Below are 72,089 nucleotides of genomic sequence, written 5' to 3'. Positions count from 1 at the left end.
CAACTAAATGAGATCAAAGGGATACAAATTGGAAAGGAAGAAGTCAATGTATTGCTATTTACAGCTGATATGATAGTATATATAAATGACCCAAAAATTCTATCAGAGAACTCCCTATTTAAAAAATAAAAATAGACTATCTTTGGTTTATAACCATCTAACAAACTGTGCAAAATAGTCAACTCTATTTGGGGCAAGCCTGAAATGCGTGCACCCTAGGTGTATACTGCTTTAAGAAGTAAGAGCATAGAGCAGGCCACTCACAGCCCTGGGAGGACCCCATAGCTGTCATCAAATGCTCTCAGACAGTGGCAATTTATTAGGAAAACAATTTTGCCTCCAGAACCTGTCATCGATTTTCCAAAATCTATTGTCGGTTTTACTTTTCTCTCCACGGGGCACTGAACCAGCGCCTTGTGTGTTGGATCCTCTAATGAGGTTGGAGATGGTCTTATACGCTCTGTGGGGCAGCTCTCATGGCTCTAATTGAGAACCAAGCTTGAGACTGGGCAGAGAGTGGAAAATATTCTCCAGGCATATGCTCACAGTGTCAAGTGTTTGCTCAGAAGGCTCACGGGGCCTTCTTCCTACCATAGCTGAAAGAATTAGGGCAGATCTAACTCAGCTGAACAGAAACTATATCCCAGCAGAAATATAACAGCACTGACAACAACCATAAATATATCTGTGGAATGTTCTAGATAACAGAGTTTTCTAATAGGTAGACTCAGCTTGCCTGGACTATCAGCACTGAGGGAACACCAATTTATCTGTGTGGGATTCCTAGGGACTGGTGAAGTTAGGTGATTTGGCAGGAGCAAAATAAAACAAGTTATTAACTCCAGAAACCATTTAAAACTATTACAACTCTCTCCAGGTTGAGATTGGCAAAGATGCTAATCAGCTCACAGCCATATCAGTCAACAAGGCTTCTAACCCTCTTTCCCATGCTGGACTCTGGATTGACCACAAAACAGTCACAGCCTGTGTGTGAAGGGTTGTCAATGCAGGCATCAGTTTTGACCTCTCTGCAGCCCATGTGGGAACTTAGTTCCCTGCCTGCCGTGGGGCCTTCAGATGTTCCAGGTGCATCTGCTTTGTCCCAGCTGTCTTCCTTCTTTTGCCCATGCAGAAGTCAAGGCTTGTGTAATTCATTCTCAAGCTACAAAATCAGGAAGTGGCACTCTCCCAGGCTTTGAGCATCTCAGGCCTTCAGTCTAGCCAAAGCCAATAAAAGATCCCAGATCTGCAGTGGGCAAGAATTTTTTTTGGCTTTTGACTTTGGCACCAGTCCCAGTGTATAACCCAGGGATATTTACACACGCGAAGGGGAGGATCTAGCTTTGTTTTTTCAAAAGACTCATCAGAGCCATTGCCTCTACAGAGGTGAGCTGTAAATCTGTCTTCCCACCTTAGCACAGTATACAGTTTAAAGAAAAGAAAACCCCAAGATGGGCTAAAAATACTTGATGCAGCTTCAGTGCTCCTGTGAAGGCTGAGCACACTCATGACATCCATGGGAAAGACAGTGCCAACATTATACGCAATGTCACGTTCTGATGAGTTAATTGCTCTAATTGAACATTAAGTGCAGTGGAGGAAAAGGGAACATTAACACACGAGATTTTACTTTTTCACACATAAAATAGAAAGGCAAATAGAGACTTAACAGTGCCTGAAAACTTGTGCAAAGGTAACTTTTAAGCAGAAAAAAAATCTGCTCAAATTTATGGATGAGAATGCCTCCTGAATTAAAAAAATTTTTTTAAAGAAAGAGGGGAGCAATTTAGCAGAGTTCTATGTCTTTCCTCTCCAGCATGGGTTAGTGGAGAGACCAAGGAGTCCAGGAGTCTGGAAGATTAATGTACAGATTAAATCCTCCTGCCTCAAACACAGTTTGTGTAGTGATGGTTGTATGTATAAATGATTTCAGCTTCCTTACCTGTCATGTCAAAAATATTCCTGTTTTTAAAAAAATTCCTGTTAAGTGGAGGGAAAAGGGAGGAGAGAGGTGGGAGAGCATAGATAGATGATAGACTGATAGATAGATAGATAGATAGATAGATAGATAGATAGATAGATAATAGATAGAAAACCTGCCATTATACAGTATGGTTTCAATAAGTGTTGGTTCTTTCTTCATTCTGCACTAATCAATGGAATCTAGAAATGAACAGAATTAAAGAAAAATTGTAGAAGAAAAACAAAATAAAGGCCAAAGGTGAGTGGGTGGATTAACAGGAAAGTGACAGGACTAGAACAGGCGAGTGTTGAGCCAGCTCCTACAGACAGTCTGAGTCCCTGATGAGCAGTGCTACCAAGAGATCTCAGTGAAGTGGGAGACTCAGAGGTCAAGCCTCGGCTGTCCTTGCTGTAGAGAGACAGTGAAGGAAGCATTCTGCCTATTGAGAAGAGCAAGGTTGCTTTATCTTTGAGGAGCAGCTCAGGTCTCAAAGAAGCAACACTAGCAGAACCTCTCAGAAAAGTTGTCCAAATATTCAGCAGGGTGGCACCCAGCGTGTGGCAATTCCCCACAGAACAGCCATATGCCTGCCACCTAGACATCTACTATTGCCTGTCCGCTGGAAACAGTGTGAGTTTCTCCTCTTCCGGATTTTTTTTAAGAACAGTTTTTTATTATTATAATTTATTCACATTTCATCCCCTCACTCTTATCTTCCAATTCCCTCCTTCCCTCCCCTTTCCGCTGCATTCCCCTCCCCCAGATTTCTGATAGGAAAGGCTTTCCTTCCCCACTATCTGGCCACAGTCCATCAGGCCTCATCAGGATAGCCTTCATTCTTTTCTTTGTGTGCCCGCAAGGCCACACAGCCAAGGGGCAGTGATCAAGTCATGGGCACCAGAGTACATGTCAGAGGGTCAGTGGCAGTCTGCCCATCCCCCCAAGTAAAGAATGAGCTGTCCACCAGCTACATCTTAACAGGGGTCTAGGTTCTCTGCATGCATTGTCCTTGGTTGGTGCGTTGGTTTCTGTAGGCCCCACTGTGTCCAGATTTAAGATACTTGCTGTGCTTTTTCATCGAAAGATATTAATACTCTTCAGATGTATAGCTGGCTCTCATCCTCTGGGTTGCCTTTTCACTGATCGACTGTTTCTTTAGCCAGACAGATGCATTTTAGTTTTATGAGGACTTGGTTATCTAATATCAAGTGGCCAGCCCTGAAAACATAAATATAAATGACATTATACAGACTAATCAGGTTGTACCTACGTATTTTTGAATAGTTATGTATATAAAATGCATGTATATAACAACAATTATTTTTTTAAAAGGCCATAAAATTTAAAGATATCAAGGAGGGATATATGGAAGAGTTTGGAAGGAAGAAAGGGAAGAGAGAAATGGTATAGTCATATTATACTCTCAAATAATAAAAGAAATAATTTTATAGCATGTCTAGCTTTTAGTCCTTAATCTTGTAGAATATGATGTGATGTTACAAAAGAGTCTCTATAGAGGAAATTAATTTAAGTGTTGGCAACAGGGTGGGGCCACAGATCAGATGACCAATCTCCTTATAAAGAAGGGAAATGGTAAGGCTTGTAGTACTGGGCATCATTTCTGACCTGTCCTATGAGCCTTAAATTCAATTAGACAGCTGTTGGCTACCACCAAGATATAAGTGCTACTGTTACACCTTTAGGGCCATTTTACAATGCTGGATGATCATCCTGGTTCACAGGCACCACGGATGGGTAGGGCTATTGATTACTCCCCCCACCTTAGGAGCTTGTGTATAATCTTCCAGAACAACAACAACAACAAAAGCTAGTTGCCAGGGAGACAGCTTTTAGGTTCCTAAGTCCTATGTCCAAAGGAAATGGTGTTTCCAGCAATGGGGACTTGCCCATTGGGCAACAGCAATAGCAATAGCTTGTATTGTTGTTGAGAGTATCTGGGAGTCTTCTGGCCAACAACTCAAAAAGAGGGTTCTCATGCCTGGTACTGGAGATTTTGTTGCCATATTTTCTATGGCTCTGAGAAGAAGTATTATCACCCCATGTGATGTATTGTCACCTAAAACATATAAAGATATAAATATGTATAAGCCTGTACTTATAGGTGTTATACATAATTTTAGGTAAATATAAAATAATAATTCTCTATGGGTTTTCCAATTATCCTTGATGTCTTTTATGGATCCTCTCTCCATCTTCTTCCCTATTTATCTCCTTTACGAATGGAAACCCCCTTCCTATTGTCCCTCATTCCCCTCTTCCTTTCTGTATAAATCTGGTCAACTACATGTGGCTTGTGAAGTCATGGATCTTGGAGGAGAACCTTTCTTAAAGCAGCATAATTCTTCCCTGCGGTCTAAACATAGGTAAGTGTAACTGGCACCGTTTGTCACAGAAGCTTCTTCCACAGCAGAAGGAAACCATTAAGGAAGTCTACAACTAGCCAAACATACAGAGAACAACTGACCATAGGGTATCAAGGCCCAGCTGATACCTCTATAGCACAGCTCTTGCACCTAAGGCTCAAGAAACTTCTCAGAAGAGAGACCAGAAAGATTTTAAGAGCCAGAGGACCATGAATTTCACTGTGACTGGAAAGCTACGCTCATGAAATCTCAACAATATGGCTACCTAAACAAACCCTGAACAGTTCCAACAACAGTTGGATATCACAATATGGAATGGAGAGCTACAAGCAATTAACAGCTGCTAACAGAGAGAGAAACAATCTTCCACAGGGATAAGCCCCCAAATGGGTTGTCTAATCCCAAGTGGCCAGTCCTAGATATATATGCATGTAGGCAGCAATGAAAAGGCTCAGGGGGTAGTAATTATAGGTTGTGGTTCACTTTTATGCATGTGTTACAACAATGGATCATGAAAGGGAGTAGAAAAAAATAGAGAAGGAACCTGAGAAGGAGAGAATGGTGTCATTCCATTTTTAATCAAAAATTCAATTCTAAAAATTAAAATGTTTTAAAGAGGAAATTGGACATAGAGGCAGGCACAAACTGAAGGAAAGTAACATGCAAAGATACAGACAGGAGATGACTATCTACAAGGCAAGAAGGAGGTCTTAGAGTTGACCCTCCCCTCAAAGGCATTCAAAGGGACTTTCCAAGCCCCAGATACCAGGCTTCTACATTGCAGAACTGTTGACAAATAAAGATCTGCTTCTTAATTTGTCCGTGTTTCTCTAACAAATCAATATATCTGTGTGTCAGTAAGTTTTCTGATGTTATAATGGAATACCTGAAATAATCACCTTAACAAAGAGAAAAAAAATGTTTTTGGGTTCTCATGGTTTTGGAGGCCCAGTCCATGACTGGCAAGCTCCATGGCTTTGAATTTGTGGAAAGGTAGATTGTCTCGATGGGAACACCTGTGGAGGCAGAACAACACATCTCATGGCTAGGAAAAATATGAGCCAGCCGGGCAGGATTTCACAATCTTGCAAAAGTTTACACCAGCAATGACCTAAAAGCCTTCCACTGGGTCCTACTTTTGAAGGTTCTATCACCTTGCAGTAAATGCCACCCAGGTTATTTGGTCTTTGGCAGAAGAGCATTCAGGGAACATTTAGTGCCCAAGGTGCAGACAGGTCCTGAATTTGCTCTACTCCTGTACTGTTTGAATCACTGCATCCATCCCTCAAATGGACACTTAGTCCTCGTCTCCACTTCTTCCCATGTAACTATAACTTGAGCCTTCTCTTGATGGGAAGAGCATTATTCATTTCCCTCTGTACTTTTAAAGGTTATTTTCTCTCTGTTTTGTTAGCAATCACTCTGTGGCTATATCGGTGAACCCCCTCCAGGAACAACCATTGACTGTTACCTGATTATTATTAAAGAATAAAAGTCAACAAGCAAAGACATACAAATTGGAGATCCAGGGAAAAATCCCACCTCAGGTGATCAGAGTTCATGCTTTCCAAAATATTAGAAAAACCTCCATGTGAGAATATTTTGGCAAAACCTTAGGGAAGCATAACTTGGATCTTGTGTTCTGAAAGAGCCATTGAAAGATTTTTCAGTTTCTGCTTTCTTTGGTTTGACAAAAATATTGTAATGGGTGCAGCGTTTTGGGAGAACACATTTGTCCATAGCTTAAGAAGATACACTTGGCGGGGGGGGGGGCGGGCTGGAGAGATGGCTCAGTGGTTAAGAGCACTGACTGCTCTTCCAGAGGTCCTGAGTTCAATTCCTAGCAACCACATGGTGGCTCACAACCATCTGTAGTGTGATCTAATGCCCTCTTCTGGCCTATAGGGGTACAAGCAGGTAGAGCACTGTATACATAATAAATAAATAGACCTTTTTTTAAAAAAAGATGCATTGGTTAAAATACTGACAACATGGAAGGCAGAGAAAAAGTCATACACTGTCCTAGCTTAACACCTTGAAAGCAATAACGATGCTATAGATATGGGAAAAGAGAATATGAATAAAAATACTATGAAGAAAAAGCCAATGAGTGTTGCTTGGAGTATAAGATGGCCCTGAGTTCTCCAGCTGGGTGATGAAAAATCCTTTAGCAAAAGGCAAAAGTGAGGGTGGGAGAGATGGCTCAGCAGTTATGAGCTACAGTTTGGTTTCTGGCACTTATGTCTGGTGGTTTGCAACTGCCTGTAACTCCAGCTCCAGGAGACCGTAAGTCTTCAGCTTCATCTAGCCCCTCCACTCATGTGCACAAACCCACACGCAGACATAAGCACATACACATGATAAAAAAGTAAGTCCTTTTTAAAAAAGAAAAAATCAAATGATAGTCAGCTTCTGCTGAATAATATATGCTGCTCGGCAAATAGATAACAAATAGTGAATAACAAACAAGTTTATTCTGTTTATCAGAAAAATGAAGAAAATATTTTCCTTTATAGTAGGAGAATTTGATCAATCTTGTCATATATTAGTAAAACAATAGTCTTAGAGACCATTCACACAGACACACACACACACACACACACACACACACACACACACACACACACATACACACACCATGTGTAAATGCAAGCACATACAGGCACACACTGCTTCCTAGAACTGGTTTCTAGATGGCTTCCTTATTAGTATTCTTTAGGTATCATGAGGCTTAATAAATGTTGGATTATAGAATGATAGCTGTTCTCCTCAATTCTCAGTAAAGAACGAAAATCAATACTAGCTGGACTGTCTTTTAGAGAATTGCCTGAGCAACAGGGCCAGGGCTACCCCAGGAAGACTGTTAACCTTGCATTTGCATACTAACCTCATGCCTCTGAGAATTACATGATTCTGCAATCATTTTCGCACTGTCTCTTTCTCTTGGCTTCAGTACTAATCAAATAGAGAAGACTGAAAGCAAGGCGAGCAGGAAGATGCAAGGCGAGCAGGAAGATGCTCCACAAATGTCAGGAGCAGCGGAGGGTTTTGAAAAGGGAGAGCCAACTTCATACCTGGCAAACATTTGCTCACAGAAATATAGGCTTCAAGATTCTAGACAGATTTCACAAGAAATGTGACAAAAGCTCATCAATTCCAAAGCCTTAAAGTCACTATTTGTGACTATGTAACATGTCTGAACCCCGTTACCATGTGCATGTTTGCCTTCCCAGGCACAAAGTTCCAAGGGTTTTATACACTTTGAGGTGGATTTCATATTTCAGTCAAGTCCAAGTAAGTATAGACCTCACTGCAGTCCGAAAATGAGATTCTTTTCACCTTCAGGGAAAAATACGAAAAGAAATAACCTTTGAAAAATGCTAATGAAATGTAACTTTTACCCATAATAATTTTTTTGGCATTTATGACAAAGATCCTCTGTTACTTACAACTTGCAGCAAACGCAAAGAGCTGACAGGGGAGGGATATTAATATAACTCCGAGCAGCAGCGAGGGAGCTGTTTCTCAAGTGAGACAGAAGCACTGAGTGTTTGGAACACCTCATCCTTCAGTGGAATCCAATTTTCTTTTACAGGTTCCACTCTGTAACAAGAAGTGGAATGTGCTTCAATGCTTAGATATTAGCAATGCATGAAAGGCAAGGGAACTGCAAGGGTGTTTACATTTCCTGTAGCTTGCAAATGTACTCTTACCTTATCTATGCCCAGTACATCCTAACCACTGGGGCAAGGCTTCATATTTCTGATGATCTGTAGAGAATTACGTTACCAAGAGTTTCCCATATCCATCATGTCTGAGATCTCTGGGTTTTGTGCAATCATCTTGCCACAGAGTTGCTGCCAGTGTAGGTAATATTTTTTTCAGCAAATGAGTAGATGGCAATAAGGAAGGAGGACTCTAATAGGATGGCGTGGCATATAAAATTGGAAATAGAATTGTTTTTTAGTAGAGAAACATTAACTGGATTCAGTATGGGTGCTCACTGTGTGTCAAAGCTACACGAGAGTGCCTTAAGGTATCTGTTATAACAACATTTTGGAAAATGTCCCCTTTGGTTAAGTTGTTTGATTCTAGAAAGAAAATAGAACATGAAGAAGTTTGTTTATAGTTAGGAAGACATCTCAGTGGTCTATCACAACAGTTGGTGCTGACATCTAGAACCTTTGGCAGAGCTTTCCAGATCTGTAAGCCAGCTCACATACCATTCCAATATCCTTGTGCATGTATATTTGGTCACTATTTTAGAAATAGTCAAAAAGCTGAGCATATTTTAAGCATTTTAAGAGTTGCAAAGAACTTGAACACTGCTAAAAAACAAGACAGCTTGTTCATGAGGAATAATCTTAAGGCTGGAGAAGAAGGTGCTTTTCCAGAGGAACTGGGTTTGATTCCCAGCACCCATTTGTTGGCTCACAATAATCTGTAACTCTAGTTTCAGCAGAACTTAAACCCTTTGTTAACCTCTGCAGTCATTCGGCACACAACTGGTAGACAGATATACATACAGGCAAAACATCCATACGTATAAAATAAAAATAATTTCTAAAAACTCTGTGTTGGAGATAGGGAGATTATGGATCCTGGAGAACCTATTTAGTAAACAGATGATCACCATATTCCCAGGTCTATCTTGGGTCTCACAGTTTATTCAGCAACCCAGCCTGGTAAGTGTAGCTCTCAGCCCTATCAAAAAAACCATTGTCTTGCAACTGATGGAGACTATTACAGAGACACACAACTGTATATGGGAATGCTGTTATAATCGCTTTTCTATTCCTGTGATAAAACACTATGACTGATGCAACTTATAAACTAATTATGTAATTTGGTCTGTACTTTGGGGTTAGGGTCAATGATGGAAGAATGAAGGCATAGCTGAGAGCTCACATCTTTATCCACAACCAGAAGGGAGAGAGACAGAGAGACAGAGAGACAGAGACAGAGAGACAGAGAGAGAGACAGAGACAGAGACAGAGAGAGAGACAGAGAGACAGAGAGACAGAGAGACAGAGAGAACATTTGGAATGGCAGCAGACATTTGAAACTTCAAAGCCCACCTCCAGGGCTACACCCCTTCCAACAAAGCCACTCTTTAATCCTTTCCAAACAGTTCTACAAACTAGAGATAAGTATTCAAATGTATGAGCCTATCACTGATTGTGCATCTAATTGTTGTCAGGCACAAGATAACTATGCTATCCAGCCTCAGTAAGGTCTAACACTATCTTCATGCTTTTCTTTGCCTCTCCTTTATTGATCTTAACAGTCAAACCATGACTGACCAGCTAGTTCATGGTTAGCTGAGATTTCAAGAGGAAACGATATGCTAGAAGCTAATCATCCTGCACGTGAGATCAGATGCCTTGCTACTATAAGCAAGAAGTATTACTGGACAACTGGCCTATATTAAACAATTGAAGGTAGTATTGTCAGTGGCATTTTGTCCTGGAAAGTAAAGCCCACTGAATCTCAATGGGTCTAAAGAATTTTTTTCTGTGATGTTGTGAATAGTTGTTCAGTTAACAGGATGAGGCATTATCTCAAGGCAAAGTATTCACCTAGTACTCAGGAGGCCATCAGCTTCATCAAAATTGAAGAAAGACACAAAAACACAAAAGGCAGGAGTTCACCATCTGTCATTGCAGTACGTTGGGTGCAAGGCATAGGGATGGTTGGCTATCCCTTCAGCCTGACTTCATCCTTATCAATAATGAATATGTAGGGGACCTGTTAACCTACATGAATACTCAGCAATAACAACTACTTATTAACTACATGAAAACCTTTTACATTGAGAGACTAGATCATCTGTCATTTTTCCTGTTGTGTTTGCTGGCTTATTTGTCTTGATTTTAGTTGAGAGAAATCATGTTGATAGTGTCAGATAAAATTAGCAAAAGTTTGAAGCTTAATCAATAGTAGGAAGTTAAATTCTGGCCTTGATAAAGTCTTTTTCTTCTCTAGCATATCAGCATTTGGGGGGGGGGCGGTCAGGAGAAGATAAACAAAATTTTCCTCTCCCTGGAATCTGGTCCACCCCCTACCTCAGCTCTACTGCCTCCTCCAACAATACCACATCAGTCAAGGGAAAGGCTGGTCCACTACAGCCAAATACACTCACCATCTCACGTCTTTAGAAACTGCTAGTAAATTAAGCTGTAACATATTAGAAACATCCAGAGCTACTGTTCTCAAGGAAACCATGTCTGAAAATGCCAAGATGCCCACAAGAAAGAAAAAAAAAAATCTGGTACTGTGGAAACCTGAACGACCCCACAGAAATGGTAATGATGGTGCTTTTTTCCTTTTCCTGCTCCTGAGAGAAGAAAGAGCCTTGTGAGTTTTCCTCCTACAGATCAGAATGGCGTAGGTTTTAGGCTGTTCCCTTCTCTCCTTGACTTCAGGAACTTGGCATCTCTACTATAGTGTGTGTTATATAAAAGGGAGTGGATTGACCTGCCTGAGGTTACAGAACTACACATTTTTGTTTTAATCATCAAAGGTACTTGGTTGAGGTTTAGCTGGAAATGCTCCCTTGCAGAGCACAGAGGCTGCACCTACTTAGCCACTAGGGCTAGAGAAAGCCAGTGGTCATCCAGATGGCCTCATCCTCATCATTTATCTCTTCCAATTGCTCAAAATTCCCACTAGGGTGCCACCGTTATGACTAGAATATGGGCTCCCAGCTGCTTGCACTATTTCAGGAAATTCTGGAGACTTTGTGGTTGGTAAGCCCTGGCAAGAGAAAGTAGCACATGTTCTTGTCTGTATTTACTTATTGTCTGCCCATAAGACAGGAAGCTTCTCTGATACTTCCACCACCATGGTGCTCTACACAAGTGCATTAGGCCAAGCAAATAGACTGAGAGGCCTGCCTGGAATCATGTGCAAGACAACAGCTTTGTGTTCTCTGTCTGTCTGTCTGTCTCTCTCTCTCTCCCCCTTCTCCTCTCCTCTCCTTTCCTCCTGTACTTCTGTCTTCCTTTCTCCCATATATGCACACAAAACATAACACAAATGTGATACAAGTGTACCTGGCTTTGGAGACCAAGACGAGCTCTCATGAGTAGACATTTCAAACAACCTTTGGGAGGATGGAAGGTATGGGAAGGTAAAAATTGTTCTACAGTTTTTGAAAGACTCAATTAGAGTCTAAAAGATGATTTGTTATCTAAGCCAACAAGTGGTTCCATATTCTTTGTTCCAGGACTTAAATCCAAATCCCTATGTCCTTTTTTTGTGATCAAAATGAAACCAAGCATAATACTTCTTACTTCCAGAAGGTCAGTACACATTCAAAACCTGGTGCTACAAGAGACTTCTGGCTTAAAACTACAGAAACATGGTTTTATCAAAGCCAGTATGCTCATATTTTCTTCTTTGTCTCTAATGCATAGACATCGCAGTCCACACAAGGGATGGTCAAATGGAAAACGGTATGAATGCAGGTTGCTAACACTCAAACTTGAGTTGTTTTTTTAAAGGCTTGTGTGATGTCATTGGTTTGGGGCCAGTGCACAAACAGAAGGGGCTCCAGCCACCGCTGATATATGGCCGGGAATCCTGACCAGAGCTTCAGACACAGCAATTGTTCCTTCAAAGATTAAGTTTTGATAAAATATTCATATCCAGTTCAACTTGTATTCATATGGACCTCTGTGTTTTTATTGTAAGCTATCACATTTCATATATTTAATCATTTTTCAAACTCTTTTGTTGTAACTATTTGAATTTCAAACGCAGAAAGAAAGAGAATCTTAGCTAATTCAAATAAAATTTATGGGTTTTTAAAATACAATTTTAATTTTTTTTTTTTTGGTGTGATCAGCATGCTAGTCAGTGTTCTCCAAGTCAATGTTTATGATAGAATTCCAACTGTCTTTCTGGAGAGAAGCTCATCATATTTTATTCTCCCCAGACTGGCCGCTGGCTCTTTTTTCCCAAGGTTGAATTACATTCGGCTGAACATGAAGAAATTGCAAGTTGAGAATTGCCTGCCAATGAAACCCATATGTAATCTCAAATTCTGATTTTAATCATTAGTTTCGTGTTTTTTCACTAAGTAAACCTTTGTGCATGAGACAATCTTGAAGCATCATTAGCATAATTGTGCAACTCCAGGGATTAAGAGCAGGGCAGGTCTGGGCTCAAATCCAGTCCTGCCACTAGCTAGCTGTGACCTTGACACCATTACTTCATTGTATAAATGAAGTTTAGGTAGCGCTCTCTCATCTGGCTTCTTCGAGGACTAAGTATGCTAAAGGCATCACGAACACCTTATTTAATGTTTGGAACATGATAAGTACTCAATAACTGTTACCTAATGGTACCCTTCTTTCCCCAAGGTTTAAAGAAATGGAGCATGCAGTTTTAAACAAAAACAAAACTGGCACCAAACTCCTCATTAGAAAATCAGAGGTTAGTAAGTGAAGACTTTCATGGGACATGCCTTTTGAGCTAGTGCCCAATTATAAGTGAGTATATACCATGTGAGTCTTTCTGCTATTGGGTTACCTCACTTAGTATGATCATTTCTAGTTCTATCCATTTGTCCACAAAATTTGGGATTTCCTTGTTTTTAATACCTAGCAGAACGAGGAATGATCCTCCCAAGCCCTGAGATAGAGAAATGTTTAAACTACAGTTCTGTATCCAGCCAGATGACGAATAAACTATGTTAATGCGCCCCAAATAAAGACCACAGGAATTCATTTTACCATGTACAGTTGGCTAAATGGGGCTAGTGATTTTTTACTTCAGTAAGGCTTCCACCCACAGGATGCACAGGCAAGTCTACAAAACAGCATTAGAATTCATAGGAGAAAGACTTGTGTTGAATGATTTTGGAGAGTTAGAGGAAATAGCGTTTCAGGTGTTGTCAGAAAGTGGGATTGATGTGGGATTTTGTGCACTTTTTATTTAGAAAAAAGGAGATATGAAACAGGGAGATATAAAGCTTGTTTAGTTGGTATTAAAGCAATAGCTACTGATAGGAGCTAAGAGACAGGTTTTCGATGGCCTTATGGTTTGAGGGATCTGGTATTACCTGTCTTTAAGCATTATTTTGGAGAGATCCTGTTTTAATTTGCTTTGTGGTTATTTATAAAGTTATTTTGATAACTTTGTCACAGTGGTTTTTTAAATCATTTGTATTAGTTTAGCATGGTGGTGCATCCCTGTAGTCCCATCTCTCTTGGAGGTGAAGGCAGGGGGATCTCTGTGAGTTCAAGGCCAGCCAGGTATACAAAGTGAGTCCAGAACAGCCAAGGCTACACAGAGAGGCCCTTTCTTGAAAAAAAATCATTTGTATTGACTTAGGTTCATTATTATTACTAAACAACAGACACTAGCTGACAGCACCTGTTCTTTGTGCCTGGGAGAGAAGAAGAAGAACGATTTCAGTCATGCACAAACTCTTACTTTATCCACACCTTTTAAGTAGAAGTTTCTTGAAGATATTCAAAGCAAAACAGTGGACTGCATCAAGATAAATGGAGGTGGCACCAATTCAAAGAAGCCAGTCCAAGCTACAGAGAGATCAAAGTGGACCGTGGTACGTGAGGGTAGGAGAGAAGAAAAGGTGAGGGGGTAGACCAAGAACACTAAGGAAACTTGGAAAAGCCATATAAAGAAACCTATTTTATAAGCTATACGTATATAAATATTATATATATATATATATGTACACACATAAAATAATTTAATTAGAGGTACCTTACAGGAGGGATAATGCTCCTCTCAGAAGTCATATGTTACCAAGTAAAAAGTTCAGTGCTAAGTATGGCATATCTCCCCTCAAGGTGTTGGTCAGACTGATGTTTCGGAGGTCTCACGTACACTACAGCTAGAGGTCTCACGTACACTACAGCTACTGCCATTGCACTTGGTTGCCGACCTGTACTCAAGAGTGACATCCTGTTGCTGAAGCCATCACACACTTTGTTCACAGGGCAGGAAAAAAAATAAAAGTTGTTGCTTACCAAGAAGGTACTGGATAACCTTGACAAAACCAAAAGGTACTCTATAGATTCCTGGGGGATAAATTTTATCAACAATTTTTTACCTTGCCATGATCCCTGTTAGCTATACTAATAAGCTGTTTGCTAAGATATGCCCTTGGTTGCAATAATAGCACAAATGTTATGATAGTAACCAACTGCTTTTTAAAAATTGTATTTAAGGGCAGCTCCACAGAAAGAAATGCATGCCTAGTGGTTTTTTTGTTTTGTTTTGTTTTGTTTTGTTTAGGTTTGTTTTTTTGTTTTTGTTTTTGTTTTTTGTTTGTTTTTGTTTTTGTCCTTTTTTTGTTGTTGTTGTTGTTTTTTGTTTTTTGTTTTTTGAGACAGGGTCTCTCTGTGTAGCCTTGGCTGTCCTGAACTCACTTTGTAGACCAGGCTGGCCTCGAACTCACAGTGATCCACCAGCCTCTGCCTCCTGAGTGCTGGGATTAAAGGCATGCACCACCATGCCCGGCCCTCATGCCTAGTGTTTTAATCTGACCAAGAATCCATGGCCAGGCACCTCAAAGTTCTCAAGGGTCAATTTATTACTATTATTTTGCTAAATGTATCTAGTAGCAAACTTTCTTCTAAATGCATCCCCACATACACATAGTTTACTGCCAGTCTCAGAATTTAGAGAGAAGTTTTCTGTGCAGTGAGCAATGGTTAATATAGAAACTTGCAACTAGGCAAAGCAAGGAAAAATAACTGTCCATGGAGCACTTAGCTGTAACTTTATCATCTGTATCACATCCCCTCTCCACAAGATTCAGGAAACATGGAAGAGAGAAGAGTAATACTGCCAAAGCCAGAGATTAGGGAAGAACATGGGAAACAATGTCTTTTGGACAGGACAGAACTGATGTGCTCATCGACTCAAGGCCGATGTGATTGCCTGAATAAGACCTGAACAAGATCTAGCCGGTCTCCACTCAGCATGGAGTGCAGATGGACTCACAGATCCCTATAGGGGAGGGAAAGAGTCCATTTTCAGAGGTATGGTGCCTGGTAAGTTGACCATTCTCCAGAGATATATGCATAGTACAAATTAGGCTTAGTGGGCTATGAAAATAATAGAAAATAAAGTTAGGATGAGTCGAAGGACTGTAGTTGTACTTCTGGAAGGAATTAAGGAGAGACGTGGAAGTAAATGTGATGAAAATACTTACTGTGCAATTATAATATTCTCAACGATTATAAAAATATTATATTTGAAATGAGGGAAGTAAGTTAGTAAATTATTCATCTGCAATGCAGAATTTAGAATATAGAAAATACAATAGATTCAAATACATTGAAAAGGAAAAGGAAATACTATACAAGGTAAATGTAATTATAGTGTGTTTTCTAGCTATCCTTCAAAATAGTTCATGTATTTACACTTTTGATGAATGCTATTAGAAATCAGCTGTAGTAGAAGGGGAGCAGATCTTACTGTGAATTATATGATATGAATATTTTCTATCTTGACAAGGTAAAGGTGTGGCTAAGGAAGGAGAGCTGAGGAGAAGGCCAGGTTCACTGAGACTGTCTGCCTGCAAAGTGGTGCTCAGTGACAGAAGAGAAAAGCCCACTCTTCATTTTCTCACAATTGCAAAGCAGTTAATAAAAACCCACAGTGTAGTTGCAGAACTCTACTAAGAAAATACAGGAAGTAAGGAATGAAGCAATGGTAAAATGAGGTGAGTTTTCATTTGTCAAAATAAGAAATCTAAGGTGGCCATCGAAGAAACATTGGTATAAGCAAATATCAGAGACAAGACCCAGAAGAGTGATAACCAGCCAAAACTGTTAAACACTTGTTAGTCCAAAGCAACAGATCTAACACTAAAAGGGAATAAGCCAGCAGCCAATTGGCTTTCTTTTTAATTTGTTGTTGTTGGATAGATTGTTTTAATAAAAACTTATTTAAAATTTTAAAACATTGTAAAATGAGCATGAGAATTGTTTAGTAGATATTTGTTTAAATAATTGCTTACTCCAGATTAAATATGTAACATAGAAATCAAAATTTTATTTGAAAACCTGTAACTTCTTTATGATGATAAAAAGAACAACTTCATGTTGTATTTGTTCAGTCTGGCTCCTTCAGAGTTCACCAGTGACTTTTTCATCATATTCCTAATCTACTACTTTCAGTTCACAAAAACTGCTAAAAGGAACATAGTGACTTTGCCAATCAACTACATCCCTCATGTATCCATCTGACATTTTACTAACCTGCAAATCAGTGAGCCTTACTCCTAACCCCACATGGCCTGAGGACAGCTCCTAGTAAAATCTAGGGCTTTATTAGAGATGAAAACATCGTCACTGTCACTGACCTCCCAGGGCCAATGGAGATCTACACTGAGATTGGTCAACAAAACCTGGACCTCTTGCTTTCCCCAAAGTCCTCCAGTGATTCATGCCTGGCCCCCAGCATTGATGTTTTCACTAGAAGCATTGCCAAAGAGCAACCCTTGAAGTCTGAATGTGAGATTACAAATAGAATTCCCCCAAGTAAGTTCAAAGTAGGCATCTCCTCAGTTCCTTTTCTATTGCTGTGATTTTAAAAAGAGGAAGAAAACAAAAACAAACAAAAATGGGCCCAAAAGCACTTCCAGAAGGATATTGTTGATGTACACGTCAAAGTCACTGCCCATCTTTCAGAGCACCGGGGGCACGACCTCAAGACGTGAACCTGGAGGTAGGAAATGCGGCAGTGGCAGGAGCCTGGTTTGATTCAGGCAGATACACATGTGCTGAAAGGGCCCTGCTGTTGGAGGTTGCAGTCCTCCCTGTCTAGATAGCCAATCTGAGCTGGGCATTAGATGGAGGACTCCCTCTCCTCATCAGGGCCCCCTACTCTCTGTCTGACCTCATTTGGAGAATGTCTTTAGAAATAAGTGTCCCTTACCACACTTGATATATGGCCTTTGACACAGTTCCCTGCTAGCTCTCCCCTCTTTGCACCTATAGGATAATTGAGTACTATGTTTCCATTCGTATGATAGGAGTATGCTGCCAAATGCAAATCAAGCATCCTTGAAGTGCCTAATCCTAACCAATTAGGTACAACTATCCTGGGAGCCCCCAACCCACTCCCCAAGGACTATATAACCTTTATTCTTCTGGAATAAAGTTAAACTATCTCCCTGAAGTTGTCCCCAGAGTGGTCATTCTCTACCCTGCTCGGGGCATTCTGAGCCCCGCGCTTTGCCTTTTGCTCCTCCTGCCTTCATGGGCTGGTGGCCAACAACCCCCCAGGCAAGAAAAGAGCCACAAATACATTTGACTCACTGGTGCTAGGGGTTTACATGCAGCAGCACAGGCCTATCATAAGAAGGGGAACACAGTCCTTAATTATGCTAAGGCTTGGAGGGAGGGAAGACCTCAAGGTACCATTACAGGCATGGACAAAGGTCACTGGTTGAAAGCTAAGACACCAAGACATCTCATTAGCAAGGACAAAGAGAGTTCTAGGAATGCCTGGGTGCACACTGAATGAGTTTCCTTCCTTCCTTCCTTCCTTCCTTCCTTCCTTCCTTTCTTTCTTTTTGTTGTTTGTTTATTTGTTTTTGTTTTTGAGGCAGGGTTTCTCTGTATAGCCTTGGCTGTCCTTGACTTGTTTTCTAGACCGGGCTGGCCTTGTACTCAGAGAGATCTACCTGCCTCTGCCTCCCTGAGTGTTGGGATTACAGGCATGTGCCACTGCACTCAACTGTGAATTAGTTTTTTATGGGAAAAGGATTGGGCCTGTCATCTCCCTGAGGGCAAGGTGACACTCCTTAGAGGATCTGGGGTTTCCCCAGATCAGGTGGCAAGGAGAGAACCAGCTGAGGAAGGGAGACCATCATGTTAGCACTGAGCTCAGAGCTATTCCATAATGCCAGACTTAGATCTTCTCAGCAGGGTCCAACAGAGAAGAATTATCACACAAAGAAACTCTATTATAATTTATAAAATAATACATGAAATATTATTTTCTGAATACCATATTAATCTTAAATCAGCTCTTAAGTAGACAATAATGAACTATCACAGCATAAGAAATAGTCCTAGAGTTTTAAGGATAAAGATTTTGATTAATTTAATTTCTTTAGTTAGAGAGGGGAGCTACAAAATATATTCTAAAGTAAAGTGCAAATGATGGTTTCATGAAATGTCATTTCAAGACTCTATTTAATCTATGTGAGTTGGCATGAAAGATGGTAGGCAGGCTATTAAAGTGAACAGAAATGGCCGGGGGTGTTTGAGGTGACAGATAAGCTGCCCTAGCAACAATCAATTCACCCTTACTGAATGAGCAAACAGTACAGAGCTCTGTCAGACTCAGGAACTGAGCACACTTCATAAGGATGTTTTGGAAGTAAGGAGGAGTCTATGAAAAAACCCTAACAATGGTTGGATTGTGTGGGGTTGCAGAGTAATTCACAGCTGTCCTGGGTGTCTTCTCTCTGTCTCTGTCTGTCTGTCTGTCTGTCTGTCTGTCTGTCTGTCTCTCTCTCTCTCTCTCTCTCTCTCTCTCTCTCTCTCTCTCTCTCTCTCTCTCTCTTTCAGTGAAGTAGGCAGAGTTACAGTAAAAGGAAGTTATATGTAACAAATGCAACTTCTTCCAAATGTGTTTGTTTTGATTTACAGATGGGATGTAGGAGACTGGGAGAAGGCAAAGGGTGTCTTCTGGCTGTGAAAGAAATCCCACCTGGGAGGTGTCATGGCGGGACCAGGTGGCAGAAGGAGTGAGAGCAGGACGCTCAATCACAAACTCATTCCAACTTCCCCCTGTGCCGTGAGTCCCTGGGTAGCTGAAAATCCATTTCCCCTGGCGCATTCTGGAACCAGTTCAACATGAACATTCCTCCGTGCTGTATACCTGGGTGTGACAGAGTGAGGAGTTTTAAGACTCATCTTAAGCCGAAGGGAGAAGCTGACTTTATTTTGTAAAATGCTTACCCTTGGTCATGCAGTGCTTCAGGTGCCTTATCTGTAAGCAGAAGTCTTCCCCCACCCAGTCCTCGTAAGGATGACTCTAGGAATCATCAAGGTCAGAAAGTACTGTTTCCAGAAGAAAACCACATGAATGCATCATTTCCTCTAACCTACTAAAGAAATTCTGACTTCATGAAATTATTGTAACCATATAGAACAGTGGTTCTCAACCTTCCTAACGCTGTGAGCCTTAAAACAGTTCCTCATGTTGTGGTGATCCCAACCAGAAAATTATACTTGTTGCTACTACATATGTGCGATTTTGATACTGTTATGAATCAAACTGTATACATTTGATATGCAGGATATCTTACATGTGACCTCCGGAGAGGTCACCATCCACAGGTTGAAAAAAAAAACTGCACTAGAGGAAAGGGTTTTTATCTTTGCCTGCCAATGTAAATATCTGATATGCAATATTTGATATTCAACCCCTGTGAAAAGGTGGTTCAACCCTCAAAGGGGTCGCAGCCCACAGGAGGAGAATCACTGGTCCGGAAGCTCACTTGTAATTCCACTCTAAGTAAAATTACAGTTAATCTTGAAGTTCCTTATATGAATGTCTAGAAGTTTTATTCAAGCATGGAGGCATATAACCGCACCTGCCAGAAGGTTCTTTGTGAAAAACTGAGAAGAAAAATAATTGGTAAGCAACTGTAGTATAACACAGGCCCCTCTAAATGGTGAAGCGAGGTAACCGCATGGCCGAAATGAACAGCTATATATAAAAGGAAGAACAAAAGTAATTGCATTCCTGAATGAATGACGTTACTCTAGAGACATGTCTGGTTTTTGTTGTTGTTTCTATATACTTAAGTTTTATTTCAACAGTGGCTCTCCCCTCTCCCTCCCTCCCTTCCTCCTTCCCTCCCCTACCTTCCCCCACCCCCTGCTGTTGCTCTAACAGACACATTCTCTTTTTATCCTCACAACCAGGAAGTCGTTGAGAATCTACAGTGAAGGGGATGGGCAGCAGCACATGCCTTAAAAGCGTCCCACTACTTAAATGGCTGTCTCTCACTAGCTCATGTTACTCCATGCTTTCCTGTGTCCCCAGTGGTATTTCCTAAAAGGAGAATCTAGGCCCCAAGCTCCTCATTCATTTCTTCTTCCTGCTGTACTCAGCACCCCTAATATGTATAATATACATCGTCCTGGGTTCATGTGGCTGTGAAAACCCCCCCTAAGTTCCCTTGAAGTTAATGCCTGCCAAGTGAGACAATAGCCCTTCTGGAATTCCTCCACCCTCAGGAAGACTGTAGGACCTGGAGGATTGAGGATGAAGCAAATGGCCAAGGCTAGCACTGCAAGCAGTCTTCACAGTGAATAGTTAAATGTCTGGAGATAAACAGTGGTACTCAAGCATCGCGTGGAGTTATCACAGTCTTTGCCATTTGCATGTACTCAACTTGAGCAGCAACATTCAGCAAAAATTGTTGAGTATTTTCTAGATAGGCCGTAGCAAAGGCCCTTGACATACTAGTTGCCTCATAAGTTGTGTAAGAGACAAGAGACTTGGGACTAAGTGCTTGGTAAGCGATTGCTGGCTTCTCCCTGCAGAGTCCACATCTCCCTTCACTTTAAGTAGACTGCAGGATGTTATAAAAGCCTTTCCACATCTACCATGTTGATATGTCATTTCTAAGAGCTGATGTGGGTAGGGTAGGGTAAGAGGCATGCGTAATACAATGCGTAATACAATAGCAAGAATTTGAGATGTGGAGCTAACTGGATGTGCCTGTGGTTGTGCTGTATGCAACTATATCATTTGTGAAACACAAACAACAGTGCCTGCTTTATACACCTTCTGTGAGAGTACTAAGAACCCTGTGAGACTCACTGTCAGGGAGCACCAGGGTACTTTCAGAGCTCCACCCTATACTTAGAGGCCATGGATGCCAAACAAGCAAAGCACTGACACCATCAACAGGATGGAAGGTTTTCTTTGTCCTACGCACATTCTAAACACAGACACAAACCAGTGATTAGCATCAGCATAAAGCAGCAATGATGCTGATGGAAGATGGCAGGGCATGTCTGCTGTGACCCCCACAAAAAGGCCCAGATGAAGCTGCCCTTCTGCTTGGAGTTCAGGTCAAGCTCAAAGGCACCTCAAAAGATGGCCTTACTGTCAACTGTTTCAATGACAGCAAAATGGCAGGCTCTGCAACTGCCTTTCTTGGAGATTCATTCCAAACCCTTAACTTTATTACACCCTGTAGTCTCCAAATTGCTATGTAGGATTTTCTGAGGACTCATCTGTGAGAACACTGTGGGCTGTGGATGTGTGCACACACTTCTACCCAAAAAAAAAAAAAAAAAAAGGAATGGTTCAGGTTCAGGCAGGAAGACTTACTTTTTTCCCCCTCAAATGACATATTTGAACATTAAAAGCAATGCGTTCTGTTCTCCTGCTAGCAAGAAATAATGAAACTGCAGCACTGCCTTCACAACAGCTCTTGCCTTTAAGTCGTGCAAAGCAGAAATGATCCTATGTTTGTAGGCAGCAACAGCCCCCAGAAACTGTGGGAATATTGCCAAGAGCCTGAAAAGCCTCCACAACTAATTGGGAACTGGCTTATTAGTGACACTTTTGAGAGTCAGGCTGTCACTGAAGACAAATGAAGGGGAGCAGGGTGGGCGCTGCAGCCTGGCATGAGGCAGTGGGAGGGGGGCTGGTCCCTGTTCCTCGCAGAATGTTGCTTTGTAATTTGCTCAGACTCTGCTCAGCCACCTTGCAAAAGCCCTGGCTGCAGGGAAGCTGCAGGCAGCTCCTTAGCCTCTACTCTGCATCAGCACTGTCCCCCCCACCCCCACATCAGCATAAGGAGGCCTTTGCAGCCATTTTAAAGGTATCTTGAGCTACTTAATCCTGCCAATAAATGCCTGCAATGCTCTTTTCGTAGCCTTTGCAATGTGTATGGATGTGTGTGTGTGCGCCCGCGTATATGTGTATGTGTTTTCATCTTATCCACAATCCATAGCAAACAATTCTCCTAAGGTTTGGTATAAATACTAAAAGCTCAGTTAAAAGATAAATGAATTAAAACACTTAAGAAACAAATATTAATTTTAAAGTCAGAATTCCAGATAGGTCAATTAGTTAGGAAGTATGAGAAGAAGTGCACACAACTGACTAGTCATTTCAATTAAAACCCTCAGTTTTTTAAAAACAAGGTTAAGGACACTGTGATTTACCAGCATTGGCCCCAGTCAAGCAGGCACTGTGTTCTGAGTGCTGCCTTCAGCTATCACCGAGATGTTTGCTTTGGTAACAAACAGCCGCCCACCACACACACACACACACACACACACACACACACACACACACACACACACACACACATTCTGCCACTGACATGATGACACCTCCTATAGACAAGCCTTCATGATTTCTGTGCTAATAGCCCAGCCCAAAACAACAAAAACAAAACAGTTTCAAATTAAGGGGAGTTTGTGGTGTCACTGAGCAGCCACAGGAGAGCTGTGTAGCCATTCGCCTGTCCTGTCTGCTGTGCTCTCTGCTGAGCAAAATGGAGAAATCTCTCTGCTGCTATGTTAGAAGGAATGAAGTCTAGACTCTAGAATCACTTCCTGGAGTTCTCCATTGAGGTGGAAACAGCCCAAAAGATATTTTCCTGATAGCATTAGAAGTCTATCTGAGCATAGAGACATTGGAACATAGAAAAATGATTTCTAGACACCTGGTTATTGCTAACACTACGTAGCAGTTTGGAAATCCACAAAATCAGCTGTGTCAGAAACAACCCCTTAGAGCATTAGATACTTCGCTTCCCTCTACAGCTCTGGCTCTCAACCTCACATACAGAGTCACACGTAAAAACATGCTTACACATGCATACCTTCAGTGATAGACAATACTAGGTTAGGTACCTACTCAATAACTGGTCATTGTCTCTCTTTCTGCTTCTGGTAGAATTTGTCTCTCATTAAACTAATGTATCAGCCTAAGTATTAGGTTTTTGTTGCTGTTGTTGTTAGGATAAGGCACGATGACAAAAGCAACTTAAGGGAGAAGGGGTTTATTTGGTTTCACACTTGAAAAGTAGAGTCAGTAGTGGTGAAGAAATAAGGGTGGCAAAACCATGAGACAGGTGGTCACATTGCACGCACAGTCAAGGAACAAGGGAAATCAACGCTGGTGCTCAGCTAGTTTTCTCCTTTTATTTAGTCTAAAACCCAAACCCAAGGAATACCTCAATTAACCTAATCAGGATTATTCCTTCCAAGCTTGCCCAGAAGCTTATCTTCTAGGGGATTCCATATCTTATCCAGTTGACAATGGAAATTAACTATCACTGTTATCACAGTGTTCACAGCTCTCTTGTTTCTAGAAATGCTGTGAGGCTATACTATGGTTGGCCTTGTGACAAAATCAAGAGAAGAAACTATGACACAGTTGTGACAGAGTTTTAAAACAGTAAGATAATTATGGAACACAACTCTGGAGAATCCATGTGATGAAAATTTCAGGTGATAAAGTCACACAATTCCTAAATGGCTGTGTGTCACTGTTCTGAAGCCATTCTGGGAACTAGTACTTAGGTGGCAATTTAAGGCAAAAATATCTCTGGTTCTCATGGAACAGTCTATGGCATCAAAAGGATATGGAACTGAATGGCCTTATAAAAGTTCTCTGGGATTGTCACAGGACACAATTCTAGGGTCTTCTGACAAGAGAAAAGACTTGAAGAGAAGTATCTCGGGTCAATGAAGTATAAAGGATATTTCCTGGAGAAATAGAACCTTGATAGCATACTTGAAGCTATAGGAGACTTTGACCTGACTAACTTTACACTTACTTCCTCAATAAAATAATAGTGCTCAGTATGTTTTGACACCTATACACATATGCATGGCATATTTTACATGTCTTTAATCCTTTTGAAATAGACAACCTCAGCACTGAATATAAGAAATTAAGCTTCTGAAAGTTAAGATTCCTGTTGTTTTGTGACAAAAAGTTCAGGACAAACGATTAAAATGTTATGGAGAGTAATACAGTTGATCTCCTTTAGTTGTTAAAAATATGATTAAGAGCCTCTGGGCTGGAGTGAAGACATGGAGATCACTTACATGATTGAACTCTGCACTAAAGACATTGAGTGAATGAGTCACTAAATTGTACAAGAAGTTTAAGGGTTTGTGAAAGATGAAAAGCCTTTACAATGTTGGCATAATTTTCTTATGGACTGTATAAAGTTTACCGCTGTCCATTCAAATGTTGATTTCTCTGTCCCACTATCTGGGTTCAATCCAGACATGGCATTGTAATGTTTATTCTAAGTATCTCTCATCTCAAGTTTGTGTGAACGTGCTCACCATTTGCTCTCCATTTTGCCAATAAATGCTGATGAGCCAATATTGAGCAACAGAAAGAGTAGGGTGGGACATCTGGTTGCAGTGAGGGGAGAAGAAAGAGAGTGGATGAGGAGATTGAACCATGAGGAGAGGCCCAGGAAGCACCAGGAGAAGATAACTGGAGCCAGAGAAGGATAAAAACTGAAAGTTTGACTAAAATTTTAGCTGGGAGGAAGCTAGACTAGGTTAAAGGTTTAGGATGGCAGAATAATTGTTCAGTATTATGTTCAAGGCCAATTAAATAAATCATAGTCTCCCTGCATCTTTATTTATTTGGGTAACTAGCTGGCTAAAGATAAACTGCTACCATATTAATTTTAAGCATTTATATCCATATTTTTAATCTTTTAAAATATGGCACCCATGAGAGAAGCATGGGAGAATAGCAAAGTAGAAGGATCCAGAGGGTCCTAGAAAACTACAAGTAGAACATTATGATAGGCAGATTTGGGCCCAGGGGTCCCACTCAAACTAAGGCACCAGCCAAGGACAATACAGGCGATAAACTTTAAACCCCTACCCAGATCTAGCCAATGGGCAGAACATTCTCCACAGTTGAGTGGGGAGTGGGATATGACTTTCTCACGTACTGTGGTGCCTCACATTTGACCATGCCCCCTGGAGGGGGAGACCTGGTGGCACTCAGAGGAAGGACAGCAAGTAGCCAAGAAGAGACTTGATACCCTATGAGAATATACAGGGGGAGGAAGTCCCCCTCAGGCACAGTCATAGGGGAGGGGAATAAGGGGAAAAGGGGAGGGAGGGAAGAATGGGAGGATACAAGGGATGGGATAACCATTGAGATGAAACAAGAATAAATTAATAAAAATTGTAAAAAAAAAAAATAAAAAAATAAAAAATAAAATAAAACATGGCACCCAATCTAGGGCACCATTATGTTGCAGAGGGTTTTCACTCGGCCCTAAGCTCCTGAAATAAAGAGTCATGAGACTTAAAATATATTTTTAAATATCTAGGCCATATAAGGTTCTTTTCTGACTAGCTCATAACTTAAAATAATATTATGCCACATGGCTAGTTAGCTCTGCCCAGGTACCATGCATCTGTCTTCCTCATATCTTACTGGACAAAACTCCCATGCACCTGGCTCTATCACAAAATTTTTTCTTTCTGTCAGATGTCCAACCTTCTATTTCCTGCCTCAGCTATAGACCATTAATTTTTATTGACAAGTGATGCTTCCATATAGACACAAGAGAATCATTGGTTGAAGGACATCTATGCTGTTTCCAGATTTGGGCTATTACAAATAAAACTGCTAAGAACATAATTGAGGAAGTGTCCTTGTTGTAAGGTAGAGCATCTTTGGGGTATATGCCCAGAAATGGTATCGCTAGATCTTGGGGAATAGCCTACCAATGCCTGGCCCAATCTGAGACATACCCCATGGGAGAGAGCCAACTCCTGACACTATTAACAATACTCTACTATGCTTGCAATTAGGAGCCTAGAAGATCTGTCTTCTGAGAGGCTCAACCCAGTAGTGGATCAAAACAGATGATGACACTCATAGCTAAACATTGGGCAAAGTGAGGGGAGTCTTGTGGAAAAGTGGGATGAAGAATAGAGGGACATGGAGGGGACAGGAGCTCCACAAGAAGACCAACAGAGCCAACTGACCAGGGATCCAAGGGATTTGTGGAGACTGAAGCGCCAACCAAGGACCATGCATGGACTGAACCTAGGCCCCATACACAGATGTAGCTGATGGGCAGCTCAGGATTCATACAGGTCCCCAAGTAAGAGGAGCAGGGGATAGCTATAACATGGACTGTGTTTCCTATAGTTTGATCATTTCTCCCTGGCCAGGGCTGCCTTGCCAGGCCGCAGGGGAAGAAAGTATGCTCAGTCCTGATGTAAGTTGATGTGCTTGGGTGGGTTGGGAGGGGACTTCCATTTCATGAGGAGTGAGGGAGGAGGGATAGGGAGAAGAGGGAGGGAGGGCAGGACCAGAAGTAGAGGAGGGTGGGGGCTATCATTGGGATATAAAGTGGGTAAAGAAATTAATTCATGTTTTTAAAAAGAAAGAAAAAAGTTTGCTTCTTTATTACCTCTTATTTTCTATCATTCAAAATAACTGACAGCAGATTTGCTACAGAAAAGCCATACCCACCAATAATAAAGTTGTCTCACCAGAGACTGGCTAGGCTGGGTTCCTGAGCTAGTGCTCAGGGTGAAGTGAACCAGATGCCCTCACACTCTAGCATCACTGATTTCAACTTAGAAACAATAGTTGAACATAAGGTCTGAAAAAACTGACATTGATCTGAAAGGATGTGACAAGCAGGTTTGTGCCAGACCCAGAGGACAAATAGTATCATCTGTCCAGGTCACAGCTATAAATAATGGCCACAATAGAATTGACAGATGTCAACTCTCTATTTCTGTTCTGTGTGTGAAAGTAAGTTAAATATCTTCTCTCTCAGTCACTTGGGCAAAATGAGCCACAGAGATTGATTAATGGACAGATTGGAACTGGATAAACCCATGAAAGAAATATTGAAATCCTCCCTCATAGGACTTGTACACGAACTATAAACAACAAATGCAAAGTTTTTCTGATGTTATTGAAACACATTATGTAAATATTTGCCTTGCCACACATTTATCTTAACTACTGCTACAAGAAGTAAATAATTTATGATGGCTCAAAGATAACGGGAATAATTAAGCACAGCTAGTCTTTTATAATGGCTTTCTGGTCTCTGTGAATTTTTTTTAAAAGAGAAGTTTTCACCACATTTTAGTGTTTCTCATAACAGTTTCTAAGGTCAAACAAGTATGGAAAAGAGCCCACACACAGTTACAGTGGTTGCTCTGTGATGGTTTTCATAGCTTGAAAATGCAGTATGATTCTAAGTGGGAATAACGGGCAAACATCTAACTATTCCAGGCTTTACATGGCTTCATATGACTCTAGCTCATTGTAGAACATAACCCCAAAACACCCATTTGTTTTTAATGCAATGCACAAATAACAAATGTCTAATTTTTTTACAAATGTTTGTAAAGATAAGCATGTTTTTACAACTATTATAACCTAACCTTGTATTCAATTACATTTTTACTCACCAGCAATCCTTTTATAACCATGCCCTGAAGATTCTAAGATTACTTTATGACAACTTTCCATTTTGTTAACCTCAGTGGTATGCCACGATGTCATATTAGACACAGCCACTCTGTAATACCAGGAGTGAGAAAAGCTAAAGAAACTAAGAATAGACTAAATGTCAAAAAGAAATAGAGGATGAACATAAGAAAACACAAAAAAAAAGATCCCAGGGCAGCTGAAAAGCCTAGAGACACAGAAAGTCTAAGCAGTAAAACACAGCTCAATGTCCCTGCCTTCCAGGTAGAAGAGAGTGAGACAAAGACTCTTCTACAACTAAGACAGGTGGACTTGGTTTAAAATAGATTGTAAGTGAACCCTGGGGACAGGCAAACCCACAAGCCCTAAATGCAGAGGAGGAATTTGGTGTGAGTGACTCTTTTCTTTTCTTTGTTCTCTATGTAGTCTTGGCCACCAGCGATTCACTTTGTACACCAGGCTGGCCTCAAACTCACAGAGATCCACCTGCCTCTGCCTTGCAGAATCCTGGAATTACCAGTATGTGTCACCACTCCCAGCTGTGTGAAAAGTCTTCTTTGGATTTTGGCACACTCTAAATTTTGGAGAACTATACACAGCTATATCTTGATAATGAGCTATACTGGTAGCCTGAGACATCTTGAGGAAACCCAGCTACAGATCATGGATAGGACATGACTGCACAAGCAGTAGTTGACTACTAGTGAGATGGACATAGACCTTACTCTACTGTATTGTCTTCTCTCTCTCTCTCTCTCTCTCTCTCTCTCTCTCTCTCTCTCTCTCTCTCTCTCTGTACCGTACTATACTCTATTACTCTATTGTCTTCTCTACTCTCTCTATACTGTCCCAACTTTGCTGTACTGTTCTTAAGTAGCTTCTCTTTCCTGTTTATTATCATGGGGAGAGTTGGGCATATTCTATCTCTGATTCATTCTGTCACTTCTTTCTCTGATTCGTGGCTTTGCCCCTCAATTAGAAGTCATTTTCAAACATGGGTGCTTTCTACTACAAAATATCTTTAACCTTCATTGTTTGGGATTAAAGGTAGCACTAAGGGTATGTCTATATTCCAGCCAGAGGGATTATGGATGTGTCATTCCAGCCAGATCACACAGATCTAGAGGGTCTTTGGATAAGAGTCATTCCAGAACAGCCATGTTGCTGGATTAAAATTACTCTACAAGAAGCCACCTTCAAGCTGGAAGTGGGGGTGTATGCCCATAATTCCAGCACTGGGGGAGGCAAAAGTAGGCAGATCTCTGTGAGTTTGAGGCCAGCCTGGTCCAGGACAGCCAAGGATATGAAAAAACAAGCAAACAAACAAACAAACAAAAACCCTGTCTTGAAAGACAAAACAAAATAAACAAAAAGAAACTACCTTCAATTGGCCTCCTCTCTTGCTTGTAGCTTTCTACTCACTTGACAGACTTGTTGTTGGGGTATTTGTTTGCTTGCTTTCTATAGCCATTGCTGGCATAGTAGTTGGTTTAAATCCATTCAAAAGTGGTTGGCTTAAATCAATCTGTATCTGATTTGGTTCAGTGTTATTGTTTTTACAGTAGTTTATTTTCTTCTGTTTGAATGTTATTGAGAATTGACACTTCAAATGAAACCTACTCACTAAGATAATTTCCACAAAATAGATATATGTCCCAAAAGACATGCAAGTATCAACAAAGAAGCATAAAAGAAAATTAAATGATTTATGTAAAACTTAACTCCTTAATTCCAGAATACAAATATACTGAGATGGGTAAAATTTCAGAGAAGAAAAAATTTAAATATAATTGTAGAAATAATTAAACACAGTAAAGAAGATGCACATAGGTAGATAATGATCTGGATAGGAAAGTTTAGCATAGGTAAGAAAATCAGCAACATGTGAGAAACAAATTTCAAAGATGTTTCTAGACATACAAACCACCAATTCAAATTATATATATTAAAACTACTTTAATAAGCAACAATATTGGATGAGAAATTGTCTCTCAACAAAGCAAATCATAGAACCTAATAGATTCACTGCCAAATTCTACATGACTTTTATGTAAGAACTAACACAAATATTCCTGAAACTATTTGATAAAATAAAAATTGACTAAATACCATAAAACATTCTCTGTTGCCAGCATTACTCTGATATTAAAACTAGGTTAGATGAGAACAAAAACAGAAAATTATAAACTAGTTTTACAGGTGAATATAGAACTAAAAATTCTCCAAAAATATATGTATACTCAATTAAATAACATATTTAAAAAGGAGGTACATCATGTTAACCCAGCCCACTGATACGGGCATATAATTCCAGTACTCAGGGAGGTAGAGGCAGGTGAATCTATGTGAGTTTCAGCCTAACCTGATCTACAAAGCGAGTCCAGTACAGTCAATGCTATGCAGAGAAACCCTGTCTCAAAATAAAAAAACAAACCATATAAACAACAACAAAAGAAGGTACACCATGCTAAGATGACTTCATCCTAGGGGGAAAAAAAAAAGAATGATTTAACATATGCAAATCAATAAATGGAGTACAATATACATCTATTAATTAAATAGTTGTCTTAACTATTTCAGAAAAGATCTGTGGCAAAATTCAGCATTCCTTCATGACAAAAGCCATGAAGAAACTAGGAAGTGAATGAACATATTTCATCCCAATAGAGGCTCCATGTGAAAAACTTTTACTCAACGTTATGCTAGATAGTGAAGGTCTGAAAACATTTCCCTCAAACCAAGAAAGGATACAAGGAAAAATGAGACATGGTTGTCTACTCTCTACTGAGTTTCATTCAATAAAAAACTTGAAGTCTTAGTGAGATAAATAAAGCAGGAGAAAGTAATATAATGAGTATAAACATGAAAAAAAATCACTGACACCATTTGCAAAGAATATAAACATATCCTTAAAGAACATTAAGATTCCACCAAAAAATTCTCTCTTTTAACAAAAATTCAGAATGCAAAAACCAACATGTAAAAAGTTCACAGCATTTCTAGTCAACAAATGTACATACTGAAAATGAAAGCAAGAAAAGACTTCCATTCAATAGCAAAACAAGAAACAACGATGATGACAATACACACACACACACACATACACACACACAGAGAGAGAGAGAGAGAGAGAGAGAGAGAGAGAGAGAATAGGAAAGACTTGCTATGCTCATGGATCAGCAGAAATAATAATATAAAATGGCTATATTAGTAAAGATGATCTATAATTTCAATACAATCCTCATGAAAAATTTAGAGACATTCTTCACAGATCTGGAGAAAGTACTCCTAAAATTTATATGGAAACAAATAGAATAGACACCAGAAGCAGTTGAAGAGAAGGGACAGGACAGGAGCCTACCATAGAGGTCCTGTGGAAGCCTCCAGCCAGTGTGGGATCGACGCAGGTGCTGAGACTCACAGCCAAACTATGGGGTGGAGCGCAGGAAGTCTTATGCAAGGTTCAGGGATAGAAGGACCTGCAGGGGACAAGACCTCCACAAGGAGACCAATGGAACCAACAAATCTGAGGGTGTGTGTGTCACTGTAGAGACTGAAGCACCAACCAAGGACCATGCAGGGTGAGGACATAGACCGCTGGCCAGATCTAATCAATAGGCAGCACAGTCTCCTTGTGGGTCCCCTAATATGAGGAGTAGGGACTACTTCTGACATGGACTCCAGTGCCCACTCATGGATTACTTCCCCCTGCCTCTTGCCAGGGCACAGAGGAAGATGAGACTTGATAGGCTAGGGTCAGATGATAGGGAGGAAGGCTCTCTTTTTTTCTGAGGACTAAGAGAGGAGGGGAGGGAAGAAGAGGGAAAGAGCAGGGACTGGGAGGAGATGGAAGAGAGGGCTACAATAGGGATATAAAGTGAATAAAATAAAATTTTTTACATTTTAAAAAAGAAGTTCCTAGTATCCAAAGAGCTATCTTAATCATTCAAAGCAATCCAAAATATATCACAATGCTTGAGTTCTAATTATACCACAGAACCATAGTAGGAGAATGGCAGGCTAATGGCATGTATAAGCACACACACACACACACACATGTGCACGACATATAGACCAGTGGAATATATGGTTGTTAGTTTCACTTCTATTGCTATGAAAAATACAATGGCCAAAGTAATTCATGGGAGGAAACGGTTTCTTCGACTTGATCTTGAAGGTCACAGTCCACTGTTAAAGGAAATCAGTGAGGGAACTCAGCAGGAACTTGAAGTCATGCGGGCATGACATCCCTATCCCCAGCCTTACAGCCAACCAAGGGACTCAAGCATAGTCAAAGGAGGACGCCCAAGCCCATGGAGGAGTTCTGTTTGATGGTTTTCATGAGCTCATGCTTAGCTGACTTCCTTATACATGCCATGACCGCCTTCCCAGAGAATGGAATTGCCCACAGTGGGACGGCCAACTTCCTGTATCAATAAACAATTAAAACAATCGCCCCAGACATGTCCACAGACCACTTTGATCTGGGGAATTCCTCGATGGAAGGTCTCCTCTGGGATGATTTCTAAGTTGTGTCAAGTTAACAATTAAAGCTAACTAAAAGAATATTTGTAAGTAAAACCACACAGCAATAGCCCAAAAGAAAATATTTTAAATTAAGATATAGTTATACTAGTTTCCCTGATTCTTCCTTCTAACCCTTCCCATGCTCTCCACTCTCTTTTACATTTTATAGCCTCTTATTCTTTAATTATTATTGTTACATATGTGTGTGATTAAATATACAAATACAACCTGACGAATCCATTTAACGTTGCTTGAATGTATGCTTTACGGCTGACAACTTGATATTAGATAAACAAATAGGGGATGCTTTTGTAAGTAAAACTAATTGTCCCTCTCTCAAAAGCTTTTTATCTACAGATGGGCTCCATTAGATTCCCCCATCAACACTGGCATGTCAATTTGGTGCTGTCATTGTTCAGGTCTTGTTTAGGCATCCATACCATTGAGATTTCTTGGGTGTAGCCTCCCTGTCATATCCAAAAAACACAATTCTGAAGACTTCCTGGTTGTTTGGATCTTACAGTCTTCTTGGCCCCACTTAGGAGATACTCCCTGAGCCTTACGTGTAGGAGTAGTATTGCAGATGCGTCAGTTGTAGTTGAGCACCACATAGCCAGTTGTTCTCTTCCTTTCGACCAACTGTAGACTCTTGTAATGGCATCCATCTTCTACAACAGGAAGCTTTGTAGGAGTCAGGTGAGAGCTACACTTGCCTGACTGGGCCAGCTCACAGGATACCTAGCCCACTTTTGTTTTTATAATAACTTTCAAATCATGCATCGAGGAACAAATAGCCCATTCAACAATCAGTGTTAGGGAAGACTGATACCCACATGTAGAAGAACGGAGGTAACGCCTTCAAACAAAAGTCAGCTCAAAAAGAATGAATCTCAATGAAAGACCTAAAACATTGAATTTACAAAAGGAAAACATAAGCAAAACCCCCCTCAAGTTAGTGGTTTGCTAAGCAAGGACTTTTTGGAAAAGACTTCACTAGCTCAAGAAATACTGGAAAGTATTGATAAATAAGATGCAGAAATCATAGAAAACTAAAAGGATATCATACAAAATGAGATAAAATTTTCCAAGTATATATCTGATAGAAGATTAATAGCTGAAATGTATATAAACTGAAAAAATTTAAACATTCCAAATCAAAATTATGCAATCAATAGGTAGACTAATGTGTTGTATGATTTATTAAAAAAGAAACACAAACACAAAAAAATACAGGAAAAATATTCATCATATTTAGTCACTAGAGAAATAAAAGTTAAAATGGAACTGAGGGGTTAGCAAGATGACTCAGTGGGTAAAGGCCCTTGCCCCATAAAACCATATTGAGAATCCATCTCACTGCCATCAGAGTAGCTATCATCAGGAAAACAAATGATAGTAAGTTCAGGTAAGATGCAGGGAGAGAGGAACCTTCAGTACTGCTGGTTGAACTGTAAACTTATGCAAACATTATGGAAACCCCAATGGGGGGTCCTTCAAAACACTAAAAGCAGAACTACCATATAACCCAGCCATGCCACTTCTGCATATATATCTGAAGGAAAATAGACCAGAATACCATAATAATTCAGCTACTACTCTCAATGCTGTGATCGAATATTTGATTTTCAAATTTTATTTGGGCTTGCAGGTTGAGGAGGTGCAGCCCATAATGGCAGGGAACACATAATATTGAAGGTGTTGTGTGGCAGCTGTCCACTGTCCATGCATAGCTGGAAAGCAAACAGGGATAGACGCTAGTGCTTCACTGTTCTTCTGTTTTACTCACTCTGGGCCCACAGTCTACAGTACGGTGCTACCAGCATTCAAAGTGATTCTGCTCTGTCCAATTAGACCTTTCTGGAACACTCTAATGCACACTCAGATAGATGTTTCTACCAGTAAAGTTGAAAATAATAACTAACCATCACAATACTACTACTTATCAATTTACCACCCAAACATTTCACTTTAAATAGTAAAATTCTACTATCCATCCTTAAGTACCATCTTCATATTCTATGGAAAACACATGTAGTTAGTCTCTAAAAGGACAGTCTTGAACAGTCCTAGCACTATTCAAAAGTAAAAAGTCTCTTCTGAGACTCACAGCAATCTCTTAAAAATGGTCCCCTATAAAACAAAATGTTTAAAAGAATTGCAGTTTGCAATGGCTCAGCGTAAGCATTCCTATTCCAAATGGAAGGAAAGGGAAGAATGCCAGGAAAGACCCCACCGAATCAAGACTGAAAACTAGAAGAGGAAATATCAACACTACACCTCCAAAACTGGCATCTGGGGGTCTTTTTTTATGAAGCAATAAAATGCAAATGATAGCCCCTCTCTTTGTGCATCTATTTGACATTGATTCTGGAAAGTGCTGCTCCTACCAAAGTCTAAAAATATTCAAGCCCTTTGTACAAAACAATAGCATGGTTACACGAGATCTTTCCTTTATAGGGTCTAATCGTGTGTAACGTGGAATACCTAACGCAACATGAAATTTGTACAAATAAATGCTATAACATATAGTTTAATAAATAATGTTCAAAATGTCCATAAATGTTCAGCATGGAAGTAATATTCTTTTCTGAATATTTTAAAAATTTCTTATACTTTTTAGATTATAACCTTTTCTGAATACAATTGAACTTTACTCAATTGGATTCATAGGTATATAGCATACAGAAAACTGTATAGCGCATTTATTAATACTGAATTTGTCTCTCTGAGGCAAAATATGTGTTGTTGTTTTAATCAGTAATTTGATTTTATTCTAAGAGCATTTAATTACAGCATTTCTCCCTAATATCAGTGAGTGATTATGAGTCTAGTGTTTGTTATTGTATATGTTTGGTCTTTCTGTAATTTCATCCACATTTAGTCATATAGCTATTCTCTTTTACACAACTTCTTCTACTTGCATAGTTATTTTGAGATTTGGCCATATTGTCACCTGTATCAACATACCTATCATCACTGCAGTGTTCCCACCTCGGGTGCTATCAATACAGCTGCTGTTAATACTGGTGTCCAAGCTTTCATCTCTCATGTGCATATACATAGAATGGTGATCTGCCTATTTTATATTTACATTTGTATATCTTCAATGGTGAACTGTTTAAATTTTTGCCCAAATATTGATTATCTGACTTATCAAGTTCTAAGAATTTTGAATTTTCTCTATTATCATGCATGCATATATGTGTATGTAAGTATATATATATACACATGTATATATACACATATATAAATATATGTACATATGCATACATATACATTTATACAATTATAATATATATCAAATATTTGCTCCCAGCATGAGGATTCTTTTCATTGTTTGCAGTATTTCTACAGGATAGAAGGGCTCTGAAATTTTATTAAATTTAATTTATTAATTCTTACCTTTTTATATTTCTTATATTACTTATTACACTGTCAAACCAGGCTCATGGATATTTTCTACTAGTTGTTTCTTAGTCTTTTAATATTATTGGCTTCTTGCATTAAGGTCTATAACTAATCCCATGTTAATATTTACACATTACAGAAGGACAAAAAAGCCCTCATTTTCTTGAATGCCAATCTATCCATCCCAGCATTATTTGTGAAAAAAAAAATCATTTCTTCTTGACGTGTCTTAGCACCTTGGTAATAATCAATTAATTAATTGTGTCTATCTAGACTTGTTTCAAGACTCTTTATTCTTTGAGACTGGTCTAATTTGTGGTTTTTACACTTAGATCATGTTATCTTTTTCCTTTTCAAATAAATCCTGAAATTAAAAAGCATAAGTCTTTCATTCTTGTGTTTGTTAAAGTTGTTTTATTCTCTCTCTCTCTCTCTCTTTTTTATGTGTTTTGGGTTTTAATTTATTGTTTTTTAATTTTTTATTAATTTATTCTTGTTACATCCCAATGGTTATCCCATCCCTTGTATACTCCCATTCTTCCCTTCCTCCTATTTTCCCCTTATTCCCTTCCCCTATGACTGTTCCTGAGGGGGATTTCCTCCCCCTATATATGCTCATAGGGTATCAAGTCTCTTCTTGGTAGCCTGCTATCCTTCCTCTGAGTGCCATCAGGTCTCCCCCTCTAGGAGACATGGTCAAATATGAGGCACCAGAGTTCGTGTGAAAGTCATACTCCACTCTCCACTCAACTGTGGAGAATGTTCTGTCCATTGGCTAGATCTGGGTAGGGAAAGAAGCACATAGAGTTTTATTCTCATATAAATGTTAGAATTAACTTCTACAGAAGAGAAGGCTAACAAGACTTTTGTAGCCTGCCTAATACAGGGACCTGGTGAGACAGAGGACATAGTTTGTTTTGGTCCATGGCTACTGAATATATAAGATGAATCCACCACTCAGCCTTGTTGGTTGACAATTACCATCTGAAGTTTGTGCTGTCCTCACTTTTCTGCTTAATTTCTTTTGCTCTAAGCTCAAATCTTCAGTTGCCAATTTCCAGATCAGTACATAATTCATCTTATTATATCAACATACAGAAAAAAATGTCTTTGTTGGTTTCAATATTTTCTTTTTCAGACTAGTTAACTTACCTAAGACAGCCATCCATTTTTTTTCATTTATTCACACACATTAATAATGGAAGAGTTCAAAACTCCACTCTTACCAAAGGACATGTTATCCAGACAGAATCTAACTAGAGAAATAATGAAACTAACAGACATTATGAATCAAATGTATCTAATAAATATCTACTGAATTTTTCACCCAAACACAAAATAATTACCTTCTTCTCAGCACCTTATGGAAACATCTCCAATATTGGCTATATATTCAGTCTTAAAAGAAAAGTCCCTAGCACAAAGTGCCTTCATAAAGAACTTGGAAAGATCCTACACTAGTAACTTCACAAAACACCTGAAAGTTCTAGAACAAAAAGAAGTAAACGCATCCAAGAGGAAAATATGACAGGAAATAATTAAACTCAGGGCAGAAATAAATAAACTAGACAAAAGAAAAAATATAAAGAATCAATGAAGCCAAGAGTTGGCTCTTTGAGAAAATCAACAAGATAGACAAACCTTTAACCAAACTAACTAAAAGGCAGAGAGGCAATATTAAAATTACCAAAATTAGGTATGAAAATGGAGGCATAACAAGAGACACTGAAGAAACCCAAAGAGTCCTCAGATCTTACTTCAAAAACCTTTATGCCACAAAATTGAAAAAAATCTAAACAAAATGGATGATTTTCTTGATAGACGCCACTTGCCAAAATTAAATCAAGATCAGATAAACAATTTAAAGTGGCCTATAAACCCTAAGGAAATAAAAGCAGTCATTAAAGATCTCCCAACCAAAGCAAGCCCAGGACCATTTGGTTTTAGTGCTGAATTCTACTAGATCTTCAGTGAAGACCTGACACCAATACAACATAAACTACTTCACAAAATGAAAAGATAATAACAGAACTCATTCCATAAGGCCACAGTCACCCTAATACCTAACTCACAAAAACTTAACAAAGAAAGTGAATTTCAGACCAATTTCCCTTATGAACACTGATGCAAAAATAATCAATAAAATACTTGCAATCCTAATAAAAAATCAAAAACATCATCAACCATAATCAAGTAGGCTTCATCATAGGGATGCAGGGATGATTCAACATATGACTATCCATCATTTTAAGCCAACAAATAAGCAAACTGAAAGAAAAAATACATGATCCAATATACAGCAATATACAGCAAGCCAATAACCTACATCAAATTAAATGGAGAAAACTTTAAGCAATTCCACTAAAATCAAGGACAAGACAAGGCTGCCTATTCTCTCCATAGCAATTCAATATATCACTTGAAGTTTTATCTAAGTCAGTAAAACAACTAAAGGAGACCAAGAGAATAAAAATTAGAAAGGAAGCAGTCAAAATATTGCTATGTAATATTGCTATATAGATGATATGATAGTATACATAACTACTCAAAAAATTTCCAGAGAACTCTTAGAGCTGATAAACACTTTCGCCCAAGTGCCTAAATACAAAATTAACTCAAAAAATTGGTAGCCCTCCCTTATGCAAATAGTAAACAGGCTGAAGAAGAAATTAGGAAAAGAACACCCTTCCCAATAGCCACAAATAATACAAAATATCTTGGTGTAACTCTAACCAAACAAGAAAGATCTGTATGACAAGAACTTCAAATCTTTGAAGAAAAAAAATGAAGAAGACATCAAAAGATGGAAAGATCTCCAATGCTCTTGGATTAGTGGGATTAACATAGCAAAAAAGGCCATCTTACCAAAAACAATCTATAGATTCAATGCAATTCCCATCAAAATACCAACACAATTATTTACAGACTTTGAGAGAACAAGTCTAAGCTTCATATGAAAAAATAAAAACTGAGGATAGCTAAAAAAAATCCTATACAATAAAAGAACTTCAAGAGGTATCACCATCCCTGATCTCAAGCTGTACTTCAGAGCAATAATTATAAAAATGCATGATGTTTGGCATAAAAACAGACAGGTTGATCAATGGAATTGAATTAAAAACACAGAAGTAAATCACATACCTATGGACACTTGTTTTTGGCAAAGAAGCCAAAACTATGGAATAGAACAAAGAAAGCATCTTCAACAAATGATGATATTCTCACTGGATGTCTGCATGTAGAGGAATGCCAATAGATCCATATCTATCACCCTGCACAAAACTCAAAGCCAAGTGCATATCATAAACCCAGATATACTAAATCTGACAGAAGAACAAGTGGGCAATAGTAGCCTTGAACACATTGGTAGAGGAAATCATTTCCTGAACAGAACACCAACAGCTTAAGAACTAAGATCAACAATTAATAAATGGAGCCTCACGGAACTGAAAAGCTTCTGTAAGGCGAAGGACACCATTAAAAGGACAAAATGACAGACTACAGAATGAGAAAAGATCTTCAGTAACCCTACATCTGACAGTGGGACGATATCTAAAATTAATAAATAATTCAATAAATTAGACAATAACAAAATGTCCTCATTTCAGCCACAGACAGAATTCTGCCTAAAAATGGGCAAGCTTGGATGCAGGCAGAGTCGAAGGCCAAATTCTGCCAAGACAGGGCAAGCAACTCCTCAATAGTTCCTGCTTCACAAATATGTCTGTCTGATACATTGGGCCAGAAGGCTGAAGATGATTCTCCAATATTATAGAGAGTTTTGGGTGACTGATCAGGCAGCCAAGTGTCTCTGTTATTTTCTCATTTTGTAAACTGATAATTTGCACTTCCTGTCTACTCAGTTAATTAATCTTATTCCTTCTCAAATTTCTGATGTGGTTGAAGATCAGATGTTTAGTTTTACAATTAAGCTTAGTTGTTTAGTGGTTGAGATGTTTTTAAGTGGAGAAAGATGTTTTGAGTTGATAAAGATGAGATTTACACTCTCAATTTTAGATGCAACAAGGTAGGAAAGATGTTTTCTTCAAGGTTTCCAAATACAAATAGCCAAAACACTATGAATGTAATATTTATATGATTCCTGATTGTTTTATGGTTCTTCTTGCTTGTATTATATATATATATGTGATAATATAAATGTGTATGTTAAAAATACTGAAAATAATAAATAAATAAAATAAGGTACAGAGCTAAACAGAGAATTCTCAACAGAAGAATCTTTAGTAGCTGAGAAGCACTTGAAGAAATGTTCAACATCCTTAGTCATCAGGAAAATGCAAATCAAACCAACTCTTACAATGAGTCAATCTTGCACATGTTAGAATGGCTAAGATCAAAAACACAAGTGACAGCTCATGCTGACAAAGATGTGTAGCAAGGAGAACACTCCCCCATTGCTGGTAGTAGTGCCAATTTGTACAGTCATTTTGTATATCAATATGGAGGTTTCTCAGAAAATTTGGACTACTCAAAACCCATCTATACTACTCCTGGCTATATACCCAAAAGATACTCCCCCATATCACAAGGACACTTGCTCAACTATGTTCATCGCAGCTTTATTTATAATAGCCAAGCTAGATGTCCCTCGACTGAAGGATAGATAAAGAAAATATGGCACATTTACACAATGGAATGTTACTCAGCTATTAAAAAACAATGATACTCTAAAATTTCCCCTTCCCACCTCTTCCCCCACCCACGTCTGTCTCTCCCTCTACCCTCGATGTCTATTTTATTTTCTCTATTCAGTGTGATTCAAGCTTCCACCCTTGGACGCTACTTGATACTTAGCTTCTTTGGGTTTGTGGATTTCAGTATGGTTATCTTGTACTTTTAGCCATTTACAAGTGAGTATATACCATGTTCATCTTCCTGGGTCTGCATTACCTCACTCAAGATGACATTTTCTAGTTCTATTCATTTACCTGGAAATTTCAGAGTGTCATTGTTTTCAAAATCTCTTTGGGATTCTATATTAAAACATTTTTCATAATTATGTTCATTCATTTCTTGGTAAGGAAGATGTGCAGCAGGCTGTGTATCTTCACAAAACAGAGGACAGTCTACCCCACAGCAAACAATATAAAAGATCAAGGTAGAGACGCAGTCTGGGAAGTCGACAACTCACCATATTTTACTAACTGATATGATGAAAAGTGGAAGAAGTATAAAAAAGGAAGTGAATATTGGGAGGACAGTTGACCTTCGGGCTGAGTCATCACCAGCTCCAACACTAGCCTCAGCCTTTCTATCTCACATGCTCATATACATATTTAAACTTTTTTTGGGTTTGGGTAATACTCATTAATCAAATCGTGTTTATCTACATCTTTGTTATTTCATTGTTTGTCATTTCACATAAAATGTATTTATTTAATAAATTTGCTTCATGCTCTACCAAATACTGAAATAGCACATGTAATCAAACATGTCTGTCTTCAAAAAGGACACAGCATGTATATTAGAGGAAAATGGTGAATAAAAAGAGCGATTAAATGACAATATAATAAATGATATTTTAAAAAATGTTCTCTAGACATGAGAAAATAGTGTGTTGTTGAATAGAATATTAAGATAAGGAAGGCTTCTGGGAAAAGGGAATGCATTTACAAAGTTCAGGAGTAAACCCAGTAAGAACAGTTAATTACTGTACCCTTTCAAGCAATGGAATATGCGTGGAGGGAACCGTTGAGAGCTAATGCTGGGGATGGGCTGGGAAAAGATTCCAAATGAGTTTGTGTACCATGCCAGCAACATGATAAAAAACATATGTAGTACTGAAGGAAAATTGACAAATACAGAATTGGGAGAGTCAATGTGTCAAAAGGAAATGTCCACTGGGCAGCTGCTTGTATGCCTGTGATGCTGGAGCCAAAACTGTGATGTATTGTGAGAATCAGGATAATTAAAATTTAACTTTTACCTCCTATTCCCTTTCACTCTTCTTTATTTTTTCTGCCCTCTAGATGATGTTTTTAAGTTTAAATGCCACATAATGGATTTAGTTCCCTGCTAAGGGATTTTTATTAAATATGCAATCTATCTTTATTTCACTAAACTCCCTTTTCACTTTCTCTATACTCTTAAAATCTGCTACCTCTTTATAGTTGACAATTTACATTACATATCTTTGATTTTGTTGTGGCTTTTAGGCAGTTTTTAAATTCTCTTTGGGTTTCTATATTAAAACATTTTTCATAATTATGCTCAGTCATTTCTTGCTTGGAATATTTCTATTTCAATGTAATATAATATATCTCCCCTCTGATGTGTGTGTGTGTGTGTGTGTGTGTGTGTGTGTGTGTGTGTGTGTGTGTGTGTGTGTTCCTTGCATAATTTGGTCCTCTCATTCCGGTTACATAGCTTTTATTTTGTTGTTGCAGGCAGTTTTCAACATCTCTTTGGGATTCTATATTAAAACATTTTTCATAATTATGTTCATTCATTTCTTGGTTAGGATGTTTCTATTATAATGTAATATAATATATCTTGGGCTTTCTTTCTCCCTCCCTCTACTTCTCTCTCTCTCTCTCTCTCTCTCTCTCTCTCTCTCCTCCCCATCTTTCTTTGTGTGTGGGTGTGTGTGTGCGTGCATGTGTGCATGCGTGCATGCATGTGTGTCTGTGTGTCCGTGTGTACCCTCCCACCCTCCCTTACTGGCCTTCTCATTCATTTTTAGTAAATAAGATTCTCTACTTTTGATTCTTTCAGAAATATGCTCTAGAATAAAAATATTCCATGACACAGCTTATTTGAAATGCATAAAAACATGAAAAGAATAGAAAAAAGGCACAAGAAAGGAAAAGAAGTAGAAACATTGTTAAACCAGCAATGATAAATTGATGTAAAAACCCTTGAAACAAGTGTTCCGCATATACATGATCACCCAGGGGCAGGGCAGAGGGATGCTGTTGTCCCAGAGATGTCTTCCACAGTTGAGATGAAATCTGCCAGGTAGAACACACACACACACACACACACACACACACACACACACACACACACACACACTTTCACATCACACAGGCACACACATACACGCATGCACACACATGGACACACCATACACATACATACCCCTAAACAGATAGAGAACTGCCAAAACAAACTCAAATTATAATAGAAGACATGAAAGATAGTGGATTATCACTTATTTTCCAACACAGGAAACATAAACATAAACGTGAATGATCCTTTATTCTGTTGTATCATGATCTGGGTGTACTGCAGTAATGTTTTGATTAAAACCAATAAGAACATTAAATGAACATTTAAAGGTTCATTGGCCACTCTGTCTTAACTTCAAATGCAAGTCACATTTCAATGGTTATCAGGCCACTTACACACATAACCAACCCACTGCAAGTTCAGACATTTTCATCATCTATTCAAGGTCAATTATTTAAAAATAATTTGTTCAACTCAGAAAAGATCTACCCTAATGATCTCAAGTTATGACAAAGAATATACTCTGGGTGACATCTTGTGGGACAAACCACCCACACACTATTCATAGTGAATCAGGATCAACCGAACAATACATGTATGTTTAATGTTCAAAAATTAAAAACTGTAATCCATCATTATTAACTGAAAAAAAATAGAAATCGTATGATCATCTCAACAGACATAGAACAAGCATTTGACAAAACTCAATATACATTCATGACAAAAGTATGGAACAGCCAGGAATAAAGGAAGCATATGTTAATATAATAAAGCTCATTCACAATAAACCTCCAGCCAACATCATACTAAATGGAGAAAAATCTAAAAGCATTTCCACCAAGACCAGGAAAAGAGGTGACAACAAATACTTGCATGGATATAGGGAAAAGAGTAGGTTAGTATGCATTTGTACAGCCATTTTGGAAATTAGTCTGGAACTTTCTCAAAGAACTAGAACTGCCCTATGACCCAACTATATCACTTCTGGGTATGTACCCAAGGACTTTATACCCTCCTACACAAATACTTTCTCATCCATGTTCATTATAGCTTTATTTGCAACAACTAAAAAATAGAATTAACCTGAATGGTCATCAACAGATAAATGAATAAAAATGTGATATATATGAACATTAATCAACTATAAAGGAAATTTCAAACCCAGCACAGATGGGCTAGGCAATCATCAGGCCTTACTACTTACTGAAGAGCTATTGCTATGAATTGGTGCTGGGTAAGAGCAAATCATCCAGTTTTGAGAATGTGGGCACTGACTGGATCCCATGCTCTAGTGGGTGGTGCCACATGTGTGAACATATGGGCATCATATGAAATTGAGAGGGCAAATGAGAAAGCAAAGAGCGGAAGGAGCTTGTACTTCTGCTAATCTAGGAGTTATACCAAGCATAAATCTATTTCATTTTCTCATTCTAAAGAACAATATGATAGGCAGATTTGGGCCCAGGGGTCCTGCTCAAACTAAGGCACCAGCCAAGGACAATACAGGGGGTAAATTTTAAACCCCTTCCCAGATTTAGCCAATGGTCAGAGTATTCTCCACAGTTGAGTGGAGAATGTGATATGACTTTCTCACGTACTCTGGTGCCTCACATTTGACCATGTCCCCTGGAGGGGGAGACCTGGTGGCACTTGGAGGAAGGACAGCATGTAGCCAAGAAGAGACTTGATACCCTATGAGAATATACAGGGGGAGGTAATCCCCCTCAGGAACAGTCATAGGGGAGGGGAATAATGGGAAAATGGGGGGGGGGGTGGAGGAATGGGAGGATACAAGGGATGGGATAAACATTGAGATGTAACAAGAATAAATTAAAAAAAAAAAGAAAAGAAACCTTCTGAATGTGCATAGCAATAGATACTGTAATGCCAGCACTCAGGTAGACAAAGACAGAAGCATTGTGAATTCAAGATAGCATGGGCAAATTGCAAGTTTGTAATGGGAAGCACGGGACACATAATGGAATACTATAAAAAAATTAAAAATTTCTTATTCTCATCTCCTAATATCCACAATAATATAAGATGAAACTTCAAACATTAAACACCAACACTGGTGGGGAGAGCATTTGTCTGAACAGACAGTTCTCAGAATAACAAATAGAAAGGGATAATAAATATTTTTAAATGCAATCAAAATATCTAGCTGAGAAATGCAAATTTAAACAACTTTGAGAGGCTAACTCGCTGTAGTCAGAATGGCTATCATCAAGAAAACAAATGAAAGCAAATGCTGGTAAGGATGTGGGGGGAAAGCGGAAAGAAATGTCACCTGTGGTTGGTAGAAGTGCAAAGCAATATGACCACTATGGAAATCAGAATGGGGACTCATCCAAAACTAAAAGTATAATTAGCACATAACCCAGGTAGTTCATTCCTGTACATATAGTTAAAGGACTCTGCAACCTAATACAGAGACGTTTGCACACTCATGTTCATTGATGCTGTATTCTCAGAAGTGAGAAACTGGAATCAACCTGGATGTCCTTCAACTGAAGAATGGAAAGTGGAACATATGTAAAACACAGTAAAAAAAAAATTATGAACTGTTTAGGACATAGAATGAAAAAGAAGGCACTACATTAAGTATGGTAACCCAGGATCAGAAAGGGAAATGTGTATCTTCACCTCATGTGCAGATCCTGGCTTCATCTTGTTGAATATCTGTATCCAGGTAGGAGTAGATACTTATAAAATAAGGAAACAGGGGCTCCTGAAATTGGGAATGAAATAAAATTTAAGGGGGAAGATGGAGAAGACAATAGAAAAAAAGTGTGAGGGGAACATTGGGGGTGAACCTCCGAGAGCAGCAAACAAGGGCCAAGAAATGGGCAGGAACAGGATGAAAGAGGGAATGGCCCAAATGAAGTATGACTGTCTCCCATGGTACTTTTCACCAGACATTTCCTTTCTCCTGAGCCCTGGACCTCAAAGTGAGGAGGAAGAAATTCTGGCATGCCTTGCTGTCTGCATCTACTGATGGATTTTATTTCCCAGGCTCTTTCCATCCTGGTGAGTTGTCATCATTTTTTATAGAAATTCTCTTGGAGCTTTGGGCAGTAAACTGATTTTGTTTTTTTCAGGAATGGTGCAAACTTTGAAAGAAGTGGGGAGAGGGCAGAGATGGATAAAAGGATGTGAAACAAACACTATTTCAGAATGTAATTCCAACTAGGTCCTTTGGAATTGCTCTCTGGGAAAGAAAAAAGAGTGCCACCCCAAATCATTTATCATTCTGTTTTGCAATTCTTCTAATTAAAAGCAAGTCATGCCTTGTCTTTCACTTATAAAATCTACATGGCAACGCTGGCTCACGTCACTTCATGTGCACAATTTGGCTGTTGAGCTCAGATGGACTACACCTATGTGCAAATGAAATGAAAGTAGGCTTTCTTCTTGAAGACTGTAGGTCAGATTCTGAGATGGGAGTTCTTTCACTCATTTTTTTAAATCTTATTTTTGTTTGCTTTCATGAAAAATCTCAAAAGGAAATCTCAAAATCACCTCAGGAAGTCTGTCTTCCCAAAGACTGGAAGAAGAGGTAGATAACCTACTCACACAGGAAGCTGGCACAATGGCATCTCTAGCCACACTCTCAGCTCATAAGAATATTTCCTACTATGCTATAATAAGCCTTCCCATCTTCCACACATTCAAAATGACCTCTCACTTCACTGCTCTAAGCTTCCACAGTGGCTGAGGTCATGAAAAAGTATAGCCACCAACAATTCCTCCACCAGACTAACACCTTCCTTCCAGAATCTAATTGTCGCTCCAACTTGCCTTGACATTACCTACCTGGCATGACACTAGGCTTGCATTAACCCTGCAATGCCACAAGGAGGAGGGAACTCTCTGTTTTGAATTAAAGACTTGACTGTGGTGGGTAAAACATGAGCCATTGAGTTTAAAGTTAGACAATCATCTCTGTCATCACTAAGACTTGTCTGAGCTTAAAGGTGGATGATCATCTCTGTCATCACTAAGACTTGTCTGTGTCTTTTAAAGAACCCATCAGACAAAACTATGCACAAGCATAATTTTCACAGCATCTGCTTCATTCACTGTTGTAATCTCTGACACAACTGAGAGGATAATCACTTTTGTCATGTGAGAATACAGCATTCTGTTCTAAATGAGTTAAGTACAAGCTGCATCAGAACACAGATGAAACTAAAAAATGGGGCGGGGATGAAGAGATGACAGTTCAGTGATAAGCCTTCGAGCCTTATTTCACAAAAATAACAGGCTAATCCATAGAGAAACTTTCTTTGACAAGCTGTGATTAGCTCAACCAAACATGAGGCTATGTGTCAGCTCCCCAGGAAGCCAGTCACTAAAGTCCTTCTGCTTTAATTTTCTTAACTCATGATAATGCTCATCCAAATGTATATTCTGCATGCTTATTTACTATTTCCTACAAGATCCTTTCACAATGCCAGCCACCACATTAATCCCTAAACAGTAGTCATTGCATTAGTCATCTATCCATTTAGCAAGTCTCTAACCTTTCTAGACACAGAGAAAGGTGATCTAAAGAGAATCAGCACTAGTAGTGCAAGACAAAGAATGGCGAACAATTGTTACAGCTTTTTATGGTAGAGGTATATCCCGAGAGCCACAGAAGTATTGAAAAAGGAGTCACTGGTTATTCTGAAAAGAATTTTCAAACACACTCGAAGGAGACCCATGGCAATGATCCTGACAGGTACATGGAATTTGTCACATGGGAAGGGATGCCAGGCTTAGAAGAGAGGAAATAATAACCCTGAGTCATGAGGAAGCCTCTCGCATATGGATCATCAGTTCACTTGGCAGCACAGTATGCAAAGGGGAAACCGTCAGAATAACACGTAGGCAAAGTAACCTGAGGTCAAATTATAGAAAGATTTATATCTGCCAGAAGAGAGTCCAAATGTCATATTCCAGGCAGTTAGGAGCCGCAGGAAGCATTTACGATGATCATAATTAAGGTATAGACAGGTAGGCGTTATATGGAAGGGTTTAGGCTAGAGATAGCTTAGTAACAGGAGCAGTTAGAAAGTTCTGACATCACTTGCATGAATAATGGTAGGACCAAGTATAAAGTCAAGAGGGAAGTATAAACGTAAACACACTGGACTGCAGTATAAAAGGAGGAACAGTTAGTATTTGAGGGTTAAAAGATTGCTTTTGATTGTGTGCCAGGCACTTCTAAGCTCTGAACATGAAATGAAGAACAACTTTCAAATCCTTTGCTCTGTGGATCTCAGAGTCTAGGGGAGGGAAAAGACATGGTGTGTTCTATGATAATACTTTTGGGTCCATTCTTCAGGGTCTACTCACCCAAAGCCAGGCTACTGGTGAGTGGTGGCTAGTAGTGGTCCACAGCTGCGATCCTCTGCATGAAAGTCTTTAAGGCTCTTTTAAAAAGGCAGGCTCATGGTGACATGTAAGAGCCGAGACTTCCTCTTCTCTCTCAATTCAAGGCAATGACAAACCTCCAGAGTTTTCACAGGCATCCTCCCTTGCCCAGCTGTCTTCCTCACCTCCATGTTCATGGATCTGTCATAACCAATCCTCAATCACGGGAGCCTCGCCAATGTCATCCAGTGACAAAAGTGCTCTCAAGAAGCAGACCTGGAAAAAGATTTTTGATGAGGATTACTTGTCAGAACACAGCAATGAAAACCTTTCTGCTCATGGGAGATGTGACATGGAGAACCTCTGGCCTGCAAAAATGGCACAATGATCAAAATAATCCCCACTGATGACCTAGGTGCGACACGGGTGGGAGAAACCTGCTGGATGGTAAGAACTGACACTTGGAGCATTGCAAGAACATAGAGTTAGGGGATGGTTGCTGAGCATCACTGCTCCACTGGAGAGAGAAAAGAGGGACACTATGATTAACCACTGCCTCAAGATATCACATGAAAATCAAGGAGCACACTTGGCTGAATCTAAACTTCCTAATGAGTGGGGACATATGGCGAGAATGACCAGGTGCCTGGCTCAGTCATTGTGTAGATGAGGAGCTAGCAGTACTCCATTCACATGCCACTGCAAGGGATAAGACGCAGGACAACAAAAACAAAGCCATTTTCTTTTGCCTTCCTTAGATGGGCTCTGGGTTGGGAACATGGGCTGGTAAAGATGATGGCCACCAAGCCGGGTAACCTGACTTTGGTCCTCAAGAGCCACATGAAGGAAGGAAAGAACCAACCACTAAAAGTTGTTCTCTGAGCTCCACATGTGCACCGTGGGACAGTTGCGACCACCCATCCCATGCACAGATACACACATACTACACACACAAGTAAATTCATGTAATATAATTTTTTAAAAACGGAGAAACTATTTTCTGGAGCAAAAAGAGAAACATAGTGGGAACCAGTAAGAACCAACTGTGAAGCTAACTGGTCCAGATAACTGGAAGGGGAACTCAAAGAAAATTCGAACTAATGTGAAAACAGTAGCTAAGAATCAGAGGTTCAGTCTCACCCAGGCAGAATAGTTATAAATTGTGTGTGTGTGTGTGTGTGTGTGTGTGTGTGTGTGTGTGTGTGTGTGTGTGTGTGTGTGTATGCATGCATGTGTTCATATTGGTGAGGATATGGGGTAAAAGGGAGCCTGTAAGCATTGATATTGGAATTGCAGGTAAATCCTGTCACTGTAGAAATTATTATTTAGGTCCTTTCCAATAACAATAGTAAGGTAGTAGCAGCAGCAGCAGCAGCAGCAGCAGCAGCAGCAGCAGCAGCTACCGCATGATGCAGCTGTATCAAACTGGGTATATGCCCAAAAGAAATGAAGTCAGTATACTCAAAGCGTCTCTTTATACTAGCGCTTTTCGAAGCACTATTAACAATAATTGAGACATGAGGTCAGTAAAGCGATAACTGAATAAAGAAAATATGCCATACATACAGTGGCTTTACAATGAAGCACAAGATCATGTTGTTTTCAGGAAAGTCAGTGGAGCTGGGTGTCACTGAGCTAAACAAAATAAGATAGGCACAGGAAGATGAACATGGCGTACTTCACTAACACGTGGAAGCACACAAAGGAAAGTTCACCTGAAACTAGAATAGTGGCTGTTAGGGCACAGGATGAAAACTGGGGGAATGGGGCTGATATGAGGCCACAGAATGAAATACAGGACATAAATACTACAGCAAAGCACATAGATGCAGGTATGGATAGGTCACAGGCTACTCCATTAAATTGTACAATTAATATTCAATAATAACTACCAGTTCTGAAAAGGCCAGGGTTCTGTTACAGAAAAATAATATTAAATTCATATCTATGAAGACCTAGTAGAGAATTGAAGCAGCCATAGTCTCCTGAATCTACTGGGCCTGAAACAACAACAGCTCATCCCGTTAACTAGACAGTGAAAAGTGCTTCTTGTTGGTTCGTGGCCAGCCAGAAGAAAGACACCCAAGCCCCACAGTAGGTGCCACTACGGTGAGCAAATGTGTGGTGGAGAGACTGGAAAGATGGAGTGAGGTGGAACCGGAGATGCAAAAGTCCAAGGCTTAGCAACCATTGCTACATTTATCATCCAACTAGAAAAGAGCACTGTCCTCAAAAAGTGCAATCAGCCACGTTAAATTACTATGATTTTTCAGGTTACTTTTCAAGTTTGCTTATAACATACTAATTTATATTGATCCTAAGATATTGATATCTCAGGGTGTTAAGTAATGTTTTCATTAAAATAATTCTGTTTAAAGTGGAAAGAAAGAATTTTTACTTTAAAAATAAATGAGTTTGGGGGCTGGGGAGATGGGTTGGTGAGTACATCTGTTTGCTGTGCAAGCAAGCATGAGGACCTGACTTTAAATTCCAGGTCCCACATAAAATCTAGGTATTGCTGTGCACCCCTCTAGCTCTGGATTTGTGGGGCCTAGACAAGCACACACCAAAAGCTCACTAGCATCCTATCTGAATTAGCAGTTCAGGGATGGCTTAGGTGGAGATCCTTCTTTAGAGGGAGACATCTTATGTCCTCCCTCTCTGACCTCCACATGAACACACTCACATGTAGAACAACAACAACAACAACACACACGCACACATACACACACACGCACACACACACACGCACACACACACACACACGCACACACACACACGCACACACACACATACACGCACACATACACACACACGCACACATACACACACACGCGCACACATACACACACACGCACACACACACACACACACACACACGCACGCACACATACACACACACGCACACATACACACACATGCACAGACATGCGCATACACACATCCACACATTGTATTTCTTATTACAGTGTTTGAAAATTAACTGGAAGAGACTTGATGAAAAGATGATGAAGACCAGCAGGCACCAGCCACAGGAGTAACTAGCAGAAAAGCAGAGTGTTTAGAAACCGTTCTTATATATTAGAACTTTTCCTCATATATTACATTTCAGATAATAGTACCTCAGAGTTTGAACTCAATAATACCCATTTATGGTTATGACATTTGTCACCATTTTATACGCATTTATGTGGAGCCTCAAATCATAATTTAGTGTTTTGTCTGAGTGAGCACTGGGTTATCTCAGTGTGAGAAGTATTTTGGTTTTTCTGACAACCATAGTTTAAAGTAATGTCATCATATTATAAACAATATGCTGAAGGTGACATACTAAGGTATTATAACGTCATTATGGCAAATGGAACACTTATGTTTAAACACTGACGGGTCCATAATTTTAAATCACACCTAAGCAACAAAGATTATATTGCCAGGTAACCAGTCCATATTCAGTCGTTTCTATTCATACCTAAGTACTGCTTGTCTCCATTTAAACTTAATTTATCATTTACCCAATGTGATTTATTTTAGCAGCTGTAGCATTCAAACCTTTAATCTACATAGGATGACAACTTGGTCCTTTCCCCTGATTACTTACTTTCCATTCTTTTCAAGCTAATTTTTAGTCAAGCAGAAATCCCTCAACTTTCTAGACAGGTCATGATCTCCATAACCTAAAAGTGTTCCTCTCAAGCATTCACACCATGAGCCTACCAGATATATGACCTTTGTCCCAAGATATATACCCGCTGAGGTAAATATACCAACTCAAAAAGAAGAAAGAGGAGAAAGATAAGGACAAGGAGGAGGAGGAAGAGGAGGGGGAGCAGAGGAGGAAAAAGAAGGACGGCTTTTTACTATAAGCATAGCATAGTTCGTGTATCACACAAAAGCAGTGGTTATTTCCCTAAAATTCTGATTTTACTGGGTTTTGCATTTTACCTGCTAGCTCTGAGGCTGGAGAGGATCTCTGTGTTGTGGCCTGTGATGTTTCTGAAAGTATACTTTCCCTCTGTGCTATGGAGAAGAAGAATCATTTATACAGAGCAGTGAGATGATGGCCCCCAGCCTGATCATGTAACCTTCAGGATGCTGTCAAGCTCTGTCTCCATATTTCAGATTAATTTCACAGCCTCTGGTGCCAAGTTAGTCAGTCTTAGTGCTTCTGGGCCCCGATGGATCAAAACCAACCATTAGAAACACTACACATCTTAAAATTCAATAAAATGAACATAGGTATGAGCCTGTCATATTTTTGAGGCTTAATGAATGGTTTTCTTTGTCAAATTTGGTTAATATTCTATGTATACACTGAAGGAATGCATATTCTACAGTTGTGGTTTAATTCAATATTGCTGGCCATGCTTTTTAATGTCCTGTGTTTTTATTAGCTTTGTCTCTTGAGACAAATGTAAAGACAGCTCTAAAACCTCAAATTATCATAGGATTACTAATTCCTTTAATTTCTGCTTTGTCACTTGAATTTTTATTTCCTGAGTTTAACATGGGAAGGGAATTTCAAATTGTTGTTCTCCTAGTTATTAAATATTTTATCATAATGAATTATTTTCACATGACTCTGAAGGAATATGAAATAAAGCAGGCTTTAAGTTGAAAATAATACGTAAATTAACAATAAAATCCCAATTAAAACTACAAAAATCTGAAATACAATATAGGGTCATCTAGAAGGCTCCATGTATACAGGCATGTGCTTCCAAACCTGACAACCCAACTTTGATTCCAAGACCCACATGCTGGGAGGAGAGATCTCCTTCCTCAAGTTGTCCTCAAATTCTATGAACACAAGTGGCATGTACAGTCACGTACACACACTCACAAATGCAAAATAAATACATAAATATAAAGCAAAAATAAAATTTTTCAATGTTTTAGGATATAGCTAGAGCAATAACTTAAAGGAGGTCTCTCATTTTAAATTAACATATTGAAAAGGGGACACATGAAGCATCACTAATCCAAATATCTATCTCAATAACAGAAAAAGGACAGCATGTTGAAGATGCACAAAGCAACAAGAAGGCAATTGTAAACATGAATGTGGGAGGCTCATTATGTCCTGATGTGTCCGTGTTCCCAGCAAACCTGCTGGTCAGCAGTTTACTCGTTATCATGTCTTATTCATATATGCCTTCATTTCACAACAATAGCATATACATACATTAGTATGGACTGGTTATTATCCAAATATGTTACACAAATTAATCCTAGCAATAAATAATTACTATCTGTTTCCATGCTATAAATAAGAAAAAGTGAGATTTGGGGAGGTTATACAATAAGTCGGAGATCATGTCAAGGCACCGAGACTCCACGGACAGGCTTTCTAGCCAGGCATTGTACACACAGCTCCCATGTTGATGTGCATATAACATACACTGTTGAGAGAATTAGTCTTTTCATTCCCTTGGAGTTATACCAGAAGCTGACCTATACAGACATCTTTCAGAATGTCCTTTATTGCCAGCAAGTTCTGTCTGGCTGAGCTGATTTCAGGTGTCTTCTGATCTTCATGCATTTTTCATATGTACGGATGTTCTGTGTTTTCTTCTTTTCTTGGAGAGGGATGCTGTAGCAAGATACGCCTATGGGAGAAAAACACGCAGCAAATGAAATGTCACTAATCCTGGAAAATGTTATTTTTAGAGAACTTAGTTTTGTTTCGTTATAGTAAGATACTCATTGAAGAGAATTCGGGAGACCCAGTTATTCCTAAGAGGGAAATATAGGTCACTTTCAAAGCATATGTAGCCCATGAGTTAGATAAGTTGTCAATATGTTGACCTACTTAGCTTCTGTAGCCTAGTATGCGACACACCAATATTTACATATGAACTAAAAGGGACAAATGTTGAATTCCAATGATCAATGAAGCAATATCTATGACTGATGACAAAATATGTGAAATAGAATAAATTGCAGTCACTAACTTTCCTTACAGCTTTAGGGCACTGTCAAGCTCAGGAACCAACCTTCAATCCTGTTCCCCTCTGAAAACTGAAAGGCATGCTTTTACCTTACACTTACCAATGAAACACTTAGGATACAAAGTACTTGATTTTGTTTGCACTGATGGCTTTACCTTTCCAATATTTTTCTCTCCAGGGGTGCTTTCTCCTTCAATGTGTTTCTATAATGTGTTTGAGTAGAGTAAGTGTGGTGAGGGAAAGGGAGAGGTGTTGACAGAATATTTCCTAGTCCTAAGCCCTCCCATCTCTGGGATATCGGCCACGAAATGGAGATCTCTGGGCTCTTTGCAATGATCAGTGCATTCCTATGTCGTCTCCCCAGAAATTTACTTTTGGAAACCAACTGTGGTGGGCTGAGCAGTTTCTGTAATCTTAGTACAATGTCTTGGTGATACAGACCATTACATATTGCTTACAATCTGAGGACTGTGCTAATTCCTTGCTTTAGAGTCACCATCACATGTTGATGGGGTTAGACTCTCAGTCTTAGAGATTTAGTATAAGTTAACAACTCTACACTGGCTAGTTTTATGTCAACCTGACACATACTACAGTCATCAGAGAGGAGGGAGCCTCAGAGGAAAACAAATGCCCTCATGAAATCAGGCTTTAGGAAAGACTGTAGAGCAGTTTTTAATTGGTGATTGATGGGAAGGGCCTCGCCCACTGTCAGTGAGACTACCCCTGGGCTGCTGATCCTGGGTTCTATAAGAAAGCAGGCTGAGCAAGTCATAATGAGCAATCCAGTAAGCAGCACCCCTCCATGACCTGTGCATCAGCTCCTGCCTCCAGGTTCCTGCCTTGTTTGCTTTCTGGTCCTGAATTCTTTCATGATGAGCAGTGATTTGGAAGCCTGAGTCAAGTAAACCCTTCCTCCCCCAAGTTACTTTGATCATAGTGCTCCACCACAGCAATAGTAACAGTAACTAGGATAGACTCCCTTCTAGGATGATTGTCTCAAGACAATTAAGCACAGGTTTTTCCTTGCCACTCATGACTTGGCTGCTGGCTCAGCCAAAATGGCCCTGGGACTGAAACATAACACTGTGTCTCCTTTAGAAACCATAATTATTTTGCACTATTTTTCTGCTCTTTCTATTCTTTGTGATTCCTATAGGTAAATAAGGGGCTTGCATTGTTTAAGAAAAAGCAATCAAAATTGTGTGTGATGATTTTCACAATAAGCTAAGAAACTTAAAATTGAGAGTTTATTTGGTTCCAGGAAACAAAGATCACATGAGAAATAATTGCCCAGGGAAAATCAGATGAGCAGCAACTGAGATGGTGGTATCTTGGTCTCATGTTGCATTTGTTTTATGTACTGTACCCAAGTCTCACTTTTTCCAAACAAAGAAAATCACTCAGACTTTCTTTACTTGGTACCAATTTAATTGAGCACATTCAGTCCCATTATTACATGAAGGAAAATGGGCCTACTGTTTTTGACAAGGGACTGGCCTCATTCTGAGACCACATAATGTATTATGCAGCCACCTGTTAAAATAGCCTGCAAATTGGACAGCAATTATTAGTGTGCCTCGTTCCATCAAAGTATTAAAATGAGATGGTAATTATGACCAGAGAGTTAAGCAGCACTTCTCTGATCTATTCCTGACCATATGCAGTGTTGTGAAATGTATAAAGTGAGCATTAAAATGCAATTTTTCTCTTCTATTTGCCTTGTTAGATCTTAAGTTTGAGGACATTATTTACTATAAAGGATGTTTTACTTAAATTAACACTCTCTATAGTTTGTAAAGATAGAAGAATTATCACATTCATCCATTTAAAAATAATGCTAGCAAGACAAAGAGTATTCAATATCCTGGTGGTCATAAAGGCAAGGTGGCTATAAGGAGAAGAGAGAGATTAACCAGATCAGTGGAACTTGGTTATAAATAAACTTGAATATAAATATAATGTAAGTCTTTCGGAGTATAGCTCCAAGTCACTAAGACACTTATCAGTAAAATAGGACAAAAACTCCATCTGAAACACTGTTGCAGATAAAACAAAACTATTATAATAGCTAGAACATGGAAACAACCTAAGTGTTCCTCAGTAGAAGAATGGATAAAGAAACTGTGGTACATTTATACTATGGAATACTACTCAGCTATTAAAAACAAGGAATTCCCAAAATTTGTGGACAAATGGATTGAACTAGAAATGATCATAATGAGTGAGTTCACCCAGAAGCAGAAAGAGTCAAATCGTATATACTCACTTATATCTGGACACTAGCCCAAGGGAATGTCCCACGAAGTCTTCACTTACCAGGAAAGTGGGTCAGAGGGGAGGACACCCTAATGGGACTTTAGGTGAGAGAAGCATGGAAGAATGGGGAAGTAGAAGGATCCAGAGGGTCTTAGAAACCTACAAGAAGAACATTATGACACGCGGATGTGGGCCCAGGGGTCCTGCTCAAACTATGACACCAGCCAAGATCTAGCCGATGGACAGGACATTCTCCACTGCTGAGTGGAGAGTGGGGACTGACTTTCACACAAACTCTGGTGCCCTATTTTTGACCATGTCCCCTTGATGAGGAGGCCTGGTGGCACTCAGAGGAAAGATAGCAGCCTACCAAGAAGAGACTTGATACCCTATGAGCATACACAGGGGGTGGAGATTTCCCTCAGTCACAGACATAGGAGAGGTGAGTAAGGGGAAAATGGGAGGGAGAGAGGAATGGGAGAATACAAGGGATGGGCTAACAATTGAGATGTAATATGAATAAATTAATAAAATAGTTTTAAAAATAAAATAAAAAATGATTAGCCCACACATTATAAATAAATGGAAGTCGTGTCTATTTTCCTATATTAAGTGCCCCCTCTGTGTGTCTGTGTGTGTGTGTGTGTGTGTGTGTGTGTGTGTGTGTGTGTGTGTGTGTATTCTACCACCTAAAACGTCTATCAATTGACATAAGTATTTAAATGAGAAAGAAACACTTCAACCCATTGAGCAGGTAAGCAACAATAGAGATTGAAATGCTTTAGGCATGAGATCTAGTGTAATTTGAAGTAGAGAATAAATAAAAATATGCAAAAGACAAGTGCTAGATAAAAAGCTCTATATAAACAGCTTTATAATTTATAAAGTAGCTGAAGAGATGTCTCTAGAAAACCAACTTCTACAAATACTGACTGACTCAGAATCATTAGACTCTGTAGCATTTAAATGGAGTAAGTAAGCAGTTAATCAGATGCATATTAATTGGTTTGACTACACATTTACAACGTTACCATAACTGTACTGCATAATTTATTTTATATTGATGAATAAAGTGAGGGACTCAATGCACAATTTTGTCTTCCTGGCCTGTGAACATTAGGAGCGATGACAGCCGTGTGTATCTGGCTGGCTGGCTGGACTTCATGGTTCGTGGACAGGAATTACAGCTCTGTTCTCAAAGGCTGATAATGCTATATCTGTCGCCTTTTTTTTTAAATTGAATTACAAAGCAGGAAAGTATGACCAGACATTGAAGTATGGATTAGAGAGATTTGGCCGGGATTTTAGGAGTGTGATAGGGAAACCTGCCACCTTAGACAGTGGGTTGGAACAGAGAAGGGAGGAGGTTGAAATTCAGTCCTTTGGTTTATAAACGTCAGAACCTCACACTTGTGAAATTACTGCAAAACTAGTTTAGTCATAGGAAAGCTCGGAACTCAGCCAAAGGCTTCATCAAGCCTTTCCAAGGAGGCATCTTCACAGGCCAGACTGTGCTTCCATGCAAACAGTGTCTCCAAAAGATAACGCCCAGTCAACCTCACAAAGGAAGAAAGGAGCAAACCACCACAAATTCAGTCATGGGTGCGGTAATCTGGAAAATTCACATCACAGAATAATCTGTAGAAAACAAAGGAGATCATAAAATAAATGTGTTTAAAGCAGACAGATAAAGAACAATAAGAACAGATGCCTATCCAAGACTAAACAATATAGAAAATCAAATGTTTACTTAGAAAGAAAGGCAAACTCTGGAAATGAAAATAAGCAATTAATATTAAGAAAAACAATTTAATTGAAATTAGATAGCTTGCTAGATACAAAAGAAAGAATTTGAGAAATGGAAGAAAGGTTTGCAGAAGTTATTTTAAGTGCAGCATAATATGGCAGAGACAGAAGATAAGAAAAGCGATGGATATAGATGCTCCAGCATTACTCTACAAGAACTGCCAAAAAGAAAAAACAGGGAGAAGGAAACAAACAATGTCCAGGATGATAATTTATTTATTTTATTTTATTTTTTGATAATTTTTCAGTAAGAATATTACAAATACTCCTTGAGTCCTAGGTAAGACTTTTCAAAGGATATATATATATATATGTGTGTGTGTGTGTATATATATACATATATATTCAAAGGATATATATATGTGAGACACACACACATATATACATATATACATAGTGGGTAGGGAAATGGCATCACACTCAGGGACGCCAGAATGACATACATCCAATAGGAGAAGATGAAAGTGTCTACACAAGATATACAAACACTGTCTCCATTTCCGAAGGAGGTGTGCTTAATTACAGTCTATGGAAAGCAATGATAATAGAGTATCATTCATGCCCACATTTGTGCCCAAGTATATGGTATGTATCCCAGTTTCCTAGTTCATAGCTTGTCTCTGACTAGTGCATTGGAGGATGCCTTGGGTTGTATGACAGATATTTATAACATGGATACTACTAAAAACCAACATAGAGATCTGTATTTTTTTTCTTTTTGAATTATATTTTAATTAGACATGTAATACTGGAACACTTCTTGTATCTATACAATTAAGCTGCTAAGGTATAAGCCCAGGAACCATCCTGTTCATCTCTAGACCTTCTCCAGTTAGTCACTGGTTGTTTATCTGCACAAACATTTTTCTATACATTACAAACACACACACACACACACAGAGACACACACACACAGACACACACACACATGTGTGTGTGTATGTACTTCTTCAAAAAGGAGCATCATTCTACATAGTATGCTATTAACCATCAATACAAAGAAATCAACACTGGTACAATACCAGTCATTTAGCACTTTCTGCACAAAGTCCTTTTATCGATTTTATGAGAAATCATATGTCATTGCACTAAGCAGGAATTCTGCAATTACCAAAGCCAATTAAGTACATCTTAGTGTGAATATTCTTGCAGTTCATGCTCATAAAATATTCTCTTTTCCTTTTTGTTCTTTTGAGACAAGGTTTCTCTGTGTAGTCTTGACTGTCCTGGACTTGCTTTGTAGACCAGGCCGGCCTCAAACTCACAGCGATCCACCTGCCTCTGCCTCCTAAGTGCTGGGATTAAAGGCGTGCGCCACCACCACCCAGCCAAATTATTTTCGTTTTGTTATAACGTTACTAGCTTCCAAAGAATTAGATTTCATTATGATCTTTATCAAACAAAATGTGTTTTTTTGTATCTCATTGTCTTCATTTTGGTTTTATTGCTGTGAAGAGACACCATGACCATGGCAACTCTTATAAAGGAAAACATGTAATTGGGGCTGGCTTACAGTTTCAGAGGTTTAGTCCATTATCATCATGGTGGGAAGCATGGCAGTGTGCAGACAAACATGGTGCTGGAGAAGGAGCTGAGAGTTTTACATCTTGATCCAAAGGCAGCTAAAGGAGACGGTGTGTCACACTGGGCCTAGCTTGAGCATAGAAGACCCCAAGGCCCACCCTCACAATGACACACTTCCTCCAAAAGGCCAGACCTCCTAATGGTGCTACTCCCTAAGGGCCAAGCAGTCAAACACACGAGTCTTTGGGAGCCATGCCTATTCAAACCGCCACACCTTCTCCCCCGTCTCTCCCTTATCCCTTCTTTCCTTCTACTTTCCCACCCTTAGCAGCACCTTTCCAGTTTTATATACTGTTTGTACTCCCTCATGTTGCTCAACACCTACTCTTCTCTCATGGTCTATAATTTAGTTTCATAATCTGCACTCCTACCCAATCCCACTCATATACATACCTATGAACATAAAAGAGGAACTAGAATCCAGACTGAGTCACCTCACAGAATATAATCCTTTCCATTTCCATCCATTTTCCTAAAATTTTCATAATTTTATTTTTTTCTTAACAGCTGAGTTAAGTTCTATTATGTATATATGTCATACTTTCATGTAGATATGTCACACTGATATCCAACGGATTCCATTTCCTTGTTATTATGAAGAGAGCAGAAATAAACCTGGATGTGTAAGTATCTTTGTAGTAAAATGTACAGTCCTTTAGATGTATGCAAGGAGTGGGATGGCTGGGTCATATGAAGTTTTGCTTTAATTTTTTATAATCACTCATACTGATTTACATAGTGTTGCCTGCTTTCACACAGGAATATCTAGGGGGCATAAGGAGCTGCAAAAACAAAAAGCCCAAAACACAAAACTGCTAGTCAGCAAATGGGATTGTGATGATTCTCAAAAGGTGAAATGCAAATGGCCAATACATAGCTTTTTTTTTCTTGTGAGATACAATAGACTTTTATTTGTGTGTATGTGGAATTTCACAGGAAAAAAAACTGTGGCTTGTGGGAGTGCCTTGAATTTGCAGTTAATAATCCATCCTAACAGGTTGAAGAGAAACAGGAATAAGCATTTTGGTGGAAACAATTAAGATTAAGAAAAGGTAAGTGTATATATACATGATGGAATGTAGTTCAGTTGTTAAAAAAAATGTGGTACTATGAAATTTTCAGGAAATGATGTAAACAGAAAATATTCAGTGAGGTAACCCAATCTCAGAGGCACAAAAATACCTTGCTGTTTCTTACATGTGGACCCTTGCTTGCAATGTTCATGTGTATGTATATGTTCTACTCATATGCATACAAATATTCCGTGCAAGGCTCCACATGTAAGAAATAACAAGGAATTGCATATTTATGTATATAAGTACAGAAATAGGCAATGAAACTAAGTTGTAGAACATGCACAGGGAAAAGGGGTTGAGAGAGGTAATGGGGAATAGGACATGAGGCATGAAGGTGGAAGAATTTATGAGGGTGAAGATCACAAAGATGGGGAAGATAAAAGATTATCTAAAAGCAAACTTTTGTACATTGAATGTGCTAATTAAAATGTTTTTATAATAAATTAAAAATTAATTTTCAAAAAGAGCATGTTCCAAAGTGACGAATACACTGCCAATGTTGAACATTAATGGATATTGGAAGCAAATAGTAAGATACTCATATATACTTGGCTTTAGTTTAAAAGCTTTTAGAACTTACATATGGTCTGCAGGGGGGATGTCAATCAGTCCAGAGGAAAAAACAAAGAGAAAGTGCACAGTTAGAGATCTGACCTCATGGGTACTGTAGCAAGTCCTCAGAAAAGTGTATTTAAGCGTCATGACTAGTTTAAATTAATTCATTAGATTTATTACATAGATGCATGCTTTTTAAATGATTCTTGAAAACTTGTTGGTTGAATAGAATTCTACATTGGAAACTTTTCTAATACAAAACATATCCCAGAAAGCTTTAGCAATTGATATTTAGAAGTCGTTTCTCAAGGCTCTGCTTTCTTTTGTGTGGCAGGGTATCTCACTTGGACCCAGAGATGTCTGATTAGGATGGGGTGGCTGGCCATTGAACCCAAGGGTGCTCCGTATCTTGGCATCACCTGTGCTGGGATTAGACATACACACCACCATGCTTGGCTTTTAGGTGAGTGCTGGAGATCAAATTCATATTTGTATTGCAAACACTTCACACACTGATCCCTCTTGCCTGCCCCACATGCAATGTCTTAATCCAGTTACATGTAAACCTCTACCAACAACAGTAACATGGTTAAAAGTATATTTTTGAGATGTCTTATACGTTATTGAAGCATCACAGCCTTTTTACTGTGGCAAAAATATCCAAAGCGATATCAATAGCTTCATATGGTGACAAATCTACAGGCATTCTCCTTTTGGTAAATACATTTTAAAGATGTAGGCGTGGTTTGGGGGTTTTAATAAGCAGATATTTAAGCTAATCAAGTGGTAGGCTTCTTGACTATTTGATCAGATGAAAAATATCTCTCCCATGCTCAGCTTCTGGTATCCTCAAAAATGTATGTTAATGCTAAAGTCAGATAAAACTGTAATTTGTGGGTCATTAAAATGTACATGGGAGAAGATACATTTTCAAGAGAAAAGCCTTGTTCTTTAATTTTCATAAATCCATAATGGTAAAAGATTAAATAAATTAACTCTTATATAAGGTCAATTTTTAGATTCTATGAAGATTTCTTAGAGACCGCAGACAAGCTCAGAAACAAACTGCTGAATTGGAACATACACAAGCTGCTAAGATTTGCCATTTATAAAGTTAAACTTAGTCTTTTCACAGAAAGTAAAAACTAGGACAAAAAAAGCATCCTTACAATGGATACAATGGAATATGGAATAATTATGTTAACTCTCCACTTCACGGACTATGTACTTTCTATTGTGTAGTAAAAGCACTTGCTAATATTGAATAATATCAAAAGAAATTAGACACAGTTTATTTGCTTTCTTTCAGAGATATCAAGAAGTTGTTGATATAATGCATATATTCAAAAACAAAAAACACATGAAAATGTCATTAGTAATTAAAGGTGAGATTTTATAATTAATGAGGAAGTATATATGTGTGTATGTATATATATATGTGTGTGTGTGTGTGTGTGTGTGTGTGTGTGTGTACACACGTTTGTATACAACACCATATGCATACATTGCTTCAAATGCACATTTGTAAAAGGACATTTAAAACGATTTCCTCATTATTTCTTACTGTGAGACTAATGATCTTCATATTCAAAACCACACATGCACTATTAGAATGTGTTAATGGTTTTGCATGTAAAGTTTTTAGAGCCTTTTAACCCCATTTTGGAAAAGTGTGAGCAATGTACCACCTCGTCCAATTAGCCTACAAGAATCTGACGTCATCACAGCACCACAGAATCAATGAGCAGGAGCTACTGATCACCAGGAATACACTCATCAGGCACACACTCGGTTTTCCCCATAGCAACACTTTCAGCTTTGATAGCAACTGAAACACCTATTAAAATAAATTCTGTATAACCTAAACCAAATTCTCCTTAATGTATTATAATAGATTAAAGCAGGAATTTTGTTTTTTTTAATAATTTAAGATATGCAGTTATATTGTGTTCAAATTGTTTTTGTTAGCATTTCTAAAACATTGATTTTTTAATGAATGCCTACTTTATATTCATTTCATATTTGAAATGTATTATGTAGTTTTGTACTACATACAGTACAACTTATACATAATATATACATGCATAAATATGCATATATTGTGAGTGGAAGCCCCAATGTTTTGCATGCTGCAGTCTCAAATACAAAAAGATCACTAATGGCTTCTTTTTTCTTTCTCTTTCAGGCAATGTAGGAGCTATGTACATGTTCATGTTTGTGAGTATAGGCACATGCATGCCGCAGTGCATGGGCGGAAGTGAGAAGTCCACCTCTAATGATGGTCCTCACCTTCTACTTGCTTGTGAGGGATCTCTTTGTTGTTTGCCTTTGGTTATACCAGGCTATTGCATGAGCTCCCAGGAATTCTCCTGCCTCCGACCCCCTACCACAGAGTAGGAGCATTGACATATAATACCTTGCCTAGCTGTGCACAGGTTAACAAGTCAAGCTCAGGTCATTACACTTGCCCTGCAAGCATTTTTCCCACTGAGCCATCTCCCATGCTCCAGCGATGAGTCCTTAGTTTGCTTTCTGGTGGGGCTTCTCCTTTGTGTTCTTTGGGGGCATGCATGCTCTCTATTGCACCTTGCAATATGTGTATGTGGGGGATGTGCCTATGTCTTTTCTCCTGGCAGGGAGGAAAGAGGAGGCTATACCACCCTCCCCTCAGCTTGAGGAAAGGGAAATAGTTCTATTCTACTTCTGCAAAAGAAGAAAAACCACAGTTTTTGGCAGGTAGACCAATCAGTTTTCACTAAAAAGTTAGGTATCTGAAAGGGCAGTTTTTCATTTCTATTTATTAAGCACCCTTTAGAATGAGCAGGAATCTCCTATTGAACTGCAGGAAACGGTGGGGCATAGAAACACCTTATTCTGAGGCCACAGGAGAACTCAAGTGGGCTGAGTCTGTGGCAGGAGTGTGTACCATGTAGCTGAAGACACTTGCTCTTCAATCACATTACTAATGACTGTGTGCCCATTGGGGAATATCTTATGACTACAAAGAGATCAATAAAGTGTTCATAATGATACTTGGGTTACAAGATTTTTTTTTAACCAGGGCTACAGAGAACATCAGAAAGAAAGTACCTGTCATTCAGAGACTTAGACACTGAGTTTAAAAATGCCAAATACTCTCCAAGACACACTGGCTGGAGTATTTGACTTTTTCTGCCTTGAATCATGGACAATGCACAAATGTGAATTAAGTCCTGAAATAAATAAGGGGACATTTTATATCCAAGAATATCTCTTTACCCCTCCCTCCCTCTCTTCCTTCCCCTCACTCTTTGTATGTTTGTGTATGTGTGTCTCCCTCCCTCCCCTCCTTCCTCCCCTCCTCTCCCTTATCTCTACTTTGGGATATATAATTGGCATGTAATAAGTGGCACACACTAAAGGACATAACCTAGTGATTTCTAAACTAACATGCACTTATGAAGCAATCACACACCAGTTAATGAAAATACCCAGCACTCACAAGACTTTGCTCACACACATTTGTAATATCTCATTTCTGCTCCTCCCAACCATCCTCAACACCAGACAATCACTAGTTTGCTTTATTTTGTCACTGTAGATTATGTGCTATTTTTTAGATTCTATATGAACAGGATACATACTATAAGCTCTCAAATTTTATGGGGTTTTACTTATAGCTGTTTTGAGATTCACACGTACCTTTGTTCAGTCTTTTCCATCACTACGTAATAGTCCATTGTAGTGAGTATGCCATGATTTATCCACTGGCTCCCTGATGTTCGCAGGGATTAATGCAGGATGTAAGATGGCGCCCACAGAGCTGGTATGTAGAACAGACTGGTTAGTATGAATGTGTGTGTTCATTTAAGTTGGGGTGAATAGGATGGTGATAAATTACCAAAGCTGGGTCAGAAGCTGTGTGCATGCCTTATATTTTAAGAAATGAAGAGCTGCTTTACAAACTTACTGCACCATGTACAGTGCAGCCAGTAGTACATGCCAGTTCCTCTCAAGGCTCCTTCTTTTTTTGGTTTTTCGAGACAGGGTCTCTCTGTGTAGCTTTTGGCTATCCTGGACTCGCTATGTAGACCAGGCTGGCCTCAAACTCACAGTGATCCACCTGCCTCTCTCCATCTTTTTCTTAAAAGATACTAATTGTTTCTTTTGTTGCTTTGTTTCTGGCTTTTTGCATTTCCTTCCTAGCTGTTGATATTAATTGCTTTGGCTTATACCCATTTGTTATTAGTCTATCATGTTGGATAGAGTATTTATTTGAATTTTTTACTGGTTCTTCCCTGGACAACTTCATTGTTTCACTGTCAACTGTTAAACTGTAAGCACTCTTGATGTACCCATATTCAAATCCTTTCTCACACATGTAAACAGCAAATCTTACCCTACAACAAAGATGTGTCTTCCCTATTCTTAGTAGAGTTTTTCTAGAGCTTCCTATATCAATGAGGTATAATTTATTTGTGCTTTTCTCTTAAGAACCAGAATTTTCACATTACATCTAAGATTTACAAATTTACAAAGATTTTTTTCTCTAATGTTTTCCACTAGATTCTTGTTAATTTTGTGGTTTACATTCAGTCTGTGACACCCATTAAGTTAATTTTTATAAATGCATACCGACTTACAGAGGAGGGGGGCACATTAGTATTCAGCTTTCCATGTCAATTTTAAAAATTAACCTTCCTCCATAGACACACATCTGTTCCTTTGTAAAAATTAATCAACATGTATATAGATTTTTATGCCCTTCTATTGACCCACTCCACTGTCAGTTTACACTGGAACAGCCTCCTGCTTTTGTAACTGCAGTGCTAACGTAAGTTATTTGCCTGGCTCCTGTGTCCTGTATATTTCCATAGGTGTTTTAGAATAAGCCTACAGGGACATGATGCAGCAGTTGCTCTGGGATTTGAATTACAACTGCATTGAATCTGTAGACAGCGCAAGAAGCAATAGCTGGCAATATTGAGTCTTGTGATGGAGAAGCTCGGGGCTCTCTTCATTGACTTGAAACCACATTCATTTCTCTCAGCAATACTTTGTGGCTTGTGCTAAATAGATCAGCTTGACACACAGTTTTCATATTATAAATAATATTAATTAAATTTTGAATTGCCAATTGTTAATTGCTTGTACACAGAAACACAAGTGACTGGCATATTCCATTGGATGGCAGGATGCTACTGACTTTGGCTTTGGCTTATTAGCTCACCTATGCATTCCAGTGGATTTCCACACTGGCACTAATGCCTATGAATCAGGACCATTGTGTGCCTAATTAATATGCATTTCTTTTACTTAATTTACTCACTAAAGCCTCCATTGCAAATATTAAATAGTGACAAGCAGACAAGCTTACAAACAAAAAACCTTTGACTTCTTTATTAATCTTAGATACAGGTTTTCTTAAGTGCCATAGATTGAAATTTTTCATTTCTAGTCTTAATTTGGTGACATTTTGAATTTTAGCCACTGCTTTTCCAACATGTATTGAGGAGATGTATGCATTTGCATGGTGTGTGTGTGTGTGTGTGTGTGTGTGTGTGTGTGTGTGTGTGTGTGTGTGTGTAGGCCAGAGAATGACTTGAGACAATCAGTTCTTTCCTGTGCTGTGTGAGTCCCAGAGATTGAACTCAGGACTCGGGTTATTACATTTGGGTGAATTAACTTTGTGCTTATAGGGTAAACTCCAATTGTATGTTATGCATTGTCCTTTAAATGGTCCTGTAATTCACTTGCTGGCATTTAGCTAAGAAGTTTTGCATTTTGTAGACTTGGTATCATGGTATCTCCAGCATCCCAGAATCATATAGGGAACATTGTTTCCATTTCGGTTTTCTGAAAGGAGCTGTTTATAAATAATGTCAGTGTTTCCTTCCCGGTTTCAATTTTTCACTGAGAACATGTTGGCCTGGGTGTTTTCTTAAGTGCAGACAAGTGGGGCATTTGTGTTAGACTCTCCTTCTTCAGTGAGTCTTGACAGTGTGCATGTTTCCAGTATTTTATCTATCCTATTTATTTCTAGAACACAGAAGGAGTCATTCATTTGCTTCCTGTTCTCCCTCTGGCACTGACGTCACATCATGACTTCCGTGGTACCTTTTTCACAGTTAGCCTCACTGGGTCTTGTGAGGTTTAACAGAACTCCAAAGCCAGCACTTGATTTTTTTTCTCTGGTGTTTCTGTTTTCTGTTTCACTACTTTCCCTTCTAATTGTATTTATCCTCTTCTGCCTACATTGAGTTCTAACTGACCTTCTCTCACTACTTTCTTTACTCTTCCTGATGCTGAGACCATAGTGTGGTGTCTGCTGAGGGCTTTCCACATGCTGGGTAAGTGCTTTACCCATGACCTACATCCCATCCCCTCTTGCTACTTTTCAAAGCAGAAACAACGTCATTTATTTGATATCTTTTTTAAGACAAGCATTTTGTTCTATAATTTTTTTCTGCCATACTGTGTCACAAACACATACCCATGTTTGGTTTTTAACTTTCGTTCTACTCAAAATATTCCAAAATTATTTAGAACAATTTATATAATTTCCATAATTTGAGAATTTTGCAGGTGTCCTTGTAGCATCAATTTTCAATTAGTTCTATTCTGACAAAGGAAGATACTTTGAATCACTTGAAAAGGTTATATTAATTCTTATTTTATGGCCCAGACATAACTTACTTTGATAGTTAATATTGTCAACCAGGTAGAGTCTAAAAGCACTGAGAGACACACCTGGGCCTGCCTCAGCAGGAGTTTCTATGCTGAGTTAGCTGAGATGGGTCTCCATTTAAGTGCCCTCAGTGTGGATGGCATCATTCAGAGGGCTGGGGTCCCACACTGAGGAAGGACAGAGGGGCTGAGCACAGAGTAGAAGCATGAAGCATCCTTCATTTCTCCTGTAAGGCCTTGTGAAGTGCTCACTAATGCAGTATTTACAACTATTGGGGAGTATAAGAATTTAGTCTGTTTTTTATCTGTCTGAATAGTCTTTTCCCTGCAATTTTGACTTGGGAGTTTTTAGGATGTCCAGCTCTTTACTGCACATGCTCTGTGTTTCCATATTTTGTTGAACTTGTTATAACAGTTCCAGCATTTTTTCACATGAGTTCTGGCATCTGTGTCATTCATTTCCAGTTACTATTGATTGATCTTCACTACTGATAGAGTATTTTCCTGCTACTATTTGCATCTAGAAATTGTCATTAGACACCACACATTGAGACTTTTGCTTTTGGGGTAACTGATACATTTGTATTCCCAACAATATACTCCAACATTGTTCTAGGATGTGGTTAAACCATGTGGAATTAGTGTGATCCTTCCCAGCTTTTCCTTTAAGCTTGCTTAAGCTGCAGAAGACAGAGTTTTGGAGAAAGGCTCTTAAGGAGCAAAACAACTGATTCATGTCTGAAGTTTTAATATGCCTCTGAGATACTGAGAGTTTTATGTGTTTTCTCCCACTCCTGAAGCAGAGCTCCCTGGCTTCAGTCTTTCTGTGTGAATGTCTTTCTTTTGACCCTTTAGTTCAGAAATTTGGGCTGGGTTTTGCCTCTCTGACTCTCTCTTCCACCTGTCCTATACAGGAAGGTTGCTGGCTCTTCCTAAGGTCACCTCACTGCTTGTGACCTGCAAGGCTACTTTTATTATAAATTTCAATCACTGGAGTCCCTCTGTTGTTTCTTGTCACTCAAGAAACACAGCCCGTTATGTCATTTTGGGAGTCATCTTTTTTTTTTTTTTTTTTTACAGTTTTTAGTCCTATCTCATGTGGGGCTGAGTCTGCTTCTTGGCAGCTTATTTCTGTCACTTTCCTTTAGGCATATTTTCAGGGCCAGAAAACTGATAATTGATTCTGCTTTCTTCAAGAACCATTTAGACCCCTATAGAAGAATTAAGCTGGTGAAAACAGTATAGGTTTATCTCTTTTCTACATTCTAAATTTTATATGGAAATGTAGAAGCATCCTCTAGTAAATGTGTAAAAGAATATGAATGTTTAAAACAAAAACTTGCAAATCTGTGTTTAGCCTCTATGTGGTTCAAGTTCACAGTTAAACATAAAAGACATAATTTCCATGAATTTAAAGAAAGAACTGACCATTTTATTTCTTGATTAATTGGAATTATTTAACCTATATACAAATTCAGGCATGTGAAAGATGAGTACTAATATAGCCTAACCCTTTGTATTATAAATAAAACGTACTCACAAGGGCTTAGTGATCTTTCTGAGTGGTCACTGAAGGATTGGGAAAGAGTTTTGGTGTTGATGGGCAGCACAGTGTTCTTTTTTGTGTGTGTTCCTATTTTGCACTGGTGGCTGCTTGTGAACCTGCATAGTGTGTAGTAGCAGGTAGTGTCGGGTGTATCTGTTGAGTCCAGAAGAAGCAGAAGTAAAGACATCCTCAGAATCCAGCCTCTTTAAAGCCAATGCGGAAGGAAAAGAGTCAGACAACAAACCTGGAGGGGGAAGAGGATGCAAGGTCTCAGTTTTCCTTTCCATGAGCATGGAAAACAATTCTGGCCACAAAAAAGCTAGAGATTGGAAATACCTCTCATTTGGAGACAGTCAAAAGAGCTTTAGAAACCAACCCTCTTCTGTTTTCGTAAGCCCTTTTCTCTTTCTTTCTTTCATTTATTTGTTCATCTTTCCTTTCTCTTTTTCTTCCTTTCTTACTATAAATATCAATGCCGGAAGTTGATAAAATGAAAAGGCAAGATTCTATGTATTTTTGTACTTCTGAGAGTTAACATTTTTTACATACTCCCCCAAAGGACCTTTGTAGTTTATTAAAACATGTCGTTCTTTATGGATTAAAATTCAGGCATTTGTGTCATGACTGTTCATGCCACACAGTTCACCTGGGTTTTGCTATTCAGATATGAAAATGTCACTTTTATTCATATTTTCCGGAAAAGCTCAGGCAGAGGGAATACGATATGTGCAGCAGAGAGTAGGGAGGTAAGCCGATGCTGCCCTTCAGATACCAGGACTGTTTACTCTCATCTATGTGAAATGTCATTTGCAAACTGTGATTTGGTTTATTCTGGTCAAAACCTCTCTGTGGCACAAGACAGTCACAGTGGTTGCTATTCTTACCTGTTCTCAGGAAGACTGGAAAGCAGTGTCAATCTTGGATGATTTCTGATTGTACACTGGGATTTTCAACAGAAAAATGTCACGGAAATCTCCTGTAATAATTGCTTATTCCTTGAATATTTTTAAAATGTCTGCATAGTGGTGAATTAGGACAACGGCAGAGCGATGATTCATGTACACGATTCCTGGGGAAAGAGTTTTTGTTGTGCATGATAAAAATTAATCAAAGGCAATACAACACGGAGCAGCTCAGCATAACCCTCCCACACAGAGTTGCTGATGGCGCACATCTCCCAGGAAGGACTAACATACATATGATTGTTTCTAAACTGCCCCAATAAGTCCTTGATTAAGAGAACTATATCAAAGTGGCTGACCAATGAGGTGTTTTTCAGAAGCATTCTAGTAAATAGATGATAAACAGTACATCGACTCTTCAATATGCAAGAGGAGAGATCCTTAAAATGCAACTGAGAAATAAAAGATGGGGTAGGGAAAGGGGTTGTCCTGAAGGTGCAGTTTCCTCTCAGTACTAGCGAGCCCACACTGAACAAGGCAAGGGAGTCAGAAGAAGATTCGGTCTATAGTGTGTCTAGACCACATGTTTGCGTCCTTTAAGGCCTGGGCTGAACACCAGACTCATGTGTAGTGACGTTTATAAACTTAGTGGGGAAAAAGCCAATTCCAATTCATTTAGGATATTGTTCCAAAGTGGAGGCTTGATTCAAAGATGGCTTTTTCTTATTCCTCTCATCATCCCTAAAGGGACATCAAAGACACATCTCAGCTAAGTGGGAGCCACGGGCTATCCCCACTAGCAAATTGACAACAGTATCTACTGCCACAAGCTCCTTTGCCCTTCAGATAGGCTGACCTTTGGCATCATCTCTTGATGCTCCATCACATGATGCCAATTCAACATTTTAAAAATTTGCTTAAATGAGTATTCTGGCATAGTGCATGACTTTCCACCTATGACTGCTTGGATCCAATTATGGCTATAATGTTGAGAGAAATGTTTTTTGTACAGCTTTAACATACCTTTCAGCATTGGAAACATCTCGTGCAGGGCACCATTTCTCACAAGCTTGTTCATAAAGCCTTTGTGTTTGCTTTCCTGTTCCTCCCCTCTCTATTCAGACCCTAGGTCCTTACACTCTCAGGATCATTGCTTATTGTAATAGCTGTCACTACTGAATGGCTTCCAGGTGCTAAACTGTGCTCAGGTGTTTTCATCGCAACATATTTAAGCCACAAACAACAGGTCTTTAAGCTATTTTACCTCAGATACTGTGAACCCGTTCTCCCCCAAATCCCGATGCTCCTCAGTGATTACAGTTATTTATTTGTTTAAAGTGCAAAAGAAAGGAAACAGGGAAACACAGGATATACAAGACCTTTCTAGAAGTCATACTTCATTTTTTGCCACTTTCTTAGCATATAATTTCCTTTAAAAATTATACTTTTTTTTTTTTAGGACTAGCTACAAAAGGCTGGGAATTAAAGGGACATAACAATAAAACAATAAGTAGTTTACATTGCATGATTTGACTGCAGAACAAGAAGGCAAATAGCATTACTTGCATATTATATTTACAGTCATTCTATATATCTTTGAAAGCAAGATAATGTTGCTCCTCTTTTCTCCCCACCATTGCACTTA

This window comes from Acomys russatus, chromosome 23, assembly GCF_903995435.1.
Source record: "Acomys russatus chromosome 23, mAcoRus1.1, whole genome shotgun sequence".
Taxonomy (NCBI): domain Eukaryota; kingdom Metazoa; phylum Chordata; class Mammalia; order Rodentia; family Muridae; genus Acomys; species Acomys russatus.
The sequence above is the reverse complement of the archived record's forward strand: the minus strand, read 5'-3'. Positions refer to the sequence as shown.